The sequence below is a fragment of the Uloborus diversus genome, chromosome 3 (assembly GCF_026930045.1).
Source record: "Uloborus diversus isolate 005 chromosome 3, Udiv.v.3.1, whole genome shotgun sequence".
Lineage (NCBI taxonomy): Eukaryota > Metazoa > Arthropoda > Arachnida > Araneae > Uloboridae > Uloborus > Uloborus diversus.
The window spans coordinates 173,968,026-174,029,693 of NC_072733.1; the positions used below are offsets into that span (position 1 = coordinate 173,968,026).

At 33.2% G+C, this 61,668-nt stretch overlaps 1 protein-coding gene across 1 annotated transcript; it reads left to right on the forward strand.

The window, feature by feature from the left end:
* Window positions 1–8,161: 8,161 nt before the first annotated feature.
* Window positions 8,162–53,255, forward strand: LOC129218620 (SIN3-HDAC complex-associated factor-like). Its single transcript, XM_054852937.1, has 5 exons — window positions 8,162–8,200; window positions 22,248–22,506; window positions 37,457–37,604; window positions 51,168–51,414; window positions 53,033–53,255. Exons 2-5 carry the CDS (start codon window positions 22,279–22,281, stop codon window positions 53,253–53,255), a joined length of 846 nt encoding a protein of 281 aa, XP_054708912.1. The 5' UTR covers window positions 8,162–8,200; window positions 22,248–22,278.
* Window positions 53,256–61,668: the final 8,413 nt, after the last annotated feature.

Sequence of the window (61,668 nt, forward strand, 5' to 3'; positions counted from 1 at the left end):
TAATATATTTCAGATTGATTTTTTTTTCTTATTTACTTTTATTTCTCACATGTAAATCCTTTCTGGAACAACTGGTCAGTCCCCGCCTTTGATTCAACCAGGTTTTTTTTTTGGAGGGGGGGGGGGCAACTTTTGTTCGAATAATGTTTTCAGCATTTTTTAAAAATAACTGCTACTGTAGATTTACTGATTGTATATCCACTCTATATGATCTGAAATTTTGTACAATCCATACAGAAGCATCAAAGACTCAGCCCCTGAGAGCTTCTGAGTCATCTCCCCCCTCAAGAAAAGAGAGAGGGAGATGGAGAGAGATATACTAAGTCTTCAAAAAGAACGCAACCCTTAAGCATTTCAATGCCACAGTCTGTGTGGCAATGAAATTTTTCTGCCCCCCTCCCCCCTTTTTTTTATCAGCGCACTTGCAATTTCGAATATAGGACGTAAGTGTTTAAAAGGATATCGTTCAAAATTCAGAAAGCCTATCCTTAATAGAAATGTTTCATTTGGAAAACAAAATACCTTTTTTTTTTTTGTAAATACAATATTTATAGTTCTGAAATTTTCAGTTTAAAAGGTAAAGATTCCCCGTAGACAACAATTATGCGAAGCTAGAAACGAAAGGAAAGAACGCAAAGACATTTTCGTAAATTTAAATGCCCGCCAAAGTTAGGGTTGTCTCAATTGCAAGCGGTAGCGATCACCCCCGCGCTAAAATTAGCTCTGCTTTCGGGAAGGCGTGCCGAAGTGTCTTCTCCTCATGAATGCACAATACTTTAATTTGAGCCGGACCCATAGTTTCTGACTAGGCAGAAATACCCACTCTGTGGCCGAGTGAATAGTGTTCTGAATCCTTTTTTTTTCGTTAAAAAATGTTCGAAGCGTACATTTCCGCAGCCCTTACTTAGATAATCTTAATAAAAGAGAATCATGGATGTTCTTATTACATTTTCTATTCAAATTTTACAGAAAAAATACTTTTTGTCACTATTATTTTAACTGTTCATTTTAATTTTTTATTTTTTTTAATAACGAAGAGTTTCTCTTTTTCTTCGTTTGTTGCCCTCCCCCCTGGCGACGGTCCTGAGACGAAGCATCTACCACAAAGCCACGGAGGCCCCTTGTAAGTAGCTTCCGATTTTTCTCTGCTTGTTTTCTCATGCAGGCATTTTTGTCTAGCAATGGATCCTCTGTTGACTTCTGGAAAGCACTAGAAACAAATATACACGGAAACGCGAATTTTCCGTATACAGTATATAACATTGGTTTAACGATATTCTCAATTTAATGATACATTTCACTGGTCCGGATTCGACTCATTGAATGTCTATGCTCCTCGATTTAACGATATCTTTGATTTAGTCTAAGATCCGGCTGCAAAATTCTGCACTCATCGAGTATAAAGTCAAAATCAAATTTTTATATTACATTATGAAAAGGGCAATGTGTTTTGGCTGGGTTGCCTAGCAAGAAGTGCCCGCAAGTATTTTTTTTTCAAATTAATATTGTTTGACATTTTGGGGTAAAAATGACGCATTTGTTATTAAAATAAACTATGCTCTAAGAAATATACCTAAGGAACTTGAAAAGGTATGGTTGTCGTTGCGCAACTGGCCGCAACCTATTCGCAGCCACATGTAAACGAGTACTATTGGTGCACATTTATGCACTCATAAAGTATAGTCATCATTTATATATCAAATTAAAGCTAATTTTTTTCTGAACGTGATAAACTAAGGTTGTCTATGCAAAAATGGCCGCAAGTGAAGTGGGGGTTGCCAGCTGTTAAAGATTGCTTAGAATGAAAGACTTAGCGCTTTACAATATTCGTTCGACAGGGATGGCGATAGCCAGCTCTACGCATAGACGTATCCAGGGGGGGGGGAGGTTGGGCAGCTCCCTCCCCCTACTTCAAAAATAAAAAATATTTAGAATTTAAAAAAAAAATTTAACTGACGGTTGTTTCAATTTCTAAATTTATCAAAGAGTTCATATGTAATAATTTGTTTCTGAGTTTGAAAGTGTAGACATCTTCTTTGGGAGCTCATTGAAAAGAGAAAGTAATTGGTATTTAGTTGGGTTAATACCGCACTCATTTTAGAATTTCATTCCTTCCAAAATCTGGGAATAAAAAGGGGGAGGGGGAGCTAAAAACCAGTCTCCTAACTGCCCAAATGATGCGCCTTTTCAGGTGCGTTCCGAACTTCAAATTTTATCAGAGTAGAAACTCTCAATGGACCGAATGGAATTCCAAATTTCCCCGAATGATGATAATTCGCCTAAAGGAACTCCAAATTTTGCCGAATGATATTTTTATCATATCGTCAAACAAAACTTCGCGAATGATGATATTTTTGCCATATTATGAAACAAAATTTGCCCATCAAGGCTTCCCTACGACTGCCTCCCCCCCCTCTCCTTTCTTGGTTGAGCTTTATACGCCCTTGGTTGTACGAGTTTTTAAAGTCATCGCGCATGCGTCAATTGCTATTATTAAAAAATACTTGCGGGCACTTCTTGCTTGGCAACCTAGCCAAAACACATTGCCCCTTTCATAATGTAATATAAAAATTTAATTTTGACTTTATACTCGATGAGTGCGGAATTCTGCAGCCAGATCTCGTACTAATTCAACGATAACTTTTTCCAATCCCTTGACAATCGTTAAATCGGGGTTATACTGTATTTGAGAAAGTGTGAATTCGAGTTCAATTAAAGATATTGAGTATAATGATCTTACAAGAAATTGAAACTCAAAAAAAGGGAAATCCCGTAACAACGAACTTCCAGGGACGGCAAATTCTGTCCATTGTAACGGGAATTTCGTAGCAATGGAATTCAAGTAATGCAATGGTAATAAATTCGGAGCTAAAAACTTATTTCGTTGAAACGAATATTTCGTTTCATTGATATTCGTTGTAGCGGGATTTCACTGTATTATTCTTTCACAACAAAAACAGAAATTAAAAAAAAAAAAACACAATCGCAAAAACAAGCCTCAGACAAACATCAAGATCATAAAAATGAACCAACCTCACGGACAGCAAGTATTTAATTTTATCCTTTTCAAAATGCTTTCTTCTAGCTTTTGTAATATGTTTTACGCAACACGTTTTCAAAACGGGGCGGAAATTATAAATTCTTCTAGGCTGCAGAAGTTGATTCATCTTGAAATGAAAACGGTTGATTTGGAAAGAACGAGTTGGGAAAAAAACATCCCAGGTTTAAAATGCGCCCAATACAAGGGATTTACTAGAGAGTTAAGAAGTATCTAGGCGTTTAGACAAAGAGTAGTTTGGTTCGTGTACAGTAAAATTGCTTTGTATGTTTGCTTTTCTTTATCTTTTTTTCCTTTGAAGAGATAATATTTAAGTTATGCATGTAAGTTCAAATAGTAATAATCAACAAAAATTGAACTTATTTTTTTTATCTACCTATAATATTTTTGATCTTTAACTGACCAAGTACATCAATAAGACTAAAAAAGGATAAAAAATCCCACTAATAAAAAAATAGCAAGAGCTTTTCAACATGTATTTTCCAATGTCGAATACGTTCTTCTTCACCTTTGGAAGCGTTTTTCTCTGGATGAATGACCATCTGACTGATGACGTTGGCCCCTTGGCGACAGCAATTATGGTACAATAAGCGTAACCAAAAAGACCAACAACGTTCCGTACTTTTCAGATTCTCAAAAGCTACAAAAAAGGAATTATGTTTGCAAAATACTTTTGCACAAGTTTCTCCCTACTGAGAAATGTGTTTTAGATGTTCAAACCAATATGCAACAGGGGTCCGGTTTGTCCGGCGCTAGAGCCGCCTCTGCTGCAGGACATGCTCACGTCACGTATACATTCGAAATGTTCCAAGATCTGTAATGCTCATTGAAGGAAAAATTACTAAAACGATCTAAAAGTAAGAAAATATGCCTATGAAAAATGAATAAAAAAAAAAAAAACTTTATTCAGGTTTCGATGTATAAAGCGATTATAGTTCATTTTGTAAGATATTTCTCAGTTGCCGAATGGGAAGATTTTTTCCCTTCCAAAAATCGTAGGTTCCAATTCAGCATGTCAAAAAATTAAGTTATATTAAATTTTTCCAGCTACAGCACTACTGTACCTATACAATGTTACTAATAGAAGACCATACATAACGAAAAAAGTAGCAACAAATATATATCGTTAGCTCAGTCGGAGTACCGAATAACTTAATTAAAAAAGAAAAGACTCACCTAAAAATGTTAGAGAGCTTCAAAATTATTCCACAGTACCAGGGCTGGGCAGATCAAGCCAAACTGGTGCCCAGGTCTTGGGTAGAATTTGGTGCCCCTCCCCCATGAGAAAATCCGCACAATTTTAAAGTCAATGTTTCATACTAGAAACTACATTTTAAAGGAACATTACTACATTTAAAAAAGGAAACTTGGGATTTGAATACCAAACACTTGATAGTCACCAAACTAATCACAGTTAAAAATGCCTCTTAAGGCGAAAAAGAGTTAAAAAACAATTTAAAACTGCAAAAAAAAAAAAAAAAATCTTACTAATTCTGACATCAAGCTTTAAAAAGGCTTCTTTCTGGCTTTAACAGAGACAAATGTGTCGATCAAATAATCGAAATCTATGTTTGATGTCAAAGAATTTTCAATGGTCAATAAGGAAAACACCTGTAAATTATCCTGAGAAATGCAGTTTCTCAAATGATTTTTGATTGTTTTCAAAATAGTAAAGGAACGTTCACTGGAACAGCTGCTGATAGGCAAGGTAAGAGGAAGCTACAGGGGTGAATCCACATTCGGAAATGTATGTGTAATGTTTAGTGATCTTATCCTTTTAAAACATTCTCCAGGAGAAGGGTTACGTTTGCGAAAATTTGAAAATGTGTTAATTTTTCTATAAAATGTTCATCTATGTCCGAGTAATTTTTTTGAAATTCCAGAGCTAAGGAACATCGACATCTTTACGCGAAATTTTTTTAACTTTATGAGTTTTTGAGTTGATTTTTGAAAAATTTTGAGCACCTTCTTCCTAAAAGTTGAGAAAAAGTAAAATAAGCTTTTTTTTTTTTAAAAAAAAAGGAAGTAAGTGAATTTAGACTAGGCCATTTTGGTGCCCCTAAATTTGTGGTGCCCAGGTCCGCGGACCCGCCGGACCGTGCGTTAATCAGGCCCTGCACAGTACCTATGAGAACAGAAAGAAAGAAAGAAAGTAAAAAAATAAAAAAAATAAAACACGTTTTTAAATGGGAAAAAAAATTGCGATAATCCTTAATCTTTATTAAAAATATCTGGATATTGAATGTAAAATAAGCGACTTGGAAGTCGCCAAGCAAGTTAAAACTAATGCCAAATCAATATAGATGGTAGTTGTTGATAGGGATGTTACAGAAGACAAAAGGATCGCCAAAAAAGTGATAAAAGGTATTTTTAGAAATAATTTTGGCGAGAGAAAGCGTGAGAAGGATTTAGCAGGTCAGTGGGACAGGAAGTTTAGTAGTCCAAACAAGTTACAGAAAGTATTACTAATGGATACATTGGAAAATTGCAAATGTACTGCAATGATTAAAGAAAAATGATGAATAAAGCGGAAGTCAAAAAGGTTCGAACGAATATATTGTACTGCACTGAGAAAACGGAAATTTGAGATTGATTGAGGGTTAAAAATTTGAAGATACAGTGAAACCTGTGTAAGTTGACCACTTGCGGTGAAGTACTTTGCTGGTCAACTTAGACAGGTGGTCAACTTATAGAGGGTACTAATGAAAACTTTTATTTATTTATTTATTTATTTTATTTTATTTTTTTTTTTGTCATTTCTTGTCTCATGCATTTATTTTTTAACTAATTGGAATACTTTAAACTTACTTTCATTGTTTGACATTACTTTAAAACAATAAGAAAAAAATGTTATATTCAGTAAATCATCGCCCAATAGCCAGGGCTAAAGCAGAAATACATGAAATACACCAAATTCATGTATTTCTGCTTTAGCCCTGGCTAATGGGCGGTAATGTACTGAATATACCATGCCTTGCCGTCACTTTTCGAGTTGAACCGAACCATTGCTTTGGTCACTTGGCTGGTCTGTGCTAATTCTACATTAGCTACCAGTTTGTTTGGCCCTCTTGGCTTCCATAAGAGGTTTCCCATCTCCAGCTCAGTCACTTTCCTATGCTGGGCTGATGAGTGCTAATAAGCACGAAACTGCAGTCCTCGGCTGGAAATGACTGAGCTGTCGGTGTATTTCATGTAAGAAGAAATGTTGTTTAAATATTTTTAGAGATTATTTACCAGAACGACGCATAAAGTATCATACAAATTAAAAATTTCTGTGAATTGATCCAAAAAAAAAGTCTTATTGCTTATGAAAAACTACTTACTTGATATCAACAATTCCTAAAAATTCATAACAAGTCAAAAGTGACTCAAATTCTTCATTTGATTTTTTCTTGTACATTTGTAACCATGGTAATATATTTTTAAACAAAGTAACTCCTTATTGAAGTTTGGCTCATTTTCTGTGACTTAACATTAGCCGAATGTTTTTCGATAGAAACATAAATATTCATAGGTTTTTCTAAAATGTCTGGTTACTTATTTGAGGCAAAACTGATGAAACTTTTAGTACAATCTAATGCTTTTGCCTAGTGGTCAACTTACAAAGGGTTTTTTACAATACTCCAAACCAAAGCTGGTGTATATTAGTGGTCAAGATAGACAGGTGGTCAAGATCAAGTTACAGAGGTTTTCCTTCATTACATAAGATAGGACTAATTCCGTTCCTGACAAAATCGGTCAACTTAGGCAGGTGGTCAACTTACAAAGGTGGTCAACTTTACAGGTTTTACTGTAAATGTAATTTAAAAAAAAAAAAGCAATTTATTCACAAGTGCTTCAATACAATGTTCCAAACTGCTCACCGTTCAAAAGAACGATCATTCATTTTTTAAGTGAACGAACGGATCCGTTCATTGGATTCGTTCTTTTTGACCCGTTCGTTCATGAACGACACACCCCAATATGTACTTTTTTTGATACGTCATAATAGTCAATGTGCATGCTCCCTCTTTATAACAACTGCTTACATCCTCCCTCCACCCCCTCCCCCCAACCTTTTTTTCAAAATATTTTCGGTACTTTTGCTCTTGAATGTTTAGAATGAACTCTGAATGGAAATATGCGACCAAAAGGGCGGATTCAGGAAATTTTAACGGAAGGGGGGGGGGGGCATTGTTTTTTTTACCTTACCTCTTGCTATGTATCTGATTTTCACTTGTTTAGGGGGAGGAGGGCTGCCACATCATTATTATTTGAAACAACTAAAATATAAGCGAAGGATGTCCCCGAACCTATTCATTTCCTTTTCCGTTTGAAGAGATATTCTGAAATTACGTTTTAAAAGTTCAATTTCGCGACAATTCCACTCTCTCTAAAATCATCGAAGGTTGTCTAAAATTGCGCTTTCTGGAACTTCAGTTTCGAAAAATTTAGCTGGGGACAGTCACTAAACCCATTCTTTTCCCAAACACCTTGCTTACAAGACTTAAATTTGGAAAAATGCCAAGGAGAAGGCTTCCAAACTCCTCCTCCTCACATCAAAAGCTAAAGATCGTCTGAAATTGTCTTATTTGAAACTTCAATTCCGATAAGTTTCCGGGAGGGAGATTCGATCCCCATTAATTTCCCTAACGTCATCAAAGACGGCTTACACTTTCGTTTTAGGACTTCAGTTCGGAAAAATGACCAGTGCAGGTTGCCTTAAAAGGGGGTGGAGATCCCCCCTCCCTTATCCGTCCTTGTTTGCGATAAGAAATGTGACGGACATTAGGAAAAACATATTTCTTTCTTGATGAGGTTGTGTCGAGCTGCGCATTAATTTCCTTCGAAACAATCCCCAATAATTTTCCATCTTCAATTTATCATGGAGTTTTTTCTTAGGATTCTCATAAATAATATGATCGGCTATGTTCCAGGGCTGAGGAACTTTTTTCCTCCATGACGTTAAAAATGATTTATGCTAGTCTATTTTTTTCTTCGCTTCACTTCTATAATGCCATCTTTACGATTGGACATCACCTGTTTTGGACGCCAGCCAATCACTTGACCGTATGTCGTCTGTGTAAGCTGTGTCTAGTTATCACCGGTGGGGCTGAGGAAAGAGGAGGAAGGAAGTTCTTCCTGTTTGCGGAAGCAATTCAGGTAGTATTTGTATTTGTTTACATTCATAATAAGAAGCAAAAAAAAAAGCATTTTGAAGTAATCCTACTTTAGTTGCAATTGAAAAACACATAAATGTTTATATTTCGATTGAAAAATCCGTTGCTCAGAATGCACTGTAATTTTGTCTTGTTTACATGCATGTACCAAACACAAATCTAACTTCTTGCTTGTTTATTTCTCTGACGTTTTTATCGCCACTGTTTTTCAGATTTTACACAAACTAATGTTCTTTTCCATGTCGAGAATTTAGCTCAAAATATAATATTTTGTGACTTTTATACAAAAGTTATCCTGCATGTCGATCCGTGTATGATCAAATGACCTCCACTTTTTGAACGTCCATTTTTATTATGTGAAAATGATTAGCCTTGATTTTACTCTATGATCTTAGGAATTTTAGTGTTATCTTTAAATAATATGAAAGCACATTTTTTCTATGTCAAGTAGCTTTTTTTGGTGACTTGTCGTTTTGTGTGGATTGAACTCGGTTCGTGTCGTTTTAAATTAGAGTAAATTTCTGTGGTTCTCTTTTTAGCAATCATATTTGTTTGTAGCATTGAATCTTGAATTTCATTCATTTATTGCAATAAAAGAATAGATTTTCTTATGAAATTTTCATTTTTAATAAACTTTCCTAGATCACGCTCAAGATATATATTCTCTCTCTCTGAAGTGTCAGTTGTCACATTTAGTGCATATATTTTTTTAATTTGCTCAGAAACTTCTAGCCGGCCCCCATTGACCCCGAAAAACAAAAACATAAGAGAGAAAAAACATTTCGTAAACTTTCTTTTTTAAATAAATTCAAAATATTTTACTGGAATACAATGGAAATGTTACATAATGAGCCAGTAAGTGTCTATGAAATGTTTTATCGATTTTGATGATTGTTTAAACACTCCTTTCTGGTATCAAAAATTATATATTTTTAAAAAAATATTGTATTTTCTAAAAAATCAGTACAAAAATTATTTTTAAAAATCAATTCACTCTCTGATTAATTAAATAGCGCAATCAATCATAGTAATTATGCAATTATCATGTAATAGTATCACTTATTTTCTATAATCACCTGAAAAGATAATAATAAAAAAATTTAAAAAAATCTACAAATTAGAAATTTTTATAATACATCATGTATATTGACTGTTTGGTGGTTGAATAATATTGTACCTTTTTGTCAAATGCTGGAAGTTCGTTCCTAGCTGGAAGTTTGGCACGAATGTATTTATCTCGATCAATTTCACCAAACTTTCATTGCAGCTTTAGATATGAGTTTTACAGAATGTTAAACAGCCTGCTAGTAGACTCAATGCTGATTTCAATGGGCAAAAACCTCTCTAACTTGACACACATTTACAGCAACCTCTATAAGTCAATATTCAATAGTTACCCTCATCCAATTTTTGCCACTAATATTCTTTCATATTGACCTTTTCTCAGAATTTTCTGGCAGAATTTCTTGGTCAGTCAATCCTTTTCAGGAAATCTCTTTTAGAGAACTCTGTCTTTTATCCAGGAGAGTCAGCCACCACTCTGCTGTTAGTTCAACTTTCTGAAAGGCTAATAAAGGGTAGGATAATGTACCGAGGGGGAGTGCCCTAGAGAAAGAAGGCACCATGGCATGCTTTTCAAACAAGTGTCACAGACACGTTTTGGCATAGAATGTACTAAACTGGCTCATATACTTTTAATTTCAACCTCATTATACCATATGTTGAAAACAGACAAAATTAGCTTTTCCATCGTAGTACTGTCAAATTTATGAAGATGTTTTTTAAAGATAGCCCACACACTTTCAATCAGATTTAAGTCCGGTGAGTTTTCAGTCTAACCCAGTACAGTAAGTTTGTTTTTAGAGCAGCAATTAAAAATTTGCTTCGATGTGTGACATCACGCCGTCTTATTGAAAAATGTAATCTCCGTTCGGCCAATGTTTAGACATGGTTGGAAGCACGTTTTGGGTCAATATCGATTCTTAGCTGGCACTGTTCATCATTCCTTCTATGGGAACAAGGCATTATGTTCTTGAAATGCAGAAACAACCCCAAAACATCTTTTTGGGTGGATACTTGGGTGCTTGATAAATGTGGTGCGAACGAAAAGGTTCTCCTTTGCTCCTTCTCACAAACCTGGATCTAAATCCCTGAACCACAGAAAATAAAACCTTTTCCCAGTTCTCCTGAGTCCATGTTTTATATTTCCGTGCCCATTCTAACCTTTTTTTCCTCACGCGAGGTGTGAGAAGCTGCTTCTTGTACGGTGGACGTGCTCTCCGCCCACGTTCTAAAAGCCTGTAACTCACTGTTGAAGGTGCAATGTCAACACCAGCTGTTACCATGGACTTGGACAAATCAAAACTACTTAATCGATGATTCATAACACTCATTCGATGTAAACTTTTGTCGTCACAAGCCTAAGTTGATCTTTTTCGACTTATTTTCCAATACTGTTGGTTCCAGAATTTCCTGTATCTTAAACCGCAGCCATGTCCTCCTGACACTTGATTTACTCACTCCACATATTTTGCTTATTTCTTCTAATGTTTTAGAAGTGTGCTCTCTAAGTGTAATAATCACTTTAGCACGTGTTTCAGGGCTGATATCCATGACTTTAATTGCTCCCACAGCAAGTGAGCAACTAACACTGCCAACTTCTAGCCACTTGGCAGAAGATTTTATATGCCTGCAACTTACCTGATGCTTACAGACAACCACTAGTTTGAAAATAACTGCTATTTGAACTCTGAGGTGAATTTGAGTCCTTTTTCATTCGCTTACGTGTGATAAAGCGAAAAAAATAAAATTTCCCAATTAATTGCCACAATACTGTACTCTCAGTAACAACTGTTTTATTGGCAAAGTCACTATTATGTTTAGCAGCATTTAAATCAACTTAAATCTTATCTCAATTCATGTTTTTTACTTTGAGACAAAAATTTTGAACTGGATGATTTTTTAACATAGAATCTGAAACTAACTTAATTGGTTTGATATCAAACCATCCAACTTAAATCTAATAGTGGCTAAAATTAAAATTTTTAAGAGGAGGGATATAATGCTCCAATCTGTTGTTTATATGTGACTAGCAGGACCCATGGCGATCCCGTGCTAAGAATTTGAAGGAAGTCGGATGAATAAAAAAAATTCGCCCCCCCCCCTCTGATGTGAAATGTTCAGTTTTCTTTAACTAATATGCACACACACCTTTTCAAAAAAACCTGTTAAAGTTTCTTTGGAATTTAAAACTATTCACCAAAACATTAACTTTAAAACTTAAAATAATCCTCCAACTGTATAGTTCATCGCTTAACATGCCAAGCAACCATGCTACCGTAACCCAGCCCTTTAGTGAGTGAAGCGGGTTTTTTTTCAGTTTAAAATGTTTCGTTAAAGTGATATAAAGGACATCAAATAATATCTTTCAAATGTAAAATGATTCCGCTACTCTACTGTTTATCGCCAAACTCGCCAAGCGACCATGCTACCGTAACCCAGCTCTTAGCTAGTAAAGTGAACTCCAATTGATTAGCTATCCCACCTGTCTGAAAAAAAAAGAAAAAAAATTCCGCAGAGCATTTGAAAATCGTCCTTGGAAAATAAAATAAAAGGTCGTATATTTCACTCGGTTAAAAACAAATCACAAGTTTCTTTGGAATTCAAAGCACTTCGCCTAAACATTGAATTACATTTACAATTTTTTTAAAACTTAAAACAATCCTATTTCTGGCTCATTCCACGAAAATGTCAACCTGCAGGCCAAAATTTCAAACTCAATCAATATTAATGTGTTATACATAATTTTAGAGATAACATTCTTAATTTTCGAATCTCGTAAAAGGTTTTTCAAGATGGATGCCATGCATAGAATAATTAGTGCTTTAAGATCTTCAACAACAGTACATAAATTTTAACTATAAACCATTCAAGAAACACAACCTGTAATTTTTTAAGCATACGTTCAATACAAATTTTTTTTTCATTTATTGCTTACATTTTGAGATTTTAGTTTCTTTAATTTCTTTCAATTTTAATTTTTTTATCGTTGAGCCTGATTTCAATTCTGTGTTGAACAGCCTGTTACATTCGTCATAAAATGTTGTATTTTCCCTTCCACTCTTTTTATAGGACTATAAAAAGATAATTTTTGCTTTATTCTCTTCCTAAGAGCTTCCTAGAATGCATTTAAAATGTTGAATTTTTATTAAATTATTTACACAATTAGCTATTAGCGTGACGAACGTAACTTATTGATTGGGACGAAGGTAATCGCTTGAAACAAACACTGCATTTTTCGAACGTTTAGTTCAATAAAAAATGAATGAAATGTATATTTTGAAATAGTTGTTTTTTCAATGTTACTGTATAATATTTTGTAATTTTTTCAGCAATTAACTCGATTTTCAACACATATTTGTGAAATTTTCTTGGGTTGCATTTTATGGAAAAATCAGCAGCTCAAGGAAAAAAAAAAGAGAGAGAGAGAGAGAGAATTAAAGTAGAGCAAGAATGGCAGGTAAACAAAAAGAAAATGACAAGAAAAAAAGCAGCAGAACGCATGTGAATATTACGGGGAAAAAAAACACACACACACACACACACATACAACGATAAAAAAAATTTAAAAAAAAATCAAGAAAGAAAATTTAAGAAGACTGGGGAAATGAGAAGTCAGGAGATGAGAAACAATTGTAGAGAAGCTAGTAAGCTAGCTTTGTATAGAGTTGTAAACCAATTCAACTTAACGCCTTTCTCAACATGCTAAGCTTACGGACAGATTCAAAACAGACGCTCTTCTATGAAGTCCCAGGAACAAATAGACTTTTACATGTAATCTTGCTAAATAATAATAATAATATTGCAATTACTGTTGCAGAAATGAAAGTCAAAAAGTTCATGGAAGAAGCCTTCTTGAAAAAATAATCCTTACAATTGATATTGTTTTCATAAAGAAGATTACATTTCTTGATGGCTTTCTGGAAAAAAAAAGTTCCGCTTGTGTGTGATTAAAAAAAAAGTGTGTTGTAAAGACCCAAAACAGAAGAAAAACTTTTATCTTTTCTTCTTTATTACATTCTAAACTGCCATTTCACCCATATGTTTTCTCTCACGCCAAGCTCTTGTTCTGTATGCATCTGAATTAGGCATATTCACAACATGATTGTATATTTTAATGAAGAAAATAGATTATAAACAGTGAGAAAACTAAAAATTTCTTGAAATCTGCCTTTTAGCTGTTGCAAAAAACAATAGAAAATAATAGTAATAATAAAGTTATTTTTGATAATAAAAGTTAACAAACTAAATTCAAGGCTAAACCTTAGCATTGTGGATTACCCTCTTGAACTTTAGTCAAATAAATCCTTGAAAACCTGCATTATTTGAAACGTTTAAAGTGACTGAAATCCCCAAATATATGCTTACTTAAGCCTTGAAATTAAATTGTTAATTTTATTAAAAAATTAAATTTCAATGCTATCGTTTTTCGTTTTCCCTGGCAACAATTAAAAAACAACTACGTCACTTCCGTCACACAAAAAAATTGAGGATCAGAAAATCAAAGCTCTTGCATGAAAAGTTTCACTTCAAAACAGAGGAGAAAAAAAAAATTTGCACAAAGCCAATAAAAAAGCATTTATTTAATCCATGTTGAAAAATTGTTTATATAAGTGTTACTTTTAAGACAAAGTATCAGTACTTACTTATTAATTAATATTTAGATTAGTAATGGTCTGAAAACTGCACGAGTTTTCACATTGACGAACGTAACTTCAGAGTTACACTTTTCGATGTTACGTTAGTCGCACATCATATTTTGTAGAAATATGTTGTCATTATGAAACATTTCTGTCACTTTTAAAGAAAAATGAGTAATTTTTTGGGTGAAAAATAAAGTTAAGGAATGAAAGTAATGCATTGCACTGTTTTTACAATAATATCTACTTCCTAAACTTTAGAGAAATCGAAAGGTGAATTTCATGTTGCAAATTCAAGGTTGCAAAAATGTTACGTTTGTCACACTATAGCAATTTAGTTTCAAAAACCAAGTTATGTTGTTTATACTGTGTTTTATTGCATGAATATTACACTGAAGTTTTGTTATTTTACAAAATTCTACAAAACCACAAGCAAATGATTATTAGACGTTTTAAACTCATGTTATGCAACGAAACATAATCTCTGAATGTTATGTTCGTAACTATGGAATGACCCTATTGTACTGTTCATCCCCTAACAGGCCAATCCACAATGCTATTGGAACCCAGCCTTTTTGCGAGTGTGGTGAATATTTTTTTACTTCCTTTAACAAAAAAGGAAGTATTGTATTCGCGAAAAAATTTTCACTCAAAAATCGACCTTAATTTCCATTTTGCTCAACCCCGAATGAATGTTAAGTTTTGTTTTCGACTCGACCACAGGTGGAAAAGTGCCTAAGAACGTATAGACACGTGAAATATCCATTTTGACGATTCCTGAGTTAGTTACAATGAGTTTTCTCGTGACATATGTATGCATGTGCGTATGTATGTCACATAACTCAAGAACCGTGTGTCCTAGAAAGTTGAAATTTGGTACGTAGACTCCTAGTGGGGTCTAGTTGTGCACCTCCCCTTTTGGTAGCATTCATGTGTTTCTAAGGGGGTCTTTTACCTCTTTTTTTGGAGGAAATCATTGTTAATTTCGATGTAAACTCAAGTGGTGTTACAATTTGGTGGACACTTGGCGATATATCGCCAATCTTTTGGTCACCAAGTTTTGTCGCCAACTTGGCGACAAATTTGGCGATTTTTATTGATTTTTTTTAAATTCTGGTTTTAATTTGGCCATTGTTGGTGATATTTAGAGAGTAAACTATTGGATCATATTAAAACTGCCAATAATGAGAAAATGACATTAAATTGGAGTAAAAGGAAGTCATGTGATGCACACACATCAGCTCGTTTTTTTGCAATTTAAAATGTTTTGCCAAATTCATTAAATAGACATTAAATTACATTAACAGTAACTAAGATGTAAATAATCCCACAAATTTATTGTTTATCGCCAAGTGACACCGCTGCCTAAACTCACCCAATTCACAAGCGAAGCGAACTCCAATCGATTAGCGATTCTATCAAAGAAAAAAAAGTCCTTTGATCAAATAGAATCCCCCCCCCCCCCTCTGATGTAAAATAATCATTTTCTTTGGGGGCTGTAGGTACTATGGGGCCTCTTTGCCATCGGGTACAAAGAAAGAAACAAACAAACACTATCACCTTTATATAGTTGGATCACACATTTTTAACAAGGGGTGATGTTAACTTCACTTTTTGTGCATTTTTGCACCCTAAAAAAGGACATTTAAATCTAATATACATTTTTTTAGTAACTGTATTTATTATTTATTTTATTATTTTTAAAAAGGCCGTCACCAGGTTTCTATGTTAAACCTGCCCTTGTGGCTTTTTTGATTCACACTTAGTGGATTATTTTGGTGTTGAATAAAAATAATTTAGCCAAATTATCAGCTCTTTATCTCAAAAGATTTTCGAGTTTTTAAAAAAATCCTGTTTTTTTAAAAAAAATTTCCCAGTAAAATTCAAAATTAATGAATGGTAATTTTTTTCCTTTTTTAGGAATAAAGTAGATGAAAAGTTATTATAGTCATAATTTTTAAATGAAAATCCGATTTTTGAAATAAACGACGAAAATAAAATTTAGATTTCTTTTTCAGTGCTTTTCTAAAAAGTGTCATTCACCAAATTTATTCAAAAAATGCCTTTTATACTCCTCTACACTCAGGAATTTTTTGAAGTGGTGGAACAATACGAAAAAAATTTATAAGTGATTTTTCTTTTCATAATTTTTTGTTTAAACAAATTAAAATTTTTTTTGCCAAAAAATTCATTTGAACTAAGTCAGTAAAAAATCGTCTGCTAAGTAAAAAATAATTTTTTTTTTTTTCGAAAATACTATCTTACCAGAGAAAAAACATAAAGAAAACCATAAAAAAACTAAGACATATCCTTTATGAAGCTATTAGGAATGTGAAAAAAGTGATAAAAGTGTTTTAAAATAAATATTATTAAATGCTAAATTTAGACGAAAAAGACGATCATATAGTTTGTCCACGCCAGTTTGATTAATTTTTCAGTCTGGATTCAATAAAGGAAAAATTTCGAATATTAAAGTATTTTTTTTATAATTTAGACCCCGTTTAACATTTTTTTAAAGTAACTTACATTAGATTTAATAATTTTCAACAATTTATGATGATTTTTTAAGTAAGGTTGGTCTTCGTCACTGTCTTCATTCACAACAACATTGACTCTTTCATCAATGAACAGACGATTTAATTCTTCAGCAGGCTTTACTATTTTTGCCAAATATTGTGCATGAGACAGAAAATATATGATCACAGCAATGTGTGAGCAACATCCGATAGTGCGCCTCAGTGGCGTATATATGCTTTTATTTTGGAGGGGGCCCATATAACTAAAATTACCCCTCCTCCCAATTTTTCTTGTAATTTCAATTTCGGGTGGGGGGGGGGGAGTAACAGTGCCTTGAACTTCTCATTTTTTCGAGGTGGGGCAAGGATTTCATACTGCCACCCAGTGGCTCAACCAACCAAAAAGTAGTTTTAGGTGGGCACTCTTGAAAAATTCCTTCTTCTAAAGAGTGGAGGGGGGGGGGGGACCGGGGATTCACCCACATAAATTTTTTGGAATTGTAGTTCTAAGAACACAGTTTAGACGGTCTTTGGTGATATGCTACAGAGAAGAAAAATTCAGGGGAACTTCTGCAAAAATCTTTCGAAACTGAAGTCGTAAAAACGCTATTATAAGCTATATTTGTTAACGTTAGTGTAATGAAAGGAATGGGACTTTTTGAAGTTGCCGCCGATTGTTTTTTTTTTTTTTTAATAGAGCAAAATCCATCACCCTTCGGCCCAATTTTTCGAAATTGAAGTTCTAAAAACGCAGTTTCAGACTAATTTTGATGATAGTACAGGCAGGACGGTTCTGTGGCTGTCCTCTAAAACTGTTTTGAAATTAAAGTATTAAAAAACTAAGTTTCAAAGTGTAATATTAGATGTAGGGATTTAAACGCCCACATTAAATTTTTGTAAATTGTTGCTTTTTTATTTTCAGATTTCATACGGGAGCAGTCGGACCTGCGTTCGAAATTCAATGTTAGCGGTTCGGCCATTTTTCAAAATTGAAGCTTCATAAAAGCAATCTTTAAAGATTTTCAATGTTTTTGCTTTGAGAAGGCAAAGCATTTGGTAACTGCCTGTAATTTTTTCAACATTGAAGCCCTGAAAGACGAGGTTTGAGAAGTTCTTTAATGGTTTTAGTGGGGGAAAGAGGCTTGAAAAGTGTAGCATTTTGAAGACTTTCTTTTTTTAGACGGAGTAGGAAAGAGGAAAAAAATGGGGCGAGGGAGGGGGGGGGGGGTTGAACAAAATAGGAAGTGTTGAACGTAATTACCTGATCAATGGTCAGCAAGTTCTGAAAATTTTTATTTAAAGGTTCTTATCAAAAGCAATTCAGTTTTTTCGCCAACATTAGGCACTCTTTGGAAAGGAGGAGTTCGATAAGCCTCCCCTGAAAGATAACGCACAATTTGAGGTTAACTTTGGAGACTTTTAGATTTAGAGGTAAAGAGCGGTTTTAGGGATCTTCCTCCGAAATGTTTCAAAATTGAAATCTTAAAGGCTTAATTACAAACTATTTTTGGTAGTAACCTTAGTGAAAGGGCGTTGGTTCGGGTCGGGTTTTCTTCCAAGAATGTTTTGAATTGGTGTCCGAAGAGCGTCGAAATAAATACGTTTTTATGACATCAATTTCCATTGTTACTCCAAACGAACAACTAAAACGTTTTTAAAATTTCTTGAAGGAGACGAGAGTTAAAGAGAGAAACATTTTGAAGAACCAAAAAAAAAGGGAGAGGGTGGAAAAAAGAGAGGAGAACTTAATTTGCTAAGCAATAAGCTGCATCTGGTAAATATTATAAATTTTAAGATTTCTTTTTGAAAGAATCAAATTTTTTTTCCCAGGATTATTTGCTTTTCTTTTTGTTAAAATAACTTCGCTTCCCCAAGACACGTTCGGGGACACGGATTCCCTGACACCTTCTGAATACTATTGCCTTCCCTTAACGCAGAGTTAGCAAACTTTAACGATTTACGCGCCCTTTGAAGAATTATAATTTTCTCACTACTTACTAGTCTAGTTTTAATATATATTGTTACCATGGACACTTCGCGGCTCTCCTGGCCTCTTCCTACGACACCCAGTTCGGGAGTTTCTGATCTAACGTATTATAATTATTATTGTCACTATAATATTAATTTCTTTTTTTTTTTTTTTTTGTAGCTAAAAGTTTGGAAATTAAGTGAGCAAGTAAAACCAAAAAAAACTATACCTTCCTTTAAATTCTTTTCTAAATTTTGGAGGGGGCCCGGGCCCCCTCAGCCCTTCCCTTATATACGCCCTTGGTGTGCCTACCACTAGCACTGTCACGATATTGTTGTTTACAACAAAATCGAGTAACCCCAGTGGGTGACGCCATTCTTATCTGACTGATAATTAAGGAAGCAATGATATGTTTTTGACTTAATGCATGTATGTCTCAATCTCACTTCAAGTTCTATAAGATCAGGTGTGATTTTGACATAATGGAGTTTAATTTCATTTTCATTAATCATCTCAGCTAAATATGCAACAGCTTGAGACAATTGATTTTGACATTATTTTCTGGTCTTATGCTCGATATTTAGCAAAAATAGTAAAGCCTGCCGGAATATTAAGTTGTCTGTTCATCGATGAAAAATTCAATATCGTTGTGAATGAAGACTGTGTAAGGTAACAAAGACTAACCTTAGTTTAAAAAAAATGATGACAAATTGTTGAAAGTTATTATGTCAACTGTCAGTTATTTAAAATAATTATTTCAAATGGTGTCTATGTAATGAAGTTACTTTAATATTCAAAAACTTCATCCTTATTAAATCAAGATTGAAAAATTATTCTGATTAACATGGACAAACCATCTTTATGAACAATTTAGCATTGAATAATGGTTGTTTAAAAACTCTTTAATCATTTTTCTTATATTCCTAATAACTTCATGAAGGATATGTCGTAGTTTTTTTATGGTTTTCTTTATGTTTTTTTCTCTGGTAAGGTAATATTTTCAAAATATTTTTTTTTCTTTTTTACTCAACAGACGATTTTTACTGACTTAATTCAAATGAATTTTTTGGCAGTAAAAAATATTTAAGTTTGCTTAAACCCAAAATTATGAAAAAAAAGTCACTTTTTAATTTTTTTCGTATTGTTCCACGATTTCAAAATTTTTTAAAAAATTCCTGAGTGTAGAGGAGTATAAAAGCCATTTTTTGACAAAATTTGGTGAGTGACACTTTTCAGAAAAGCATTAAAAAAAATATTTGAATTTTATTTCCATCGAGAAAAATCGGACTTTCATTTAAAAAGTATGACTATAATAATTTTTCATGTATTTCATTCCTAAAAATACGGGAAAAAATTACCATTCATTAATTTTGAATTTTACTATGAAAAAAAATTAAATTGAAAAAAACAGGTTTTTTTTAAAAAAACTCGAAGGTTGCTTGAGGTAATGAGCTGAAAATTTGGTTAAATTATTTTTATTTGACCCTAAAATGATCCCCCAAGCGAGAGTCGAAAAGCTGCAAGGGCAGATTTCACATAAAAACCCGGCTACGGCCTTTATCCAACTTTTTTTTACAATCCCTTAAAACTCGTATGCCAATGTAATTACCTTAGGAAAGTTTTAAATCTTAGCCACCCAGTTGAGGCCATAAAAAGGAAGCATTAATTTCGAAGTTTATTTTCTTTTTTTTTCCATGACTCTCTTATAAAATATTTGTTATAAAACAAGTTTAGTTGTAGGTATCTATTCACCTGTTCTGTGGAGACCAATTGAAAAAAGTCTGTCAGAAAAAAAATTCAGTTTCTGACAAGAATGCAAAATGATTTTTCATTTCAACAACTTTGCTGTGAACGAAAAAATCTAAGGGTCAATTGTCCCCCCTAAATGAGACTTTTGCTGCAAAGGTATACAGTGGGCCAATTGATTTTTAGCAATACTAAACACTTTGGAATGATCAGAGTCTGCAGAGTATTTCATATTTCACACTCTATGGCCCCTGGTATGCAGGGGGGATACAGGATTTTATTTTAGGGGGGGGGGGTCATGCTCAAGAATGTAGTTTTACCTACAACAATTTTCTTGAACTTTGGTTTCGTTAGGTGTCAACAAAAGCACAAAATCGGCCATTAGTTGTTTGTGGCCATTAGTTGTAATTAATTTTAACTATTACAAATTAAATACTTAAATTATTATTAATTAAAATTAATTAATAATAATTCAATATTTTGAAATGACCTACCTAGCTAGGTTGTATTATAATCTTTTTAGACCAGTATTCACACCAGCCAATACAATAAATAAATACTATTGAAAATCTATAAACAAATAAATATTTCATGAACATGATAAATTTAGATATTGATTAAATATTAGTCTAATACTCGACACAGGACACACATCCATTGTTGATTATAAATTTACATGATATTTGACACATCCATCTTGTATGCAGTAAAATACAATAAAACTTTACTAAATATACAGTAATAAATGCAGCGAATATCATCTTTAAAATTACATATTTTATGAACATAATTCAGACCATTGATGAATACTCACCGATTCTTTTCACTTGAGAAAAATCAGAGATGAATGAAGACGTCGCAGTCTTAGAGTCTGATACAAGAACTCCAAATATGTTTCCGTCGGTTTTGGGTTCACAAGTTTCTTTTCAACTTTTCAAAAATGACAACAATATTTTGTCATCTGAATGCTACATTGTTTTTGGTACAGGTAGTGCTTTTTCTAACAAACCCCCTTATTTTCAGCAGTTTCCATCTAATACGATGGCCTAATTTACAGGAACTCTCGTATGACGAGGTTTTGGGCATACAGAATACTAAAATTTTACATTTCTTGCCCAACACTAACTCCAAATCATGACAGAAAAGAATAATAATCAACAGAAGTTTTACACAAAAAATATTTACACATTACTAAAAAAAACTATCGGGGATTAAATTTGTTCTAAAAGTGATTGGGTGCCAGACACTTCTTTTTTCATTATACTGGTGCCTGAAGACAGACTGTCTCAAGCAAAGCTGATTTACTGCCTACTAATAAATAGAAAAGTGACGTGTAATACCCCTAAAAAGGGAATTCAAAAATTATTTATTTTTGTGCTTTCAATCAGGTTTTCCTTTCTTTCTTTTCAAGCAGTCATTTTCACGACTCAAATGAAATGAACCTTACAACAGATTAAAAAGTATCGTCGCAGATAAAAGTATCGGTCACGACTCCCATGACTCCCTCCTCCCCCTTTGTACTCATCACTTCTTTTATGCTCTAAAAAGATGAATTCAAAAATACATTTACTTTTCTCATTGTTTCTATATTTTTTTTTATTTTTTCAAGCAAACACCCGAATATTACCGTGGGTTTGGGGGGGGGGTCATAACCCCTTCCTTGTATCCGCCACTGCTCGTATGTACCACTATACATGGTTTAACTGGTTGTATGGGGGCCGGGAGACAGCTCTGTTTTTTGGAAATGGATCAGGAGTCCCAGAGGTATTGATTCCTTGGAGGACTTTGACCACAAACATATTTACCATGCCACAGTCGCCAAAGGATCACTGAGGGACTTCGACTGGCTCTCATCAAACCCGGAACCCTCTAGTTACTAGTTTGATGCTTTATGGATCAGGCCACCACAGCCTCGTGCTGAGTACGGCCAAAAAACATTGAAGTTTCCAAGTGATTAATTGCTAGGCACTTGGAAGTTTACTGCCAATTATTTTCAGGAATTAAAAAAATGAAATAATAAAATATAATTCTTGGTAATTAATGTTTTTCTCCTGCCCTATATATATATATATATATATATATATATGTTTTTCATTATAGTTTCGTGCTTAAAGGACCAAGTAAGAACAGAATGTTTAGTTTCCACAAGCCAAAAATTTATCGATCTGTGAATGGCTGCTGTATATGTAAAGCTAAATCATCAAGCTCAAGATTTACCGACAGTAAAAAGTATGAACCTGAATTTGAAAGATGCTTTCGCATGAGCGAGAAAAGATCTGGAGAGATTTGCAATGCATGTGTTTTATTGGTAAAAAGATGGAAAAAACTTCCTATTGGAACTAACCGTGATTGGCACCATGTAAGTTTTACCAACTTAATACATTTTGCATCATACAATTTTTTTTTGAAAATTTCATAAGCAAGAGAATGAGTAATAAAATGCTCTTGATGTTTATATTTTTTAGATATTTTGTTGTTGATTATTAGATTGTATATTGTGAACCAATATTATTTTAAAGAAGAACAGTTAGACTAACTTGTTATAATTAAAAAAAAAATACTTATATAGCCAAATATTTTACTTAGTAGTGTTTTAAAAGATAATGTTATCCAGAGTATGTACGCTCCTTCAAAACTTCTCCAATAGTCCTGGGATTTTTTCCAATTAAGTAAACCCTTGTTTTATGTGGGTTTATTTTATACAGTTTCGATTATACGCAGTTTAAGATTTGACATCTTTATTTTATTTAACGCGGATGACTTTCGGTTTTAGGCGGATGCAGCAAAGCAAAAAGATAGAATTTTCCCTTCTTTCAAAATCCAAACCTTTAAAGATTGCAGATTACGCATAATCAACTGCATTTTGGCCTGCTAATAATCGAGCTTGGGCCACTGGAGACGTTATGCAATTAGTTCCAGAGCTCTTTCCAGAAACAAAGTTATTAAACTCACACAGTTCAAAACTCACTGAAAGAACAGCTTTTAGGAGTAACAAAGGAGGCCAAAACCAACAAGGATACTGACGTCGGTGATGCACAACCAAAAACGTTCACATTGAAAATTTTCAACCATTCCTAGACAATAGAAATGATCTTTCTTATTTGTTAGTGAAGGAAGATTCTCTCATGGAAATGATGCAAGTGATCATGGATGCGTTAATGCTCTGCAAAGAATTACAGAGAAAAATTCGTAATGGCTGCCAAAAGATTATCATAGCCAGCTCCTCTTTATAAACAGAGCACAAAATTAATTTATGTTTTCTTTATGCATGTTGTGCATAAAAGTCTGTATAAGTACTCATTAAACTTATGCAATCAGTCATTACTAGAATGAAATATTTTGTATTCTACTGAACCAAACCCCTTTTTTAACACTAGTATTAGGTCTCAATGCGGTTTCGATTTACTCGGCATTTCAGTCTAAAGTAACCCCCGCATAAAATGAGGATCTACTGTATACTCATTTAGGAAGTATTTTTGAAGTACCCTTCAGACTCCTTGATTTTGGTGCTAACTCCTCAAAACTCCTTTGTTTATAGTTTAAGACTACATAATCATAACAGTTTCTCACTTTTCCAATTAAATGAATACAGGGTTCCCAATTGCTCCACAAACGAGTTATTTTGCTTCCCATTTCCTGACCAACCGAGCATTTTCAAGAGCATTTTCAAACAATCCCGCAAATTCCCCCTGCTCCTTTCTTCTGCGGGATTTTTGCTGATGCACGTGTTCTTTTTTGGGTAAAAAAAGAAAGGAATGTGTTTTGTGGTGAGGAGGGAGAAGAGGAGTGGTGGGAAAAAGGCATGAGAGTGATGATACTCTGATTGTGTTGTTCTTAATTCATATTTTTATTGTCTGACATTAATTTTAAAAAATAAAGCAATTACTTATCATTAATGGCAACATTGATTCATGTTACAGCTTTAAATAGACTTATTTGGACAAAATTTCACTCTAATCCAGGAATTTTTTTTATCTGACTCGATACTTTTGCCCAGCTTTCATGTAATGATGATATTTTAAAGTTGCCCATTTTCAAAATAGCATTAATTGTTTTGATAAATTAATGAGTTATACTGAAGTTAGATTCTAACGTTCCTAGTTCGTTGTTTATTATTCATCTTTACTTTAACAAAATAGCATTAAACTAGGTTGAGTCATAAATAAAATGAAGTATTTTTTTTTTCAGTTTAATTTACTCCAGCAGTGTATTTTAATTTTTGTCATTAATTTTGGAAAATGAAGCAACTAATGATGACTAATGACAACATTATTTCATGTTTTGGCTTTGAATTAACTTATTTGAGAAAAAACTTTATGGTAATCTAGGAATTTACCTTTGAATGTGTGTTTTTGTCCAGGATTCACACACACATTATGATAAACTTGCACATTTTTCAATTACATTAGTTTTTAAATTTTATTGATGAGTAATGTTGAATTTAGAACTTTTTAAAATATTACCCATCTTTATTTAAATGAAAAAAGGTTAAACTGAGTTGAGTTATATTAAAAGTTTTGAGTCTAGAATTTTGTCCATCTGTGTATTATTTTTTTTCCTTTAATTGTTTAGCATGCTCTGGAGAAGTGTTTTAATCTGTAGAAATTTCATAATCCATCCTTTTTTGCAAAGAAAGCTAAATATTGTAAATCAAGTTATTTAGGTATCATTAATTCTTGAAACTTTCAACAGTTTCAAGAATTAATGATACCTAAATGTTTTGAAAGAAAGACAGGAAAAAATCTTCATTGATCCATGGACCACTAAAATTTATATTCTGTTGCTCCAATGGGTGTTCTTGTGGTTCTGACCAGCAAATCACTGTTAATTTCAAGCCCTGAAGTTGGCATAAAATTTTGAAAAATCTATTTTTGCTGTTACAAAAAATTGCAGCTAGTTAGTTGACTTCAGGGTTTGTGTGGGGTTTTTTATAAATAAAAGATTTTTTATTTTTTTTTTTTAATCTTCAAAAATTTGTAGTCATTAATTACTTTACATTCATAAACATTAATATGTTTCATATAATAGATGAAAAAGCAACTTTTTTCGCTATTTTCATTTCATGGCAATAGCTATTTTTTAATAATAGTTATAAGTAGACCGGAGTTTTAATACAAGTTCATGATTCAAATTAAAATTTAACGTGTGTCCCCCCCCCACCCCCAGCTACAATTATTATTCTAGGAAACTGGTACCACTATTTCGTATAATTATAATTTTCATGCAGTTTTAAAAAAAATTCTGAAAATTTGGCAGTTTTCTATGTTTATCAGCTTAGAGTTAACAAAAGTTCTGAAATGAATTAAGTTGTTCAATTGGAATAAATATGGCAAAAACATTGATGATTAAGCAATCTGAACTATTGAATCCATTGAGCTTACCCTTAAAGTTACTATGAGTTCTCTAAATATTCAATAAATCTGGAAGATTTATAAACACAGTTGACTCTCTGTTTATGGATTTCAAATGACCACAAAAAATCGTCCTTAAATAGAATGCTTTTAAAACTACAGTGGAGCATCTGGGACTGTGATAAGCCATCTTTAAATAGAGGAAATCGTTAAATAGAGTGTCGTTAAACAGAGAGCCAACTGTACATAATATTTAGATAAGATGTGATTTTGTTTTTGCTTTGCTTAAAGATAAGGGGTCTATCATTATATGCGTTTGTAGTGTAAAATAATATGTTGAACAATGACTTTTCTTAGCTATATTAGTCATTGTGTATGAGAAAAACTGAACTTTTTTATTTTTTTCTGAATTTTTGTGTAAAAGCAATATGGCAAGAATCTGAAAATCTGTTACATACACAGAAAGAGGTATTTACACTGGTGAACAAAATTCAGAGATGGAAGGCAATTTCACACATTTCTCGGAAAATATCGCATAAAACCTGGACAGTTGGTTACCATATAATGGCACTATGGCGTTGGTGTCGCTGAAATGAGTTTGTATTTTTGTGGGCATTGCTAAGACAGCAGAAGGTATAAAAGTCTGCAACCAGCTGCTCAACTCATTGTACTCTACAACACAGTAGCGATTTGTTTGGTGTTTCTTGAATAATCTTGTTGTTTTTTTTGTTGTTTTGTAAGTGAAATGAGTGAACATCATCATTTAAACGAGGGTATGAGGTGGAGAATTGTAGGTAGACTTGAGTCAGGAAAGTCCCAAGCTCAGATTGCTAGGGAATTGGGTGTAACTCCAAGCGTTGTTTCGAATTTGTGGAGGCAGTTTAAAAACAGTGCGACAGTGTCCAGGAGACCAGGATAAGATTGTCCAAGAGCAACAACGCCCAATGAAGACCAGTATTTTTTGTTACTTACACCCAAGTGCCAGAGGACTTCTATAGCGACACAACTGTCTAGGGACCTTGCTGCTGCCATAGGGAGACAGTTGCCAGAAAGTTCTGTGAAAGATGGTTGTATGCCAGGAAGCATGCCATTTGCATCCCATTCCTCCGTCCCACAAAAGAGACCATGCACAATGGTGCAGACATTATCAGCACTGGACAAAGCTCCAATGGGTGTTCTTTTCACAGATGAGTCCAGATTCAGTTTACAATCTGATTCTCAACGAATATTCATATGTAGGGAACCTGGGACCTGATATCATCCCAGTAACATCATAGAAAGGAATAGTTGTGCTGGTGGAGAAGTGATGGTTTGGGCAAGGATCATGCAAGATACCCGCTTATTAGCATCATGCATACTCATTGTCACTGAAGTTACTTACTTGGTAATAAACTGCTCTGTCCATCGGTCAGAGGTGGCAATACACCATATAAGGTTTACTTTCATTGCCGTCTTTCGTCATGAAGTTCAGTCCACATTGAACTGTTGGCAATAACTTTTGCCAATGAATAACTTTTTTTTTTTGCCTTGTACACATTATTGTCATACAATAAGTTATATACTAAATTTCATTTTTTTTATCCAGTATTTCTCGAGATATTTGAAAATGCCTTTCATTTTTTAATTTTTCCACCAGTGTATGTAGTTTTGGCAGTTGAAGTTAAGATTGTATAATTCAGTATAGTTAGATTTAGAGCAACACTTTCTAAAAATGCAAAATTCATTTATAAAAATGATGTCAACTGATTTTAAATAAGGATTTTGTTCAAAAAATCATTTGATTTAAATCACCAAACCCTTGTTGACTTGGGCAATCTATTTATTTTGGCATGAGTAAAAAAAAGCATGGTATGTAAATCGGCAATATAAGTAGTAGGGATGCACCGAGAGCAAATTGGCCGATTACCGATTAATTGGCTCTGGCCAGTTAATGATCGTGATGATTATTTTCAATGCTACCAATTCATCCGTCAATTTTTTTTTTCTTTTCTTTTTTTGACTTAGTTAACAGTTTATATCCAAGAAACAATTTTTCTCCTCTTTTCTAATTTTCCACAAATAATTTCGAAATTTCATGCAATTTCTTTCAGCCAATTTTCACATTAATGTTAATAAAATCACATAATGTTGACCAGGCATGAAAATTAAAAAATATTAGGGGCTCTGGTCAGTAGGCAAATTTAGGAGCATTTTTTACTTTAAATTTATATTGAAATTATTAGTAGCCACTTCATCCAAGTTTTTTATTCATTAAAAAAATATAGGGTTATCTAAAAGCACTATTCTACAGAGGAAAAGTATTGACTCATGAAACGTGATGCAACATTGTATATATGTGCATATTATTTTAATCAAAAAAAAATATAAATACAGTCAAACCTCGTTACCATGACACCTTTGGGACTGTCAACTAAGTGTTGTCATAGCCGGAGCGACGTCATAACCAGAATAGTTTAAAAAATTCATAATTACACATTAGTTAACCATACAGTTAGATTTAATGAAGAAATTAATACTGTTTATTTTTTAATTAGATTTAACTAATGTAAATTTGAATTATTGGTGAATATAACAAAAATTATTTAAAAAAAAATCTTCATTAATTATTCTTTTTTTTCAACTCTACAATACTTTCCAATAAAATGTTTGATAAATTTTTGAATAACCTTTGTCACACTCCTTCTTCCACAAAATTACTAGCAAGAAAGAACCCAATTCAAAGCTCTTTTCACTTTTGTCCGCAATTTGATTAGATTTTGATGGCTAAGCCCCACTTTTCGAAGGTGAAAAAACCCTTTCTAATTCTTTTATCCACTTTAAGAGTTGTATGTCCCTTTTCAATTTAATGAGGAGCCCCATATCTCTTTTATTCTCAAGGTGGAGAGAAAAGACAAGCTTCTCTTCTGGGAGAAGCTTGTTGTGACCACCTATAGCTTAACGTAGCTATGGTCTTTCTCTTCTCTTGCTGTTTTCTTTGTCCAGTATTGCAATCCACCTGCTTTCAATTCCTTTCTATTGTCCCTTTTGTCAAAGTAAACCTGTACTTTTCAGAACATATCTACTCGCCCATTACCATTCTCGAGGTGTCATATCTGGCCAAACCTCTTGTCATAATTCAAAGTTCTTACAACAAACATTTCCATATGTCTTCATTATTTTACTGAACATTTTTCAATTTCAAAGAAATATTTGATCCAGTTTGCGCAGCTCGAAGCGTTGTCGTAACCGGAGTTGCACGAAAAAGACTGTCATAAAATCCAGAGCCACTTAACATTAAAATTATATGGCATAAGTTCGGAACTTTAAAAAAGTGACGTGACATCCGTAGTGTCATGAAATCCGGGTGTCACGATAACGAGGTTTGACTGTAAATATATTACTTCAACCATTGGTTTGTAAAAAAATTTAAAAAAAAGTAAAGTATGGACATATTTTTTTACACCAAATAATATTTTTAAAAAGTATTTTTTTCATCAAAAATTAATAATTTAAATAGTAAATTGTATGATGTAATCATATGTAATCATCAGTGGCTCCCAAAAGTGTTTGTACACTTTGAAATTTTGTAATAAAACTAAAATAACACAAAAATGAATTCCAATATGAAGTCCAATTTTTTTTTTTCACATCATTCCTATGCCATTCTTAATAAAACCCAGTAGTGTTGTCAAAATATTGCCTGATTTTTTAAATTTTTTTTAAAAATTTTTTGAAAAACGAAGAGAGAGAAAATATGCCGCAAAAGTCATCATACACTGCAATATTTTCGAATAATTTCCTGATTAAAATTATCACATGTCTTTTTTATATTATTTTTGTATTGTGTTGACACTGTAAAGTTATTTCTCTTTATTTTTTTGTTTATTTATTCCCTAATATTCTGCTTATTACTTTAAAATGGCTGGTATTCGTAAAAAAAAAAAAACAAACACCATTCGAAATTTGATTTTTTTCCTCACAGTAGCGGTAAATTGGTTTGAAATGTCTCTAAATTAGTTAATTTATATCATTCTATAGTCAAGTGCTTGATAAAATGCTTTAAAGAAAAGAATCAAATCAAAAACAAGGTAAGAAAAGGTCAACTGTCAAAGTTAACAAAGCGTAATTGGAGATTTGCAGTTTAAAAAATGTAAAAACTTCACATTTACGTGCTGTAAAAGTTTCTCTAGAGTTCTAGAGTTTAATGAAACATTTTACATTTAATTTTCACCTAAAATTGTTCTCAAAGTTCTCTGATTAGTTTGATTAGATGGAACTTCTTCCTGCAGAAATTTTCATGTTCGTGCGAAAAACAGAAAGTTTACGCTTTCCCGCACAAAATCAATGATAAATAAGTTCAAAACGCTTTTGGAATAACGTCTTACTTCGAGATGAAAATTAATTTAACATTTTCGGTTAAATTGTTGCATGATATGATTATAAATAGAGGAAAAAAAAGGAATTTAATCTTAAAAACTTCGTTGGGATCAGTTAATCAAAATAGTGAAGGTGTTCTTGTGTTAGGGTGCATATCAGCATTAAAGCTTGTTAGTTTGGAATTTTTTGAGGAAATAATAAATCATGCTGTTCATTTAAATATTTTAAACTATTAGCCCAAAATTTGGTTTCCTGAAACAACTTTGTTTTTTACCAAGATAACGATAAGAAGCACAAAGTATTTAACGTTTGCTTCTGGTGCTTCAAAAATTGTCCTTAAGCTTAGAAATATCTCCTCAATCGCCAGATTTAAACTTAATGTAACACATTTAGAGAAATCTGCAGGCTAGATTATGAAAATACAGCACTGGAATAAAAAGTGAACTAGAAACGGTAAGACTTGAAATGTGGTTGGTCATTTACTCAGAAATTGCACAAAAAAGGAAAGAAAAAACAATGAAATCTATTCTCAGACGTTTAAAAGCTATTCTTGATACTGCATGATACTCTACTAAATAATAACTTAGTAAAAAGTTAGATTACTTCCTAATTTTTTTGATATTTTTTCAAACTGTACCAAGACTTTTGTGAGATAAAGTTTCTGGCACTTTTTGATTATTTATTTCTTTAAAATCAAATTTTATTATATTATTAAAAAGTTTGATATATTTTTGTAGAAAATAGATCATAGATCTTATAATGAAATACCCATTCCAAAATATTAATTTTAACCAATGAATAAGGGCATATTTCATTGAAAATCGCAAGTGTACGAATACTGTTGGGAGCCACTGTATATAGTTACGAGGAACAAAATAACTGCAAAAATAATCAAGTTGTGTCACCAAAAGAAAGGGTTAGGATATCATGGTAAACTTTAGGAAATTATCCGGTTTTTCTTTAAAAAAAAAACAAAAGAGTTAAGGGGGGGAAGAGTTAAGGGGAGGTTCCAGTAGGATTAAGTACACATTTGTTTATTTCTGTTATATTTCTATCCTTCAAAAGATAAATAGAAATGACATTGACATGAAAATAAAAAGTAGCTGCAAAATAGGTGATATAAAAGGTGGGGGGGAGGGGGGATAAATATTTTTCGCTTTCCAAGTTTTTCGTAGTGTCATGTCAGTTTCAGCTGTGAGAATTATTTAATATTTCATTCAGTTTTACTCACTTTCTAAACTAATTGTTTTTACTATGTACACTTTCATACTGCAGTTCTAAAATAACATTTTCAACAAATTATGTTTATTTATTGCTCATAAATGTATTTGTCAGTTTCTTGTTAAAGGTAGGGGAAAAGGGGGCATATGTGAGCATGAGGCACATATAAACATGGAACATTTTACTAGGATAACGTCAAGCGAAAAATTTTAAAAAAGTCTCAAGTAGTAGCAGTTTCAGCCCTACTTTTTAACCAAACTTTCAGAGCAAGGAACCAGTTTATGTTCCTGTGGTGACAGCTTCTTTGTTTTAGCAGATGTTGATGTACTTTTATCATTGTCTTCTTGGTGTAAAAACATACTTTAAACTAATTAATAGAGCTAAATTTAATTGTTCCACACCATTATGTGAACGTTCATGTAAATTTATGCCAATGTTTAAATTTTGTAATTAAATTAAAAATTCTTTATTTTTGAAAATTAGTTCTAAGGTAGATGCCGTCACACTTGTGAACGCAACATGTGAATAGCTCCCATGTACTCTCTTCAAATGTAAATATTAGTGTACGCTTATTATAAGTGTTAAAAGAGATGTAAAGATTTATAATTATTATTTTGCTGCAATCAGTTTGTAAATTTATTGTTAATTATTATTACATAATTACTAATTATTTATTTTATTTTATTTTTATTTTTTTTAATTCATTAATTACTAAATAGTTGACCAAAAATTTAGTGGTATATAACATTTGCAAAAAAAAAATAAAGACAAAATATTTTCCTTTAACTAAAAACTGAAGTTTAGAATTTTTTTTAAAATTCATCATCATATTCTGTATGAAGCTTAAACGCTCTACATAACAAGAATATACTTTACGTAATAAAGTATTCTTTGTATTGTTTAGTCTTATAATATTTTTTCTGGTCAATCCAATTGATTAGAACATGCTATGAAACTTTAAAATTTGACAGTGAGCAGAGTTCTATAATTCAGAAAAAATATTTTCTTAATGACAGCTACTGTACAATTCAAACTGGCACAGTATACATTACAAACCATTGAATATTTTTAGTATGTACGTATGCACTTCATTTTAATGAGTTTTTTGTAGAAATATAATGTTTGTCCTGCATTTTTCAATTGTGTTCACATATGCTGCAAGCTTGATCACACCTGCCCCCTATAGGGGCGCATGTGAACAATTGAAGACATTTTTTTTTAAATTCCATAAAGTATAGAAATATATTTTTTTTTAATCTGAAAAAAATCAATGGCAAAAGAAAACGACTATTCAATCAAGGGGACTGTTATTGTAAAAATATATATCTGCAATTCTATAACTTTAACTGTAGCAATATTAACTGTAAGTAAGTAGTTCAGCTACTACTCAACTTTGTATCTGTATCGCGTGTGGTGTGTTTACTATGATGTGTGTACTTTTTCTCGTGTAGTATGTATATTAATCTTAATGTAACTTGCTTAATTACTTAATATAACTAATTTGTCAACTCTGCTGCTTCTTATTTCAAGTGGTTATGGGCCCAGCAAGCATCCATCGTGCAGAGTTGTTAATGCAAGTTTAGAAACTGTTGACTTAGCGCCGGTGATCGTTCGTAAGGCCTAACTTCTACAGTGAATCACACGTGTGTTTTTTGAAATTGATTTATTATCTCCAGTATGGATAAGATGAATTCAATTGAGAAGTTAGAAGGTGAAAGCATTTGGGCTAGCTGGAAATTCGATGTAGAATTGCATTTAACAGTGCAGAAAGCAATGCCAATTGTCTTAGGTGAAATGGTCAAACCGGAAGCGCTAGCTACGGAAGCTACCGAAGCAGAAAGAAAAGCGCATGCAGCTTCTTTAAAATCCTTTAATGAGGCAGATGCGATTGCTCGCTACGTTATTGGTTGCAGTCTAAGATCCGAGCCAAAGCAACATATTTTAACATGTAAAACTGGAAAAGACATGTGGGATGTTCTCCACTCTGTGTATGAGCAAAAGAATGAACGGCGACTCGATCTTCTGTACTCTCAGTTGTTCAACTACTCCAAAGATCCTTGTGACAGTATTGCAACTCATGTATCTAAGTTGCAGAAAATCTGGCAGGAGTTACAGGAAGAGTTAAAAGGTGAGAAAGTTGAACTTCCCAAGTCGATGCTGTTAAATAGAATTTTAAATACTTTACCTAATGAATATTTGGAGTTTAGGAATGCATGGGAATCTGTTCCAGGCAGTGAAAGAACAATTTCGAGTCTTACTGAAAGACTTCGTTTGCACGAACAAAGATTGGAAGAGTTACATCCTGTTGAGAACAAGAATGTTGCCTTTGTAGCAAAGCCCTCACATGCCAAGAAAACTCCTGATAAGACTTATTCAAATCAGAATGAAGCCAAAAAACAAGAAATTTAAATGTTTTTTCTGTGGTCTCGCTGGTCACATGAAAAAGAACTGCAACAAGTGGAAATTGCAGAATAATGAGAAAAAGGAATCTTCAAAATCTGGACAGGTCTTTATGACTGTTGCAAATCAAAACAATCAAGATTATTGGCTCATTGATTCAGGAGCCTCGCACCATATTTCTTCGAAATTGGACTGGTTTTCTTCATACAAACAGTTTGATACTCCAAAGCCATTAAGATTAGGAGATGGAAGATCCATGTTTGCCAAAGGTATTGGTGAAATTAAAATTGAAATGTTAATACGTGGTAAATGGATACCTGGTCTTCTTACTAAAGTTTGGCATGTACCTGAATGTGATCAAAATCTTTTTTCATCTGGTGCTGCTTTGGATAATGGCCTTCATGAATATGCAGATAGCAAAGTACGTGAGTTTAGAACTTTAACTGGTGAAACTGTTGCTGTTGGTATTAGATATAACAGTGTTTACAAACTTCTTATGAGAGTTGTTCCTGATTTGGCATGTGTTGTTGTTGACAATGACAGTCTTCAACTGTGGCATGAACGCCTAGGCCATCAAAACAAACGCCATGTTCAAAAATTTTTGAAGAGAAAGGGTATTGAAGTAAAGCTTGATGGTGAATTTTGTGATGCCTGCATGTATGGTAAAATGCATAGACTTAGTTTTGGCTCTCGTCAAGATCGCCCAACTAGTCCTGGTCATCTTATTCATGCTGATGTCTGTGGTCCAATGCCAGAAAAATCTCTTGGAGGTAATAGGTACTATGTAGCATTCAAAGATGATTATTCTAAGTACAGAACTGTTTACTTAATGAAAGAAAAGTCTCAAGTCAAAGATATGCTGGGCATCTTTATGGCAGAAATGAAGACAGCAGGTTATATGATGAAAGAATTGTTAACTGATGGAGGAAGGGAATTTAATAACTCTGAAGTTCATCAAATTGTGCAAAAAGCAGGGCTGCATCATCGAATGTCTATGCCATATACACCCGAGCAAAACGGAGCAATAGAGAGGGAAAATAGAATTCTAGTTGAAGCAGCTCGATCAATGATCCATGCCACAGAATTGCCAGAAAAACTTTGGGGTGAGGCAGTGAATACAGCAGCCTATGTACTCAATCGAACAGGTCCCTCATCAGAAGAAGGAAAATCTCCCTTTGAACTATGGTATAAGAAAGTACCACCAGTTGACCATCTCAAAATATTTGGTACTGAATGTTTCGTTCATGTTCCAAAAGTCAGAAGGAAGAAATTTGACAAGAAAGCATTGAAAGGCTACTTAGTTGGTTATTGTGGTAATAGAGATGGGTACAGAGTTTGGATTCCTGAGAAAAATGATGTGGTTTTGTCCAGAGATGTGGTTTTTAAAACAGAAAAAGTGGCTGATAACATCTACCAAGAAACTCTTTCGCCTCTACAATCTACAGAAGATGTTCCTGTTCCTACTGAAGATGGAGGTAGTAATGATGTAGGGGAAGCTGCTACAACTGAAGATGAGAATAGATATACTACTCTAAGAGATAGATCCCAGTTGCGAAAACCAACAAAATTTGATGGATATGTTATGCTAGCTGAAGATGAACCAACATCTCTTCATGAGGCAGTAAACTCAAGTAATGCTGAAAATTGGAAGGCTGCTATGGAAGAAGAAATGAACTCTCTCACTGAGAGTGGAACGTGGGAACTTGTTGATCTACCGAAAGGAAGAAAAGCTATAGAAAATCGTTGGGTTTACAAAATAAAAAGAAATTCTGAAGACGAAATAGAGCGGTTCAAAGCAAGACTGGTTGTTAAAGGATTCTCCCAAAAAGCTGGTGTTGATTATCAAGAAACATTCAGTCCAGTGGTTCGTTGGGACACTATCAGATCTATTATTAGTGTGGCTGCTAGTGAACGTTTGAAGCTTGCTCAGTTTGACGTGAAAAGTGCCTTTCTATATGGAGACCTACATGAAGAGATCTATATGAAGCAACCTCATGGATTTGATGATGGAAGTGGGCGTGTTTGCAAATTAATAAAAAGCCTATATGGCTTAAAGCAAGCTCCCAGATGCTGGAATCAAAAGTTTAAAGATTTTCTTCAGAATTGTGATCTCAAGCAGATGGACAGTGATCCTGGCTTATTTGTAAATAAAGATAAGACTTTGTTTTTGATCTTATATGTGGATGATGGAATTGTTGCTGTGAAAAATAAAAATCAGTTGGAAATATTTCTTAAAAAACTTACAAAAGAATTTAATGTTAAAGTTGAACCAGCTACATACTTTTTGGGCATGCAAATTAAATATTTAGATGATGGTTCTATTTTCATTCACCAAGAAAATTATTGCAAAAAGATCTTGGATAGTTTTAATATGTCTTCAGCCAATCCTGTTTGTAACCCCATTGACAAAAGTTTGTTATCTGAACCTTTTGAAAAGCTTGATGAAGAGGTACCATACAGAAGAGCAGTTGGCAGTTTAATATATTTATGTATGGTAACTAGACCAGATATTGCTTATTCTGTTAGTGTTCTATCTCAAGTTTTAGACAAACCTTCCAAAATGCATTGGTGTTTAGTGAAGAAAGTTTTGAAGTATCTTCGAGGAACTTCAAAATATGGTATCTTGTATAAGCCAAATTATATCTGCAAGCAATTGGAAGCATATAGTGATGCTGATTATGCTGGTGATACATCAACCAGAAGATCTACATCAGGGATGGTCTTCAAGTTTGCTGGAGGAGCCATTACCTGGGCCAGCAAGAGACAGACTTGTGTATCGCTCTCAACTACAGAGGCAGAATTTATTTCAGCCAGTGAGGCTTCAAAGGAAGTAGTGTGGCTACAGAGACTTTTCCAGGATATTTGTCCTTTGATAAGTGTTCCTGTGTTGCAGGTGGACAATGAAAGTGCTATACGACTAGTCAAGAACCCTGAATTCCACAGTCGTACTAAGCACATAGATGTCCGCTACAAATTTATTCGTGAGAAGTATCAGAATGGGCAGTTAGATGTTCAACATTGCGAGAGTAATTCTCAAGCTGCTGACATTTTTACTAAACCTCTACCAAAAGCTACATTCCAGAGACTCCGCCAAATGATTGGCATGTGTGAAATAGAGACTTGATCTATGATATAGACTTGAAAGAGAGCCCCCCCCCCTCTTTTTTTTTGTATTGCAGATATCAATTTAGGGGAAGTGTTATTGTAAAAATATATATCTGCAATTCTATAACTTTAACTGTAGCAATATTAACTGTAAGTAAGTAGTTCAGCTACTACTCAACATTGTATCTGTATCGCGTGTGGTGTGTTTACTATGATGTGTGTACTTTTTCTCGTGTAGTATGTATATTAATCTTAATGTAACTTGCTTAATTACTTAATATAACTAATTTGTCAACTCTGCTGCTTCTTATTTCAAGTGGGACACTTTTTTTTGTGAGAAATTGAAAATATTTTCTGAGAAATTAAGAAATGAAAAAAAAAATATATTCACCTGTGCCCCCTTTTTTCTCCAATGCTTAAAAAAAAATTTTTTTTTAAAATATTTTTTCCGCTGATTAATCCGCAAAATTTGGTCACTTATAAATAATTGGCAAAGGGGCCGATTATGGCCGATTAATTGGTGCATCCCTAATCAGTAGTATTCATTATCAGATATGTATCAAATATAATATCTTTTTGATAAATTTACTTTGATCTGTTACAGTCATTGAAAATATGTGTCTCACACTTTAATTTTTATAGCATTGCTTTGTATACTTTTTTTAAAACTGAAAAACTTCAAGTATGTTATTTTTTTCCTGAAAAAAAAAATATTTTGCTCTCTGCTTTAATATATTAAACCTAAAATTGTTCAATTCCTATGTTCCTCTTTGTTGTTGTAAATTTAAAATTTGCAACAAAGAAATAAATGTACAAATGTTTTTTTTCATCGTTCGAAATAAATTTTCTTTGCTAAAATTTAGTTATGCTGTTTAGGTTGTTGATGCTCGAGCTGGACCTGGAACAAAATGTGTCAATAAAAATAAACCAAAGATTGAAAAGAAACCAGCAAAGAAACTCCGGCTAAGGTTTTGTAGTAGAAGCAAACAGACTAACACTGAAGTTTTATCTGATGATATTGTTGGTAAGTATTAGAAATTGGATTCTCTCTCTTTCACTTATCTTCATTTCAGGTTTTGAACAATAGCATGCTATTATTTTAAGTGGAACATTTTCTAAAATGTATGAATTGTATATTGAATTTTGTTTGATATTTTTTTAAGTATCAAGTTCAATACTAAAGTTTTAGAGGAAACATGTACAGCTTGTACAAAACCTCCAAACAAATTTCAGCCCCAATTGTTCTGTGCTCAGTATGCCTATTAAAATCAAATTTTGCTTTTTTGATGGTTGTGAAGAGAGTAAATTTGAAATTGAATTTTCGCTAGCACCCTATTGATGAAAGTATTTTATCTTATATATATATATATATATATATATATATATATTAGGGTGTCCCTTATTTTTGAAGTTGTAGATATTTTACGCGACGCCCCCTCAATTTGTTCTATTATACAAATAAATGATCCATGCAAAATTTTAAGCCAATCCATGAATATTAACCCGTGCCCCTAGGGCCCCCTTTTTTGAGTTTCGAAGAAAAATTTGCGGATTTTCTCTCTTTTTTTTTTGTAAAATATTCTTTCGTTTCATATTTAAAGTAATTTTGAACCTCAATAGATTTTGTTACTTCCAGAACAACCATTCTCTCACTTTCATTCTGCAAAATTTTACGTATTACAGATGGCACATGTACACCAATGGCCTTGGGACAGGCATACCGCTATTCGCGCTCGTTTCAAATTAAGCGGCAGGGGAACATTTCTTTCCACCAAGATGGACACAAGAGATTCTAAAGGCCATTAATGAATGGCCTTGGCCATTATTGAATGATCTTTGACAACAACAAATTGCCTCCTCCAGGCTTTCGGGGTGTTAATTTAGAAAATTTTCTGTGTATGGTGTGTTCTAAGTTCTAATAGGTGAAGCAAATAGGGTCGCTAGGTATGAATGCTATAAATATAAGTAATGGCAATTATATTTTAATTTGTTGTTTTTTAGTTATAAATGTACTTGAATGTTTATGCATTCTTAAAATATAAATTTTGAAAAATCCTCGATTACTCTATCATAAAAATATACTATTTTCCATACCTAAAACATAAATTTAAAAAAAATTAAAGATCGGAATAATGTAAAAATCTATACTTTAAATTGTCGCCTTTTTAATACATAGTCCTTTATTATCATCAAATTCTTCTTGCAATTCACAAGATTTAGAAATCGAAATGGGTAACTATCCTAACCTGTTGAACCTTTTTTCTATATCTAGTCTACCACAACGCAAAAAATCTTTGCAACTATTGATATCTGCTCGCATTTCGTCAATGTTAGACAAATGCAATATTAGGGAAAAATATGCTGTTCATTTATTAGCAGTCTATGTAGATGCAGTAAATATAAATCCAAATGACCTTGTGATCAATCGTACATCCCTTAAGAGAGCAAGTAAAAATTTTCGAGAGGTAAAATCAAATTTCATGAATTTAAATTTAAATTTTTTATTCATTCACTGGGATACAAAGCTACATCCAGATTGTAAGTGGGAAAAAAAACGCCTATAGGCTTACCGTGATAGCTTCAGGTCCCAATGTTGAACAGAGACTCAGAATTCCTGAGATATTTCTTCAGTTGTATATGATATTGTTACAAATTCTGTAAATAGTAATTATTGTAGTAACGTAACCTGTAAATAGTTTCCCGTAATGAATATACAACCCCTTTTCATTCCGCTAAAGTATACGACCCCCTATTTCCTTTTCTTTTCATTGATAAAATTTGATAACGGTCTACGCATTTCTGAAAGCAGAAAGAATGTTGTGGAAAATTCTTCGATGTTTATAAAAGCGTCCTGCTGGATAAAGAGGGGAGTGAGTTCCGATTGAGAATTTGTGCTGTGAGTGGATTAGCTCTGTTTATTGCGAGGCATTTCGCTGTGTTGTTTTCGTATTTGGAAGTAAATACGTGTGTAAACGTTGAGTTTACGGTGTTGTGTGATAATTGCTTAATTGCTGATGAATAATTTAGCAGTTGTTGACGATATTTCCTGTACATAGTGTAAATAAATTTCCTGCGTTTTTATCAAGAACTGTGTCATCCTTTCAAGAAAGTTGGAAGTCTCACGAAATCCGTTACAATTTGGCGCCCAACGTGGGGCTACTTCAGGACTTTCTTGCAGTAAGTGTGACTTTGGACATTTTTTTCATAAAGACTTTTTAAATTTGGACTTTATTTTTATGGTGATTACTCGTGCAATGGATGAACAATTAAAACAACTTCTGGAAGCAATTAATGCTGTGAAAAGTGACTTGACCGAAAGTATGGCGGCTAATCAAGAACAATTAAAAAATGATATGGCGGCTAATCAAGAACAATTAAAAAGTGATCTGACTGCAAGTATGTTGGCAAATCAAGACCAGTTAAAAAGCGATTTAACGGTGCTGAAAAGGGACTTAACGTCTAACCAAGAAGAAATTAAAAACGACCTTATTTCGGTAAAGACTGATGGAAAATAAATTTAATGACATAGAGCATCGAGTTGATGCTATTGAAGAAAAATTTGATACCGTTGAAAGCCGATTCAATGCTGTAGAAAATAAATTTGAAGAAGAAGATAGAAGATTTCATCTATTTAAAGAAGAGATCTTTAAGGACGTGGAAAGGAGATTGGCGCCCGCGGAAAGCAGCTCTGTACAGTTTGGCGCTCCCACATCGGTTGCTCGACCGTCCATTAAACTTGCCACATTTGATGGGAAAACTTCGTGGCAGGTTTACAAAACTCAATTCATGATAGTGGCGGAAGCGAACGGATGGGACTCTGCTACCAAGGCCTGTCATCTTGCAGCATCCCTGAGAGGTGACGCAGTGGACATTCTCCAGACCCTTCCGGACAGCCAGCGCCTGGATTTCGCCGCCCTCACATCTGCGTTGGAGCTTCGCTTCGGTGAGAAGTGCCAGAAAGATTTCAGCCGACTCCAGTTGAAGTCCCGTTTTCAGAAAACCGGGGAAACCCTGCAAGAGCTAGCGGCGGACGTCGAGAGACTGTCTCATCTTGCTTTTTGCGACTGTCCTGCGGATGTTCGAGACAACCTGGCACTCAACTACTACATCGACGGGGTTCGAGATCCGGAAATCCAGAAAGCTCTACGGATGGCGGATGTCAAAGACCTGAATTCTGCTGTTGTGCATGCGATGAGATACGAGGCCGCCCAAGAAGCAACCCGTGTAGATCGCCATCTAATCCGGACTCAGGAAGCTGATGAGTCTGATTCCAGGTCGTCCCACCTCGCTGAACTTGAAAGACAACTCGGTGACTTGACAAGACATCTGAGCAGCATAACAGCTCAAAAGAAACAAGAGCAGAAGTGCTGGAAATGCGGTAGTGAAGGACACCTGCGAAGGAGTTGTCCGGCTCGCCAAGCTACGCGAGGGAAGGAAATCACCACCACCAGAGCTCTGCAGATTTCCTCTTCTAGTAGTGGCAGTGATGGACTTTTCATTTACGCCCACGTAAATGGGAATCCTTTCAAAGTGATTGTCGACACTGGAGCCAATGTGACAATCATTAGGACAGATGTGGCTCGTGAATTTGGATTGAAACTGCTGTGGACATCGCCACGCGTAAGTCTCCAGACTGTGACAGGTGACAAGATCGAGATTGACGGTAAAGTGGACTTGGAAATAGTGTTTGGGAATGCCACCTACCATCATACGGCATTCGTCGCTAATATCACGGACCCCTTCATTCTCGGATTGGACTTTTTGAAGAAATATGACTTCACTCTCGACTTCAAGACTAATGAGCTGCACTCGATGAGAGAAGACATAGCCATTTTCCCTGCAGAAAGTGATGTAAAATCCGCTCATCAAATAATAGCCCAAACTGATTTATCGATTCCCTCAAGGTCAGAATCATTAATACCTGGCTCCCTTGAGGAAAGCAATAGTTTTCGATTTGGACTCATTGAATACCCTAACCTAAGCAATAACCTAAAAGGAGTGCTGGTAGCATCTACGCTTGTGGACCTTTCCAAGGATGTAATTCCTGTAAGAGTCGCCAACGTGAGTGAAAGGCCAAGGAATATTCGGAAAGGTGAAGTGTTAGCAACTTGTACTCCAGTAAACTGCATTATTAGAAGAATCAATTCCCCCGAAACTGTGTCTTCTGAGTCCTTGACATCGAAGTTAATTGGGAGTGCGCCATTATCGAAAGATCAAAGAACTGCTGCGGAACAATTGGTGGACGACTTCAAGCATCTGTTTTCCTCTACATCGGAGGATGTTGGCCGTACGAATTTAACGCAGCATAGGATTTACACTGGAGAACATCCCCCTATTAAACAGCATCCAAGACGACTACCGTTCGCTAAGAAGGAAGAGGTTGAAACCCTCCTGAAAGAGATGAAGGAGAATGATGTAATCGAACCGTCATCCAGTCCATGGGCCTCTCCCATCGTCTTGGTCCGAAAGAAAGATGGCTCCACCAGATTTTGTGTCGATTACCGACGGCTGAATGAAATCACCAAGAAAGACGGTTACCCTCTTCCACGGATAGACGACACCTTGGACACTCTTTCCGGACACAAGTGGTTTTCGACCCTGGACTTGAAGAGCGGCTACTAGCAGGTTGAGATACACCCTGATGACCGAGAAAAGACAGCGTTTACAACTGAAAAAGGCTTATGGCAGTTTAAAGTGATGCCCTTCGGCCTCTGCAATGCACCAGCTACGTTCGAGCGTCTTATGGAGACAGTGTTAAGAGGACTTTCCTACGAATCCTGTCTGGTCTACTTAGACGATATCATCATCGTGGGACGCAGTTTCGAAGAACATCTGGCAAATCTTAGGAAGGTGCTGCAAAAGCTTAAGGAAGCCAATCTGAAGTTAAGCCCGTCCAAATGTAATTTGTTCCGCCGGGAAGTGAACTACCTTGGTCACATCATCTCTTCTGAAGGTGTACAAACCGATCCAGAAAAGGTGTCTGCTGTCAAGAGTTGGAGTCGTCCCGAAAACATCCATCAGCTGCGAAGTTTCCTGGGGCTCTGCACCTACTACATGAAGTTTGTAAAGGGTTTTTCCAACATTGCACGACCTTTGCATAAGCTGACGGAGAGTAAGCAAAAGTTTGAATGGTCCAAAGAATGCGAAGATGCATTTCTACGACTGAAGGAGGCTTTAACATCAACGCCTATTCTCTCTTACCCTCAGCCTGGAAAATCCTTCATCCTAGACACTGATGCGAGCCACGAGGGCATCGGAGCTGTTTTATCCCAAGAAATTGACGGAAATGAACATGTCATCGCTTACTGGAGCAAATGCTTATCAAAGTCGGAGCGAAATTACTGCGTCACCAGAAAGGAGTTACTGGCCATAGTGAAAGCTGTAGAACACTTCCATCATTACCTCTACGGCCGAAAATTTCTGCTTCGGACAGATCATGCCTCGTTAACTTGGCTTTTGAACTTCAGGAATCCAGAAGGCCAGATAGCCAGGTGGATACAGCGGCTCCATTAATATGACATGGAGATCAAGCATCGAAAAGGGTTATCTCACGGTAATGCTGACGCTTTATCAAGGAGACCCTGTCCTGAGAACTGCCACTATTGTTCCCGAATCGAGAAACAGTATGGAACGACTAGCCCTACCGCCTATCAGGTGACAGTGACTCCAACATCATCAGAAGCTGATCCATGGAGTGATGACCAAGTTCGAAAAGATCAACTTGAAGACCCCGACATAAAACCAATTTTAGAGTTCATGGAAAGTGACAGTCGACGCCCAAGCTGGCAGGACGTTTCCATCTTCAGTCCTGCAACAAAAAGATACTGGGCTTTATGGAACTCACTCCATTTACGGAACGGCGTGCTACACCGGAAATGGGAATCTGACGACGCCAAAACATCTAGGTGGCAGTTACTACTTCCCCGATCAAGGATTTCAGATGTTCTGAAAGAAATACATAGTAGTGCGACTGGAGGACATTTTGGTGTCTTGAAAACCCTCAATAAAGTTCGAGAGCGCTTCTTCTGGAGCAAGGCGAAGGATGACGTGGAGAAGTGGTGCCATTCTTGTGATGCCTGTGCTGCTCGTAAAGGACCGAAGAAGAGAAGCAGAGGGAAGCTACATCTGTACAACGTTGGAGCTCCTTTCGAACGAATTGGGATCGACATCCTGGGTCCTCTACCAAGAACTGCTGATGGGAACAAATACATTCTTGTTTCCATCGACTACTTCACCAAATGGCCGGAAGCATATCCCATTCCAGATCAAGAGGCTACCACCGTAGCAGAGACTCTAGTCCAACATTGGATATCGAGATACGGAACACCTTTGCAGATTCATTCCGATCAAGGGAGGAATTTCATCCCTGCTGTGTTTAAGGGCCTATGTCAAATTTTCGGAATTGAGAAAACTAGGACAACACCACTACACCCACAATCGGACGGCATGGTGGAGAGATTTAACCGCACAATCCTGAATAATCTCTCACTTATGGTCTCCAGAAATCAACAGGATTGGGACAAGAAGCTACCTTTGTTCCTGCTGGCCTACCGCAGTGCTGTCCACGAGACTACCGGCTATGCCCCATCTCAGATGCTCTTCGGACGAGAGCTTCGGCTACCTTGTGATCTCGTCTTCGGTCGTCCCCCGGATGCGCCTGCATCGCCTGAGGAGTACATCCAGGATCTCCAGGCCCGGTTGGAAGACGTTCATAACTTCGCACGAGAGCGAATCAACATCGCGGCGGAGAAGATGAAGACCCGATACGACACAAGGTCTACTGGACATGAATTCAACGAAGGCGACAAGGTTTGGTTATGGAATCCCATCCGACGGAAAGGTCTGTCACCCAAATTGCAGTCGCATTGGGATGGACCCTACAAAGTCCTTAACCGACTAAATGACGTCGTAGTGAGGATCCAAAAATCACCTAATGCAAAACCTAGGGTTGTACATTATGATCGGTTAGCCCCATACTATGGCCATAGTTCATGAGTATTACGTAAACAACCATGGTTGATAACATAAAAGTTGTATATAATTTTTGCTTTTAATGTTTAGTAATATTTCTTGTTATTATTTTGTTTTCTGTATCTGTTAGTTATTAATTAATGTGTGTATTTGTGAACTTGTGATAGACTTGTGTTTGCACCCTTTCTGGGGATTGTACTGCCCGGGACGTGCAGTCCTTAGGAAGGGGGCAATGTTACAAATTCTGTAAATAGTAATTATTGTAGTAACGTAACCTGTAAATAGTTTCCCGTAATGAATATACAACCCCTTTTCATTCCGCTAAAGTATACGACCCCCTATTTCCTTTTCTTTTCATTGATAAAATTTGATAACGGTCTACGCATTTCTGGAAGCAGAAAGAATGTTGTGGAAAATTCTTCGATGTTTATAAAAGCGTCCTGCTGGATAAAGAGGGGAGTGAGTTTCGATTGAGAATTTGTGCTGTGAGTGGATTAGCTCTGTTTATTGCGAGGCATTTCGCTGTGTTGTTTTCGTATTTGGAAGTAAATACGTGTGTAAACGTTGAGTTTACGGTGTTGTGTGATAATTGCTTAATTGCTGATGAATAATTTAGCAGTTGTTGACGATATTTCCTGTACATAGTGTAAATAAATTTCCTGTGTTTTTATCAAGAACTGTGTCATCCTTTCAAGAAAGTTGGAAGTCTCACCGAATCCGTTACAATTTCTTAGATTATTGCTCTTTATTGCTAACTGTTCAAGCTGTATTGTTTGATACAACGGCTTATAATATCGACTGCATAAATTGTGCGTGTAATTTTTTAGAGAAAAGCTGAACGGTGATATATTACATTTGTATTGCCATCATCATGCACTTGAAATCGTATTGCAGAGTGTTTTTAAAGAAGTTCTTGCCTTTCTTAGATCTAGACTCGATATTCCATTATTCAAGCGCTTCAAAATTTTGCGGAAATATCTCCTTCATTCAAAACTTATAACATTTCAATCAAGTACACATACCACTTAAATTCTAAAAGATGAAGTTCATGACATATTATTGTTCGTAGAAAGCAGAAATGAGAAACATTCCAGAGAATTCTCATAACTTATAATAATACTTCTTGGTGAAGTCGTACCTCTTACAGGGATATGTTTTCAGCAACCTGGAGCTTATGCCTGATACAGACGGATGGCAAAAGGAATTTATTGTTTGAATATTTATATATTTAGGAAACAATTCAAATTGACCTTACATGAAGAGAATGCCCGTAAATGCTTTTACATATAATGTAGTTTGAAGATATTGTTTTTCGCAGCAACCCAATCTAGGCCATTAAACTAATATGTCTGAAAAACTAGCAGTGTACAAAACGATGACAAACATGCAGTAGAAGCAGTGATTGGAAAATTCATAAATCACTTATGGTATTTAGGGAATGAACTAGTAGCTTTTTTCGTATTGGATGAAGGAATTAACTTTGGAGGTAGGAAAAGACTACTCCAAAACAATGCTTGCTGAAAAGGAAGACGTGACTGATGACTGTATAAAAAAATTCAGATAACAGTAGATGATTTGGAATACTTTCTTAGTAAAGATCTCCCTCTTTATAGAATCAATTACAAGTCAATAAAACTGTTTGATAAGTTACAAACACCAAAAGATGTTTTCCTATTTGATCCTGATTCATGGCAAAATGAAGGAAGCTATTTAAAGGGAAGAGATATCTTTAAAAGGCTGAAAGTTGTGAATGATACAACTGAAAGAGGAGCACAATTAATCGAAGAATTTCCCACTCAATTTACCAAATATGAGTCACAAAAGCAATTTAGTATTTTGCAGACAGTCCAAGGCTATCGGGAACAAAATGCACACGTTTGAAATACATTGAGAAAAGCATACGATTAAGGTAAAGTTTCTAAAGCACTATTTCATTCTTATTCAATGTCAAACCTTTAGATGATATGAAGTAGTTAAAAAGATTGATTTTAGTGCCACCTCATTGTAAAAGTATTTTGGAAACCTAGGAGAAACGATGCAAAGGGTCTGAAGTAAAAACTCGAAGATTTGTGGGAAAATTATCAAAAGGGTTGAAGTTCAACGTCCTAGGGGCACGTGTTATTATTGACCGATCGAGTTCAAATTTTGCACCGATTACTTTTTATTATAGTGTCACAAAACTAGGGAGCGTCACTTGCTGGATTCCGAAAAAAAAATTTCCCATATAAATAAGGACCACCCTAATATATATATATATATATATATATATATATATACACATAATTTTTGGTTTTAATTTTTATTTTTTTTATTTACAACCAGGAGTGAAATTTTGTTATTTTTTATTTTTGTTTTTGTTTCCAGAAGTTTAATGATTTTGATTTTAATATGATTGCTGGCAGAAAGGCAACCTGATCTCATGCACTACATTAATTAGTTGTTTAATTTTTTTTAAATTCTAAATCAGGCCTAGTCAGCTGCCAACAGTCTTTGACTGGCAGCTCAATATACAGTGGCTCCCAAAAGTGTTTGTACACTTTGAAAATTTGTAGTAAATCCGAAATAATGTGAAAATGAATTTGAATATGAGGTCCAATATTTTTTCACATTATTCCTGTGTCATTAATAAAACCCAGTAGTTTTTAAAAAATATTGACCAATTTTCTTTTTGAAATGGATCAAAAAAACGAAGAGACATAGAAAAAACACGGCACAAAAGTCATTGTACACAGACATATTTTCTAAATTTGTGACTAAAATAATCATATGTCTTTTTTTTTATTATTAATTTTGCATTTAGTTGACACTTAAAAAGTCATTTGGCTTCAATTTTTTGTTCCTTTATTCCCTAAAATTCTGCTTATTATTTTTAAATTGTTGGTATTCATAAAAAACAATGAACAACATTTGAAATTTGACTTTTTAAATTATAGTGGTGGTCAATTGGTTTGAAATATCCTTAAATTAGTTAATTTATACCATTCTTTAGTGAAGTGCATGAAAAAATGTTTTTAAAGAAAAGAATCGGATTGAAAACAAGGCAAGAAAGGGTCAACCGGCAAAGTTAACAAAACATGATCAGAGATTTACAGTTGAAGAAATTATGAAATATACACATTTGAGTGCTGTAAAAGTTTTTGCGGAATTTAATGTAAAATTTCGACTTTTAATTTCACCATAAATTGTTTGCTGAGTTCTCTGACGAGCTGGATTAAATGGGAGCACTTCCTACGGAAAATGTTTTGTTCATGCGAAACACATAACTTACGCTTTCGGTCTCAAAATCAATAATAAATTTGCTCGAAACGCTTTGGAATAACGTCTTATTTACAGATGATAAGAAATTCAACATTTTTGGTGCCAATGTTGTAAAATTGTAAGGGGAAGAAAAAATTAGGAATTTGATCTTAAGAACTTAATTGGATCAGTTAATCAGGACAGTGAAGATGTTTTTGTGTGAAGGTGCATATCAACATCAGGACTTGGTAGTTTGGAATTTATTGATGAAATAATGAAACTGTTCATTTAAACATTTTTACAAATAAACTATTAGCCCAAAATTTGGTTATCCGAAACAACTTTGTTTTCTATCAAGATAATGATAAGAAGCACACAGTTTTCAATGATTGCGTCTGGTACCTCAAGAGTTGTCCTTAAGCTTGGAAATGAAATGTCTCCTCATTCGCTAGATTTAAACTTAATGTAACATGTTTAGAGATATCTGCTGGCTAGATTATGAAAATATAGCATTGAAACAAAAAGCTATAACTAACTATTAGCCCAAAATTTGGTTTCCTGAAACAACTTTGTTTTTTACCAAGATAACGATAAGAAGCACAAAGTATTTAACGTTTGCTTCTGGTGCCTCAAAAATTGTCCTTAAGCTTAGAAATATCTCCTCAATCGCCAGATTTAAACTTAATGTAACACATTTAGAGAAATCTGCAGGCTAGATTATGAAAATACAGCACTGGAATAAAAAGTGAACTAGAAACTTTAAGACTTGAAGTGTGGCTGAACACTTACTCAGAAATTGACCAAAAAAAAGAAAGAAAAAACAATGAATTCTATTCCCAGACGTTTAAAAGCTGTTCTGGATATTGCATGATATTCTACTAAATAACTTAGTAAAAAGTTATCTTTTTTACTAATATGTAAATATTTTTTCAAAGTGTACGATGACTTTTGTGAGATAAAGTTTCAGCCACTTTTTGATTATTGATTTCTTAAAAATCAAGTTTTATTATGGCATTAAAAATTTTCATGTAGTTTTGTTGAAAATAGATCGTACATCTTATAATTAAATACCTATTCCAAAATATTAATTTTAGCCAATGGGTATGGGTGCATTTCATTGAAAATTGTAAGTGTAGGACCACTTTTGCAAGTCACTGTAGTTCAGAAAAACAATTCAGACAATTAAAATCTTTAGCAGTATTTACATTTATTATTTCATCTAGTCTATGGCAGGAGTTTAAGTGGTCACCACTCATATCTGAATTAGTTGAGCACAGTGGGCAAGTTGGAGAGTTTGCCTGTCCTACTCTATTTAGCTAGCTCATCTGAACATGGAATATTACTAAGAATATTATCTATTTTATCTTTTTTTACAATAACGTCCGTTATCATCTATATTAACAAAACAGAATATATTTGTATACATGTATGTATGTATGTTTGTATGTTTCCTATATAATTCCACGGTTTGCGTTGGATCGTGAGCAAATTTGGCAGTGAGATACTTGGGCACCTGAGAAGGAACTAGGGGGGTTTTCAAATGCCAAAAAAGAACTGAACCATTCAAATTTAAATTTTAGGATCCAAAAATGGCATTTTTATAATCTGAGGGTAAAAAAATGCTCTCAAGAATTCGAACAAAATATCTATAGAAATTCCAGTTTTTTCTGCATCAGGTAAAATTTGTTCCAATGTAATTAGAATGTGAATTATAACTTTTTAGTTAATTTTATGCTAAAATGTAGGTAATCCTTACCAATTAGAAATTCATAGTTAAACAATGCTTTTATTAAAATTTGTAGTGTGAAGAAATTCATTGAGAAGAAAGATCTGTTGCCATTTTTTTTCTCAAATATGAAAAAATAAAATTCTGGCTTTTGTTTTGAGACTTTTCCTGTCATCGAGGGATTTAAATTTTTTCCTTTTCAGTTATTTTTGCCCAAAGTCAAGAAGTTTTAAAGTTTTTTTTTCTGTTCAAGCCTGATTGTTGAACACGCTTTTCTTGACATAGCTTTTATTTTCAAGTTAGGCCGTACAAAGCTGGGCGATGCAGTACTCTTATATAACACTGTAATGCTTGTATTTACTGTAAGCTGGCCAAAGCAGCTCAATATCATCCTCTACTATAACATTTATAGTAGCTTCTTTATTTGGTGAATACTGTAAAAGCACTTATTTTCAGGAGACTTTAATTTATGTGACTTTCGCGTGCCGTATTAATCACAAGAATTTAAGCCTCGCGAAATATTTTTGTTTTTCAACTTTCGGTCTGTTAATATAAAATTCATGAAATTTTCAATTCATGAGATCACCAATGTCTTCATTTTTGCAAAAATAAGTGCTTTTAAAGTATTGGAACAACTATCTCTTTGAAATCTAAAACGTTCATCCACATGACATTCTTGGCAGCCAGAAAAAATAAGTAGTTTCTAAATTGGCAGTTATTGCAAACTTATATACTTTTCTTTTAAAGTCAAGATCTAATCAATACAAATATTGGTGAAATATAAAAATTATTATGGCAAACAAACAAATTGCATCAAACAGAATGTATGGTGTCAAAATGATATGCATGAGGTCAACTCTTATTTTAATAGTCTTATTCCTCATTGCATCAGCCGAGGTACTTGTGTGAAATTTGCCAAGTCAAATTTGTTTGAACCTTGACTTTTTTTTAAGTTTATTTAAAAGTATTTTCAAGAAATCCCTACAAACTACTATTTTTTGTATCAAACTACTCACTACACTACTTTTTTTAAAAAGTAGTGCACTGCACTACAAACTACTAAAAAATGTAGCTACTACAGTAGCATAGCTACTTGTAGCCCGCTACTTCCAACCATTGCTTGAGGTAAATTTATCAAATCATCAGATTCATGGATTAGTTCTCACTGTGAATTTAGAGTAATGTCTTTGTTACAATTTGTGTTTGAAAATATCTGAAAGGAAAAGTTTAAGTTTAAACCATAAAAGCCATAGAATGAAGCGTGTGGATAACGAACTTCATTGTAACTGGTATTACAATAAATTTATCAGGATTGCTCACATACCTGTAAAGTTTCATTTATTTTCAATGGCAATTATTTCCTAAATATAAGTTTGACGACCTAGAGTCTGTATAACAAGTTAGATTTCATATTTTTTCACTAATTTTCTCTTTTGTTTCAAATTCTAATATCTTAACTCCGCATCTTATTTGGACCATTTTTGAAATTAGAAGTATACGTCTATGACTAATGGTTGCACAAAAAATGGAGGTCTTGCAGGCTATACGGAACACACTATAACTTATATGCCAATTTTTCTAATTTTGCTAGACCAAGAAAATTGAGATTTCTGTAAGAAGCATAAATATTAATATTTATTTTAATGTATACAGGAAATGAAGACAGTCTCAGTGAATCTTCAAGTCTATCAGTGCCACATAGTCGAGTGCCAAGTCCCTCTCCTAGTAATTCCTCGGATGATTCGACAATTTTGGAAGAACCCGATGAAGACATGGAACAAGACATTATGGAAAGAAAAAGAAGAAGGAAAGATATCTTGTGCAAGATTCAAAAGCGCAACAAAAATCCATATAACATACACAAGATTTCATCATTTTTAGACATGACATTTTGGAGAGAGTATGTACTTATAATAATATTCTTGTATATTATATCTACATAAAAAAATAAATGCATGTAGTTTCATTAAACATTTTATTTATTTATTTATCTATTTTTTATTGCATTTATATATATATATATATATATATATATATATATATATATATATATATATATATATATATATATATATATATATATATATATTGCATTCATTTTGATTAAGAGTATTTTCTGCATAAGCTTATGTATTAAAATCCTAGAGTAAACATGTATGTAAGTATGATGTCTCCTCAAGTATGACATTAAGTTCAAGATTGAGACAGGTGTAAAAAATTCAGTGTTTTCTGTGGAACCTGGTCTCATCTCTTTGGGACTTCAATTAGTAGAGATATTACTTTAAAGTGCAATTAACATTCCTTCACAGATTTGGAGGTGGAAAAAACTGAAGCAATTATTTACCTACCATTTTTATGCATAAGAAAAAAAAAATATTCAAAGCTCTTTTCTCAGAACAGGCATTATAAACATCTTTTGTAAATTCTTATGCAGAATAAAACTTTTCACTCAATAGTTTCCATTTTTTTCCTCATACAATTGAGAAAAGCATGTTTTTATTACCTGAATAATATATCTAATTTTTGCCAGTTTATCTGTGTGTTGGAAAATGAAAATCTACAGGTAGCTTTTAGCACTAATTTTGTTGCTTTGATGGCAGCACTATTTTTAATTGCCTGATCTTCCTTCCCGTTCTTCCTTTTTTCATGACTTAACATTTCTTTTCTGTATCAGACAATGAATAAGGGTACTATTTCTTTTTTAATTCAAAGGTCATGTTGACCAAATTCCGATAGAGACTTTTAATGCTGTTTTTTTTTTTCTTTTGTTTAGAGGACATATTATTGTTTTTTTGGAATTCTTGTCCTTTTGCTGATGATAAGTTTTGAGTTATTGTCCTTATTAAATAATGAATTTTCTGAGGGTTGTCCTTGTTCTGATAAAGTTTTAATAGTGACTGCTCAATAGTTCTCTTATTCCAAAATGATTTTTTCAAAACAGGTATTTCTAGAGAAGCACACAATAGCACTTTGTTTTGATGTTTTCTATTGCCTCTCCATCCAATGAAGATGAATATTGGATTGGCGTATACCCTGCACTGTAGCATTGCCTTGCATGCACTGTTTATTGAATAACAATTAAATGTTTAATTTTCACCCTATCAAAATCAGGAATCCATATTTCCCTCAATTTGGATATTTTTCTGCAAGATAAAAGAAGTGACACCTTGGTTACTATGTAAACATTATTTTAAAATTTCATACGAAGATAGTTAAAAAAATATTTTGAAGAAATGCACAATGCTTATGACCTTTTTTGCTATTGTTTTGCCCTTTTAAGTTACGTATATGTCAAACTTGATCATGTCATGTAAATTGTATTCATAAAGGTGAGGAAAAATAAATGCTCATGTGGAAATAATTAATTATGTAACTCTTATCTACTATATTTTTACTTCTCTTTTTAATAGAAAATTATTTTTCTATAAAGGAAGTGTACTTACCTAAAATTTGACTGATGTTTTTACTTGGATAACTAATTTTCAGTAATCTTTTTTACTGTATCTTTTTTAATAAAGGGAAAGGATCTGTTGTGGAGTTATATTTCGAGGTCCTCATGGAGAGGCACTTATTTATCCTAAGCTCCTCCGTCCATGTCATTGCAGAAAAAATGGGAATTCTGGGAGCCAGTTTCTATCACAAGATACAGCTACACCATTTCTACCTAATGCAACCAACACTGCCACACATGTTGCCTGCTCATCAGGGCGAAACCATTTTCCTAATGGAATAAGTGCTTAACGATAATTTATTTTAGTGTGTAATTTATTTTAAGTTTGTTATGTATTTAAAGTTATTTATTACTGTTATTCTTGTTTGAGCAACTGTTCAGGTACAAGTTATTTACACATTTTACTGTGTTAGTTATTTTTCAAATGTTTCAACTTGTGCTTCCATTTTTTTAATGAGAAGTTTTATTTTACCATTGTTAACCTTATATACAATTTAAAGTTGCTCTTGTTTTAATATTTTAGTCACTTTTAATTTATTGAAAGTTGCTTAGATTTCTGAAGTTACCAGCATTTTCACCATTAGTGTTTGTGAGTGTATGTTGATTTAACAAAGATCATGGAATTTCCTAGTCAGTTTAAATTATGTGTGTAAGAAAGGTACAGCTAAAATGTTGGATCAATATTTATTGAATCAGTGCTTGCTAGCAACTGTTTCAAAAAATGATTAAATAAGTAAATAAAATGAAAAAGATATATATCTATATCTATCTATATATATATATATATATATATATGAGTAAATAAATAAAAATATCTGATATAATGAAAATAATATAATATATAAAACATTTTTCATGTGTGTTTAGATGTATATGTGTGTTCATGTTAACATCCTTTTTTGTGAGGTTTTCAAAAGTAAAATTAAAATTGTTGAAAACTAGACCAAATTATATAATTGTTGTGTTTTTTCCTATTTTATTTTAATTTTTTTGATGTATAATCAAAATATTTATTTTTGATGTTTGTAGAGTTTTTGTGTTTATATATATATTTTTTTTTAGTTTAATAATAACTTTGTTGTGATAAAAGAAAGAACATTATAGCATTAGTGCTGTGTAATAATCACTTATTTCTTAAATTTTCATTTCAAAATTTGCTCCCAGTTTTTAGTTACATACATATTTTTGTATTCCTGATGATTTGTTCATGCTTGCAAGCTATTTTATCATTTTTATTTTAACTCTTATTTCTTGCTTTGAAGCTCCTTGTTATTGTCTTGATTTCAATTTTTAAAATCATACATTTGAAAGGGACAAATAAGAAAGTCTGTTTTGAAGATTCATATTGTATGAGATTTAAATGAGTGTATGCAATTTGTTTGTAACATTTGTCAGAAAGTGATTGTACATGTGTAAATGTTTACTGTCATAATATACTGCTAAAATGTGTTCAAACATCATCACATTGTTTTCAAACATAATTCAAGTATTCACTTTTAAAAAATCTGTACAAGTCTTTGAAATAGTATTTACTTGCTTTATGTGACACCTTTTTTGACATTCTAATAGTCTAAAAGGAAGAGAAAAAAATTTTCAGGACTCATTTAGAAATATGAGTCTATTTATGATGCTGTAGTATTGGATAATTTTATGAAAAAGCTGGATTTATAAAGTATGAGTTTTATTTAAGTATATGCAATCAAATCAAATTCTCTATACATTCCTAAATTATATGATTGCTTTAAATGATTAAATCTCTCTAAAATTGTGGTAAAATGTAAATTTTTACTTTTTTAATATCTCAGAATGATATTTCTTTTTAATGAAATATGTAAAAAAATTAAGTTGTTCCATTTTTGTAAATAGAAAGTATTATTGACTTGTTATACAGTAGCCCTTCGTTATGTTCTGCTTCCTTTCAAGATGATGAAATCGTGCAATTATTCAGAATCATGATGTAACAGGTTTTTCTTTCTTTACAAATATGAATGTACAAGTTTTTGCTTCCAAAATGTTTTTTTAAGTGACTTTCTTAAACCCTTAACTGTGACAAATAGTTTAGAAAAATGGACCAAAAATGGGGAATTTTTCGACTGTTTAATTTTGTTCTTCATATTATAAAACTTAGAAAATGGTTTTTTATTACAAAAATAAAATTTTAACTGCAATAATTACTATTTTTACATAAAGATGAAAAAGTAATAGGGATTACATACACATCTTTTTCAATTAGAGCAGATTAAACAAAGTTTTTAAGTTAAATATAACATAACTAGTATAAGACAAACAGGCAACAAAATGATTTTCGATTTATAAATTTTACAAGTTTTTTACAGTATGGTATATCTTGAAACACAGTACTATACACATACCTATATCGCACTTTTTGAAGTTTTGTTGGGTGAGAAACTAGGAACACTAATGTGGTCAATTAAAAAAATAGTGAATTAAGTATCTTAAAGTTAAAATAAACTCAGCTCAGGCTTTACAAAATAGAAACGTTGATTTTTCTCTTGTCCAAAGTCATATCGGATATCACAAAAACTGCATGTAGTTGTTGCTTGAAATGAATTCAGACGACGCATGCAAGGGTTAATAAGAATACAAATAAAATTGTATATGTGCTTAATGTTGTCTTTTACATGCTGCTTTAAAAAGTTATTGGGTAAATGACAAGTTAAGGGTTTTTTTTTTTTAATTTGGATTGTTGTGGAAGTGTGGCGTTGCAGTTCTAGTTTATAGAAAAAGCTAATTATCACGGTGTTAGAACTTAGAAATTGCACTTTAATAACTGAAATGTTCATTAATTTTCTGCTATTATTTGTTTTTAGACATAAATCAGAATACACAGGCTTTGTCGGTTATGGTCACGCATGCTGGTTATGAGCTTACAAAAAACTAGTAATGGTCATTCGAGCTGAATTCAATTACTTTCAGAAAATACTCAAAAAAGTATTCAACCATAATAAAACACTTATTTTATTACATTATAACCCAATTTCAACTTGCCAATTCGAGCAATATTAAATTAAAAAAAATAATAACTGACAAATTGCTTTTGAAAGGTTTGTCAAGAACAATAATTACAAAAATAATTAAAGTATATCAAACGCTGCATTGTTAATTTTATTGTCAGCCAAATTCAGCTTATGTTTTATCATCAGTTCTAAATAATTATTTTGAGTATGAATGACCAATAAATCAATTATGCTAATACATGTCCATAACTGAAATACTTAAGTGTACCAGGCTGAGTAATGGGCACATCAGCCTGAAAGGATCTTAAGTATTTTAATTAATGGCAAGAATATACCTATTTGATTTAAAAAAAACCCTAATTAATGAGAACTCACCAATTAAACTGTTATCTGATATGAAAGAGCAATGTCAGGTCCTTAAGAAAGAACCTTCAAAAATTTAAATGTAAAAAAAAAAAGTATTTTTTCTTTTTGACCAACTTTTCCAAACATAGATAAAACTTAAGTTTGGAAAAAAATGCAGCAGGTACGTTCTTGCAAGATACTATTTTAAGAATCTACTGATCGTGTTGGTGGAACATTGATTACAAACTTGATATTGATACTACACGACAAGCCTGCCCATAACGAGTCATTAACTCTACATTTAGGTTGTTTTTTTTTTGGAATCATTAAGTTAAAATCATTTACTTTTGAATATCCAAAAGCGTAATAGTCTTTCACTATTATTGTGCTTAAAATATTGCAGCAAATGCTTTTTATTTTATTTTCCAGAAAAATGGGCAGTACATCCAAGTGAGCAATATAAATAGAAGGGTTACTCTAATATTATATTTGAAATAAACTCTGTCTGATGAAAGTCCCTGTATCATGTTTAGGTGCTCAATATTTATGAAAATTTTCAGTTTCACACAATTATTATTGCTGAACATGAACTTTTTTTTTGGCTGCATTTCTGTTACTTGATTTTAAATACAGTCGAGTCCCGACTTACGCGAGGGATGCATTCCAAGACCCTTCACGTAAGTTGAAATTTCCCATTGTGGAAAAGGGTATGTGAAAAGCTTTCATAAACATACCCGTACGATTAAAGACACTTATAAACACCACCTCAAACTGTTGAAAACCATTTCTTAACTATACATTACTGATTCTTAAACAAAAAATCGAATTTTTATTTATTGTATTTTTAAAAAAAACGTTTTATTTAACATAAAAAAACTGCTACAATGCACAAAATCAACGATCAATGGGAAAGGAAGACTTAAAATAAACCAACAAACCACTACGGTACGTACATTATGTAGTAAGAAAAACAAATGCACTATAGTTGTTGAAACTTTCTCTTTTTCCTTCTATCTTCACAAATTTTAAATGAAACAGCGTTCTTAGTTGTCATTATATTTCATCAACTTTCCCATATAGAATGAAAAAAAAATAAATATAAAATGAGGAGTAGTTATTTGTATAAGCGATGTTCAGACTAGTACGGTGTGGGAACTTCCCCCCTCAGCGATGCCAGAGGGATGAAGACCCATTCACGAAAAAAACACGATTCCCTTCGGAAAATTTTCTTGTTGCAGGTGAAGAATTCGCATTAGGAATAAAATTCTTTACCGGGGGAAAAAAGCGCGTTATAGTCATTTCGCGTAAGTCGGATTGCGTTGTAGCGGGAGTCGACTGTAATTTAGTTAACAATTGTGAAAGAAAAGAAAACTCTGTTGAGCTAAAGAAAAGAAAATCTGCACAATTTTAAATAATGTTACATAAATGAACATCAAAAGAGTTATTTTTATATTTATTCATTATTATTTTAAAATTTTTACATTTCTAATGAAGTCATAATTTTACTGAGCTATGGTGAAAAGTAAAGATTTCTAGCTAAAAAACAAAGTATGCTCAGAAGCAATCTTAATTGCTCCCCCCCCCCCCCCGTTTTTTCATTTCAAAAGATTAATTTAATTTTACCCTTTTGTATTCTAATTGCTCACAAAAGCCCTTTAAAGTACCACTTACTTAACCACCACTTAAACAGCTAGATTTTAAAATGTTTGCTCTCTGTATTTTAAGTTCTAATTGAGTTTTCAATTCTTTTTTTGTGCTTAAAAAATTTACTGTCAATAATATAACTGAACCCACTGATTAATTATTTCTTACTTAATCAGTGGAAACTTATACTTTATATAAATTTCCACTATTTCTAACTTATACTTTTTATAAGTACTAAATATTTCTATTATCTATGTTTCCAGTGGTATTTATGATTTTTTAATTATATTTATTCTCTGGGCTAAACTGATATCAAAGTTCAAGAATAACATAAGAGATTTTATCGTTTCTGAAAAATATACAGTATAAGTTAATTCCCAGCTATATCACAAGTTGATTTACTGGGTCAAGAATTTGAAGCATTGAAAATTGTTATCATTAGCAATGTATATTGAGTGTTGAAGGTAATTTTTGAATGATATAATGGTAAATTTTCTGATTTAGTCACATGTATGTTAGAAAAGTTGTTTACATAAATAAAAGCATAAATACAAGCAATTAGAAATGATTAAAAAATAAATGAAGTCAATTCTTTCACTGACCACAGTCAGTGAAATTCCATTTATAATGCTGATGTAATTCTCCTAAGTAAAGAATTTTTATTTGCCTTCATGTATAAGAATTGAAGCATATGGGATTGAGTAATGATTTTGAGATACATTGTAAAATTTTAAAGTGAGATTTATTTTCAATCAGAATTTAATCCTTTATGTTTATAAGGTAGATAACACTTCAGAATCATTGATTTTAAGTCATATTGTCAATCTTTGAATGTTAATATAATAAACATGTTAGTTCTGTTATGCATCTCACCTGGGAGAAATTTCTGGTTGCACCACTGCTTTTCAATTTCAATATTGATATTTGGATTAACAAAGAAAAAAAAAGTTTATGCTTAGTGTTGAAACTTGTTGTAAAAGATGTTTGTTATTGAAATTTTATTATCAGCAAAAAAAGTTGCACCCAGAGTTGGCTCTATGAGGTGGCAAGTGTTTTCATGTGCTCGTGTCTTAGGGAGACGACAGCATCAGAAAAAAAAACCACCATTGTTTTGCATTTTACTTTTGTTTTGTTTTATTTAGTGCTTGTTTCAACATTTGCATGTGTATATTTTTTATACTGTTTTTATAGGCTTACGTTCGTTGAGCTCAACCGGTAGCGACCAGTTAATTGTCACGTGATAGCTAGTGACGTCAGCTAATGCTAAAGCATTGGAGGTGACATCATTATTTTAACTGGTGAGCTACCGGTCCCTCATCAAACGCAGCCTAGGTTGTGATAATTCTGCAAAATTTTGTCTTATTAGTATTTTTTTTTTAATATTTGTGCGTGATGAGAGGGGGTTGAAATCATTATTTCAATATTTTCTAATGATGCCATCAGCGAGCCATCCCTGGTTGTACATGTACATGCTTTGCTTTAATAAAAACAGAAAACAAGAATTTTAATATGAATTTTTGTGCATTTTGTGAAAAGCTGCTTTTTAAAATTTTTTTTTAAAGTTGTGATATGCTTCTCTTCTCTTTCAAAAATGTGATTCATTTAGAGTTTAGAATTCTCTGCACTTAATGTATTTGTGTAAGACTTAAATTTATTTTCTTTCCATGAAGTTTACCATATTGTAAAGAAAGAAAGAAAGGTAAGAAAAACTATTTTTAGTAATTATACTGGGAGTTTGATAAAAATTCATGCATAAAAATTATTTTATATTCATTATATTTCAAAATATCACTCTGTACAAAAGAAATTATTCCTTGAATTGTAATTTTAAAACTGATGCTTTTATGAAGCAAATCATTTCCTGTGATTATAAGTAAACTACTTAAAATGAAGTATTGTACAGAAAAATTTTACTTATTTTACAATTTTTTAATTGATAGCTTAAATTATACCTTCATTAAATCATATTCAAGTGCAATGAACATAAAATTGTAGGTTATTTTTTCAAAACATTATAATGCGTACAAATTTTATAAACCTATTATCATTTTATTCATTTTTATTGAAAAGCAGGTCTAATGTCATATTTTCTGCCCAGTTTGTAAAATTATGAGATCTGATCTAAGTAATTGTTTGTGTGAAGATTTTTCACCTATTGGGTAGAGACCTAAACCCCAATGTTATAATGTTGTTAATAACAATAGTTGAACAATGATTAAGATGAAAAAGCATGAGGAAAAAGATATTTATATGTATTTCTCTGCTTTCTTTATTTCATTCTATATCATGAAGAAACAGAAAAATACTTACTGATTCAACCTTGCTTAAGTTCTGAACTCAGACTAATCATTAAGAAGTACAACTTGGACAGACCTTTATGGCCTCACCCATGTCATTGAACGAGCATATTGAGCAATAAAATCAAGATATGCCTCCTGGTATGTCCCGAGTTATCTTGTATTCTCTATTTTTAAGAATTTTTAAAATGGCTGACAGATAAATATCATGGTGATGATTGCATGAAAATTTCCGAATTTCATACATTCGTAGCTCGGATTTAGTACTAGCAATTCATCAGCAGAGGAAAAAGTATTTTGCATGTAATTATCATGAATGTTCATTGTGCTCGTTCACAGGTCAGAATACGCTGTGATGCATATATATGTTGTATACTATTAGAGCATATAATTAATATATAAGTGTTTTTGTCTAATCAAGAAGTTTTAATGAATTGTAAAAATTAATCCTTGAACATTTTTCCTCCCAGCACTTGAAAGCACTACTGTATTGAGCATGTTACCTGTATGTATAAGAAACTTTCTTTTCCATTAGTATTCTAAGCAGATGTATATATTGTATATGAGAATCTATGAGAGAGTACTTGTGTTTCTGCATGAGCAACAAAGTTGGCTCATTTTCCATGGTGGAATTTTTATTTATGACCATATCATCAATCATGTTTCCAGCTGCCAATGCTTTAAATAGAGTTTAGACTACACTTGTATGAACTTGTGTATGGATTGGCTGTCAGTAAAGAGACTGTGCAGCATCATATAATAAATCACTCATCTAACTCACTGCCTTGCTGTTATGTATGACTGCTAAAGTTCTGAGATGGCTATTATGTGCCACCTTTCTGAGATCTGACCCTACATTATTGTCAACTGATTGTTGTAAAAATCAATATTGTTATCTTTTGCATAATCTATCAAAGAGATTTTTCATTTCATTTAAACAAGATAAAGATGATTATATTTTGTGTTGTATGGTTTTATAATTGTTAATATATACACATATATATATAATGGCAAAAAAGTTGTAAATATTTGTCTTCTCAATGCTTAAGACTTTGCTGTTAGATTAATCATAGGTGTTTATGTATGAAGTATTTGCGTTGAATTTGGAAAGTTGTTAAGGCTACTTAGGTGCTGAATCGGAATGTGATGAGTCTAAAGTTATGTTTCAATGGAAGATTTCAAGAAATGCGTGAGTTTACATGCTATGATTGTTAAGGATTAAGCTGTGATTTGATGGATCTGGTATGAAATGATAAAAAGAAATGAATTGATACTGAATAGCATCTATATAGAGAGAAAGAATATATATATATATATTTAACTTGAGGTATTTTCTTGCATTTTCTGGAAAGTTGTGGTAATGCTAATGTAGATTATAAATTGGAGAATTTCCTCTGATGAAAAAGCAACATGTTTGAACATTTAAACAAGAAGTCATG

Coding starts and splice junctions, on each gene's coding strand:
- LOC129218620 (XM_054852937.1), top strand. CDS start 22,279: ATGTTTAGTTTCCACAAGCCAAAAATTTATCGATCTGTGAATGGCTGC. Junction 22,507..37,456: donor CTAACCGTGATTGGCACCAT/GTAAGTTTTACC, acceptor TATGCTGTTTAG/GTTGTTGATGCTCGAGCTGG. Junction 37,605..51,167: donor TTTATCTGATGATATTGTTG/GTAAGTATTAGA, acceptor TAATGTATACAG/GAAATGAAGACAGTCTCAGT.